Raw genomic sequence first — 72,089 nt, 5'->3', positions numbered from 1 at the left:
TTCATGTGGTACAATTAATTTAAATTATTAAATTATATTTTTTTAATAAATTAATGAAAATTAATAACTTATGATCATACAATTAATTTAAACACATTTAATTCAAGATGAAATTCAATAGTGTGAAAAGAAGTTGATATTTAAGAATTGTAACATATTAAATTATTTTTGATATGTATATCTATAGATAATGAAATTGTGTAAGTTCGAACTAACTTCTAGCCTATTTATATCAAGTTGTTAAATCATTAAATTCATCCATAGTACAATTAATATTATAGTTTTTAAATAAACTAATGATAACTAAGACTGTGATCATACAATTAAAAACACATTTCATCAAAGTTGATATTCAGATTATTATAAAATAAATCTCAAAAGTCTAATCAACCATGATGTACACTTATAACATGCAATATTTTTTTATGATCTTCACTATCTAGTCTCCACTTGTGACATACACGCTTATGTTTGACTGGATGCAGACAAAGCCTGGTAGCAACGACCATGTGGTTGTATTGTAAAACTTTGTTGTCAAGTTGATAATCAACAAAGTGTATTCCATGTTGGACTATTTTGTCTTGTTTCAAATATGTTCCCTTTATCACAACAGAACCTGTACCAAAAATTTAAGTATTTTAAAATTTGATAGATATGATGTTACCTATGTATGTATGTATGTATGTATGTATGTATGTATGTATGTTTGTTTGTTTGTTTGTTTGTTTGTTTGTTTGTTTAAATGTGTATGTGCATGTACATGTATATGTATAATTTACCTATGGGGAATAACATTCCATCACTTTCTTCAGGGTCATATAACTTTGTCCTCTTTGCAATACATCGCAATAAATAATAACTAACACCTTCATGATTTCCAGACTCAGCAATCACTACAAAGATATCTCCTGCATAACAAGTACATACATGAATGTATGTGTACAATATATATAAGACAGTTGAAATTGATAATTAAATAACAAGTTGAGATTAATTGGTATGATACTCACCCACTTTTACCAATCTAGAGATATGATTATAATCATCAGAAATCAATGGAATATCATCAAAATTTTCATCATCTTTATCAAATGTATCGATAACATCAAATGGTACCGAAATCCATGCCCCTGTATATCCACGTGTCTAATTGATGCATTCTTCATAGTCTCCATCAATGCAGTTGTCACAAAAACATGAGTATTCTCTTGTCTTCAATGTCCAATTGCAATTATCTATACTCATGACTGAATGTAAGGAACGTGTCTTTTCTATCCTCTTGCAACCATGCATGTTTTTTCTATTAACACCTAAAAGCTCATTAAATTGAAAATATAGACAAATTAAATTCAAACTTCAATGAATTCAAAAATAAAACTTAACAATAAAATTTTATAAATTAATTGCATAAAATTTAAACAAACGTACACATGTCCATACCTGTTATCTCCCAAAAGACTCTATATGGTACCTGTCAACTCGTCGTTGATGATGTCCCGACCTCATCTAATGTAAAATGAGTCTTACACCATTCAACAACATCATGTGCATCATTTACACGAACTCCCTAATAATTCATTTGATACTTTCGCAAAGCACGTTTGATGCAAGCTCCAACACCATCATGTTCACCTTTTCCATGGCCACTCTCGAAGAAATTTCATGTGTTTTATATTCTCATTGCAATGATATCTACACAATGCATAAAATGGTCTAGATGATTTAAATTGTGTGGCGCATCCATCAGACCAAACATAATGTTTATCAACATTTATGTTTCTTTCTTTCAAATAAGAAAAGAACATATTGAATCAATGTTCTACATTGTGAATGGCATGTTCTTTACCATCACTTATATAAAAAATGACATTCCTTTATAATTACTTGTGCTTGAACTGTACTCTGAACACCATCCAAATCTAACTATGCACGTTTATAAAAAACATGTACCATAATAGTAACCTGCTTATTAAAGTAATAATTTGATTGAATTGCTTTCTGATGAACAAATGAATTGTTCTCCGCAAAATCAACAATGGATACAATTGTTCCAAGTGGAAAATTATCTCTTATAGTTTGAAACTGTTGTGCTTGCCACTTTGCAAAAAATGCGTGACGAATATAAGGTTGAATCAATTTCTTAAATCTGTCCATAAATGTTAGAACAAGCAACTCCTCTTCAGCATATTCCAACCTTTTTGTTTCTTTCCCCAACTTTGATCATTCTTGACATACTTGTAACTTTTGCAATTCAATATTTTTGTTACATTTATATTTTCAATTTTCAAAGGAAATAGAGCCAATCCACCACATGTTTCACACAATCCTTTGATGCAATTTATTCTACAAGCTGGATCATCTATGTTGTCACACAAAATGGATGATATAAAATCACTTGTCCTACTAGGAGGAGCGGCATGAAAACCATATGTGTCTTCTACAAACTTTCGAAATACCTGATAGTGAAGATCAAACTCAATATGATGACGACAACAAGTTTCAAACACTTCGTTTGGCCTCACAAAGTATGGCTTCAATTTTTCAAACAATGTTTGCCCAACTTTTACATTAGGATGTTCACTACAAAACAACACATATAACTCATACTGTGTTGTGTCCAACCAATGTTTTGTATGATGTTCATATTGACCAGGTGCAATCCTATGCCTGATAACATCTCTACTATTTGATGAAGGATGAGCGTTATCAATCCAAAATGATATGACTAATTTTTTTAAGAACTCTTCAATCCTATCAGAATGAGGTGCTCTAAACATGATTGCCCAGTTGCCCTCCATAATACTATCATCGACAATTAATCTTCTCTTAACATATTGTCTCATTGTTTTCCTACTAAAACCTATTTCAGATGAAATTGAAGATATTTGTCTATTTTAAGTCATATTCTTATTACAACAAACATCAACATCACTTTTCTTGCCACAGACTTATCTTTAGTTCCAGCGTTTTTCTATGTTTCTCAAACCTTGTTTAACATTTTCAATCAAATCAGTTTGCATGCTAGAAAATCTTCTCTTCTTTGATGTTGTGTCTACACCTAACAATTTCAATGCCTCTTGCAACTTTTTTTGTGTAAGCAAAAGTGAAAGCAATTGAGCTTGTTCAAGTGTTTCAATATTATCAAATTGAGTCATAATTTCTCTTATCTTCTTATTCATTGACCTTTTCTTAAACAAACTTAATGGTTGAACACTAGCTTCAAGTTTTCTCAATTTATCCACATCCATTTTAAGTAAATGATCTAAATTCTTATCAAAAATACCATTATTTACAGATTGGCCAATATTTAAGAGTTCATCCATACCAGTTCCTGCACCTGATCCTGACCCTTCTCTAACTTCTGTTACTGGAATTTCTACAAGGATCGATCTTGAGCCTTCTCCAACATCCATTGTTTGAGATTCAGTAGGGAAAGATTTTGACCCTTCTCTGACTTCTGTTATTTGAACCTCTGTAGGGAATGATCTCGAACCTTCTTCAACATTCATTGTTTGAGATTCTGTAGGGAGTGTTCCTAACCTCTCTCCCATATGCACTGCTTCTACTTCTGTTGAACCTTCTTCAACATTTCTTTCACCTTGTTTAATTCGATGATAATGTGTCACAGTCTTCTAAATATTTCTTTGTTCTGCTTCATCAAATCTCTTCCGTGCATATTTGTTTTGCCTTCCTTTTTTGTTTCCCATTATAAAATCAAAAAAAAAAAATGATCCCTTGCTTCAAGATAAATTTCAAGCAATAATCAAATTAAAAAATTGTTGTACAGATTCAAGTCTGTTGCTATCACAATTTTTAAAGGATATGTCCCTTTTTCTGTGTTCGCCCAAACATACACCGTTACACATGTTCGCACGAACATGCCATTCTAATTTTCTGTCAACCAAAAAAGTTAAGTGCACATGTTCAGGTGAACATGTGTTTGAGCGAACATGTATGATATGTTCATTCGAACATTGTGTTCATGCGAATGCACAAAAATAAGAATTTTACAGCCCTTTTTCATATTTTATTTATTTTTTGCTCTTTTCACACCCTTAATTGCAAGAGAATGATCTCTTATTGTAAAATAAATACTATTAAAATATGTTGCTTGGAGAAAGCTTTCCAACGACTATAATTATAATACATATTTTAGTCATTAAGACTTTCAAATATGAGTTTAACTCATTATAGGTTTATTACCGATTGAGCATCAACTGACTTCTACACCTCGAGAAAATTAGTAAATTAGGTCAAAAAAATTTGAAAAATATGTAGGAACTAGCTTATTGAGATACCTTTCTTTCTATTCAAAAAAAAAAAAAGGTTTACGATAAATTGACTTCAAATTATCTGTGTCAAACAGAACGTATGTCTGAATTACAATTCATGTTTTTTCAAAACTTCATAAACTATACAATATCCAACCAAAGTGAATCAAACCAAATGCATCCTCTAGATATTGATGTTATGAATCTAACACCGAAAGAATTACATCATTATCATTTCTAGAAAAAAAGTTGTGTGTCAAACGAACTGTCACTCTTTAAAAATATTGAATTTTATTCAGTACCACTTTTCAAAGGAGATGAAAAAATTGACCTAAATTTTTTTTTAAATAGATTAAAAAATATGGTTACAAAGTAGGAACAGAGTACTCAAAATCGTTAGTTTATGTCATCTTGAAATTATTTATAATTTTTGAGATATAGTCAGTTGAACGTGACGTTTGTTGCAAAAATATTGATTTCAATGTCAAAATTGGTCAAAAAGTGGAACCCATTATTGTGGATGATCTCCATTGGCCCAAAGTAGTGTAGTTGGCACTCCTCGTTCTTTTGTTAATGGAAAATGTCTTAACCAATGTGGTTTGAATACCCAGCTCAATTTGTTTTTCAATTTTGGTGATCTTAGAATTTCTTCCCCTTCTCTTTGGGATGACTTCCACATCTTCTTCCACCATAGGTGTCTAAAATAAGGAATAAGTTTTGTTGAAATCAAAGTCTTGAACTAATGACTCAGCCTAGTCCCTTGCTTCCTAGCTCACTAATCAGCATATGCAATACTTCCTTATCCAAATTATGCTCAGCTTCTTTTAATGAGACTGACTTAAGAGGATCCCCACTCTTACGCATAGTATCTTCATGGAGAGGCTCCTTATCCTAGCCCATCTCAGAGCCTTTTAATATGATTGATCTCTAAATATCAACACTTTTATCAATTGTACTTTCATCTACTAATTGACCCTTATCCATTTCCTTTGTTGCATGACTAGTCATGTTTTTTGCTTGTATTGAATGCACCAAATCTTTTCTAGTGATCTCCTCTACCTAATCCAATGGAGGGTCTAATTGCAAGAACATTTTTATTCTTTTACCACTACTACTTGTTAGGAGACAATTTGTCCCTCACCTTGATTTGAGATTACAATGACTCCTTATGCCCAAGGTGATGAGAAACAAGCTATCTCTAATAGATTGGATCAGTGCACTCCTATGTCACTAATCCTTGAATTGAAGGGTATAGCTCCCCTATGTGTAAGATATACTTGGAATTATGTCTTTATGTTATCAAAAGGGTAACTAGGGGTATGCTCTTAACCTGAGAGCATAAGAGGCTAACTAGGATGCTTATAGACATAAACAACCTAGGCAAGGCTTTAAGTCTAACATTAACTCTACTCCTACTCCTGAATGCATCTAAGACTATGGGATTCAAGAGGATGTAATGGAAGAAGAACATCTATGGCCCTAATTGGATCTATAACTAATCAAGGTTGCCTAGCGGAAAACTCCCAACACACTTTAATCCTAACTTCACATTACAAATGCGGAATGTTATGCAGCTCTAGAAAAAAGCAAAAATATCAATGAAAGATAGCATTCTAACTACCCATACTACTAACACTGCATTAACACTCTAATTAGCCCAAATACTAATAGATTCACAAGTACTTGTCCTAAAATTCTAGAAAGATTAACCTACATGCATGTTAGCTCAACAAACAAGAGATGATGACAAGAAAAAATAGTAACCAAACATCATCAAATCCCTCCTTGCAATCCTTCAAGTCTCACTCAATAGTCTCTACTATGGGGGGAGAATAGTAGCGTAAATTATCAATCCTTTCCATTAACTTTGAAAATTACATATATAAGCCCCCATTCTTAGGTTCTTGGCCAGTTACAATCTAATTATTACATTATCAGAGCATGTGAATCACTCACCAGGTCGTCAGTCATCTGTTACAATCATTTACTTAAAGATAAAAGAAGAAAAACCCTCGAAATGTAGTATACATGTCATGTTAACCTTCTTGGGGATGTCTTCAGCATTTGGTTATGATCTTGTGGCACCCCTAAGAACACCTAGCAACTATTTATCTTTGCGTGGCTTTAGAAACTCTACCAAAATCTCTATTTCCTTTATTTCATTGTTGGCGCCAAATCCTTCATTTCATATTCCAACAATTAGTGCGAGTTTGAATCTGATCATCGATGTTGAATCCAATGGCCACGATTAAATCCCATAAATGGCCTTCACTTTTTCCTTAATTGAAATAAATAGCCATGATTAAATTCTGTGATGAAACAAGAACCATCAATCGAGTCAAAATCTTATAATGTCATCTTCCCATGGTTCAACCTTAGCTTTAATCTCCACTTGATCTAACTCATTAGATGGCTGAGATTTGTCCTTTGCATTAGTGCTTAGTGGGTCCAATTTCTAGGTGGCATTATTTCGTGAAACTCCACAGATAGATTTGCACTTGCAAGAAATCTCCTAGAAAGAAAATAGTATCTTTCTTGGTTTATCACTATAACACATAGTGATGTCTCATTTTCATCACTCATCACCACAATGTCAAACTACTCAATCCAGCCTCCAATGGGATCATCGCTAAACGATATAGTGATAAACTCTCTTTTGTACATCATGAGCTCATTCTTCACATCGCTATGACCTATGTTGATAACTTCATTATCCATCGGTATAACTAAGTTTTACCCTTGCAATTGGTGATGATCGTTGAAGGTTGTGGCAATGGAGATTTCTCATCGCTCATCATTGTAACCAAAAAAAATTTTGCGCTTATCAATAAGCTTGATTGCTATGAACTATGGCGATAACTTCATCGATTGTCCATTCCTCATCGCTCATTGTTGTAATGAAATGTCATTTCGTTGATCTCTGATGATTCATTTCACCATAGCATACAATGAAGAACTTCATATCTATCTTCCTTTACTCATCGCCATAACTATTATTGACTGTCTCATCGATCATCACCACAGCTAAATCCATGGCTTTCTGGCTATCGATGATCGTCATAAGTTACAATGATATGCCTTCCTTTATCGCTCGTTGTCGTAAGGAAAATGAGCCTTCTCTGCACAACGATTAACCCAGTCGCTATACACTATAGCAATATCATACCTGACTTCCCAATTGTCGATGATTGCCATAAGTTACAATGATATCTGAGGATTTATTTAAGTTGTGACCTTTGATATGATCCTCATCTAATGGTCAGGAACCCATCTCTAAAGGCAATTGACCTTTCAACCAATGACATGGAGATTCTGATATATTCTGCATCATTGATTTGATTTCTACTTTCGTTCTCACCATCTTTGACTAGGGTATTTGCCATTGTTAAGCAGAATGAGAATTTCTGGAAGCTTCTACCACCTCCTTTGCATTTGATTGGATTGTACTCACTTCAACTTGTTTTCACAACATCATGTTTGATTCTAATGAGCTCGAGTTCGTTCCTTTCAGCCTTAGAGATGAACTTATTTCCTTTAACCATTCTCTTCTTGTTGCCACATCCATTTGTGTTTGTCTGATCTTTCTCCAATTGAACATGTCTTCACTATGAACACTTGAACAAAGCATTAGGGTTATAGAACAACTTCCCTCTCATTTAAGAAATGCATAGACTTACCCTCCCTTTCCTAATCACCTAATACGAACGAATGCATTACATTGCTTTTGAATGCCCACCTAGGTGCACAAAGAGGGATAGATGAGAGGAGAAATTCCTTAAGGGTAATCTAGACCCAGACATGAGATCACATTGACTCAACCCTGATCCTAGAATTTTGAAAAATATAGGGGAATTGAAATCATGGAAACACTACTCTCACTCACTATGGCCTCATGGATAGCATCAATTGTCTTTGCAGTTGATTTTTGTTTACAGCAAGCCAATGACTTGTCAATGGTAATCACAAAGGTTGACTTATCCAGATTTAAGAATTTCTCTCCTAATGAACCTTTCAACAGATTAGTAAAGGGCTTCACTGTAACGCCCCACCAAGGGATCCAAAAGAATTAACCTAAAATTTTACTAAGTTTGCTAAGCATTTTTTTTTTCAAAGAGAGATAATAGTACACATCAAACACATAGTAGCAGAAGCCATAACATACTATCAACTTTAAACATACATAACAGGTTACATTCTTTAAGGATCCCAAGATGTTGAGTCACATTTAAATTTAACTAATTATAAGTCTAACAACTACCACATCCATATGAAAGAATAATGAAAAGTTTAAAATCCATATTATACATTTGTTCCAAATGCCTCTTGGAAAATTAATTCAGAATGCTCAATCATCCATTGTACATGTCACAAGGTATGAAAGGCTTAAAAGAATATACATATGTAGAAATAAAGATACATCATCCTCCACGAATCCATGATACAAAGTACAATAAAATAAATGAAACCATCTACCATACATGATACGTCCATCCATCATAAAAGATATAAACATCCAACATGAAATACAACTATCCATCATAAAACATAACTAAGTGTGTGGTTCCTCCCAACCATCAATAGCATCATTAGACCATCGTGGGCCCTAGCCATCCCCCGCACATAACATCCCAAGCCACTGAAGAGATCATTGGTACTATCGTAATAGGGATGTCACTCCTAAAACATGATACATCATATGCATAAAGAAATCTAAGATACTAGAATAAAGCATAAGATGATCCTACAAAGCAAATAACATCATCTATCACATGTTAATCATCAAACATAAGGAAATGCGTCAGTAAATAACATCACCTAATCATGAAATACAAGCATCCCAAGAAGCTCCAGCCATGGTGACTATAGACGAATCTCAATGGTAAGAGTAAAAAACACTACGACCCCACCGCGTGAAACCTAAATGGTCCACTTCCACTGTGCTGAGGAGATAGTCTCAAGTCCCAAATAGGATATCGAATCACAGAACACAAATACTTTCTAAGTCCAGGAAATCCTGAAAGTATTCTAACTCAAAGGTTATACGACAGATCGACATCTAAATCCCAGAGGCACACAAGACACGTAGGAAACCTACTCTATAAGTGGGCAAGTGTCATCGCATGAATCACATAGAAGTTACCCTAGCAGTTAGCTTAGGACTCCAGGGTCCCTACTGATCCCTATGCGACCACTAGTATCCTCTCGTACTGACAAGGCATACTATGGAATGCAAGGTTGCAACCAAGCGTTCTCTCTCTACTCCCATCCTAGTGTATACTAGCACTCGAGGCATGGGCGAGAACGTACAATTATCTTATTAGGTTCATTTTAATCCTCATTTAGTGTAGTGTTCTCACTTATTAAAACAACTTACAATGAGTTACCCTGGCAGCCTCTTAAGGCCTCAGCCCCCATTGCAAGCCACTTCCTGACACTACAAGTAAATAACCTACCCTAGGATCATAAAAACACAAATCAAAGAATCATAATATATCACCTCAGTCCTGTACAAGCAACTAACAAGTATCAAGATAATTCACAATAATCACATCAGTTCTCAACGAGCAACTAAATAGCATCAAATGATAAATCACAATATCCATCGATTCTCCAATGAGCAACCAGAAAGTATCCCACAATATCCATTGGTTCTCAACTAGCAACCAGAAAGCATCCCAAAATAATATTGATTGAAGACTCCAAAATGGTCAAGTCAAACATGTCACAACATGACATCATGAAGAACAAAACATCCAAAACATCCTAGTCCTCTCAAAACGATTGGAAAGAAAATCAAATATAACTAATTGACGACTCAAAAATGGTTAAGTCAGGTATCTCATATACATACGCCTCATCTTCATACAAAGAAATTGGAAAGCAATAACAACCAGTAAATACATCCATCAAAGAGCATATCACACATCACCATGGTTGGGTTTAGAAAGATCCAGAATAAATCATCATAACATCACAATCGCATAACCCCCAAGCCTCTGGTAACAATCTAAACTAGTCAACACTAGGACAAACCCCAAAACATAGATAATACATAAACAACATCAAAGTCTCACAGTTTGGATTTGATTTGAAAGCATGTGGTTGAGTTAAATGTAAGGTTTCAATTTCCCATTTGATGTGTGTTTCAAGTAACTAAGTTTCATAATTGACCCCTACGAATTAACCTGTTCTTGTTCTTATCATATCATGACTTAAGAGTAATTATAATCATTTATTAAAATTATTAAAATAATAATTAATTGATTATTAAATACAACTAATCTCAATTCCATTAATATTCAATTTTTTTAATAATAAATATAATTAACATATTAAATGATATTTATCATTAAATTTAAATTTTGTTTTAAAATTTTATTTATTATTGTTAATAACTTTTTAAAAAACAATCCATTCAAAAATATATATTTTTAAAAAAAAAAAATTTAATAAAATTTTAACCAAAACAATCCTTTTAAAATATACTTATATATTTTATTTTATTATAAATTTTATTTATAATAAAATTCAACTTTCCAAGAAAATTCCTCCCTTTCCACTAACTCTATATATATATATATATATATATATATATATATATTTTTTTTTTTTTTTTTTTTTTTTAAATTTTTATTTTTTTAAATTTATTTATTTATTTATTTATTTTTATTCTTTTTTTTTTTTTAAGATTTGCAATCCTAGTTAGATAGGAGAAATTCGAATAACCATTTGAATTTCTAATTTAATTTTTTTTATATATATAAATCTCAAACCCTTTTCGATTTTAAATATCTATGTTGCAAAATGAATGGACGAGCTTTTCTCCAAATAGTTATTCAATTTGAATCCACATTCGTATAATGAAATTTGAGAAGACAAGTTCTTACAATCACGAAGTAGACAGGAATATCAAATTGCATAATTCAATTAGTGGTCAAAACACAAGACCCTACTTGAGCCTGATGCTAATATGCAATCCCTGAAAACTGTGAGAGAATTCACTCCTCTTCAAGAACTTTCCTCTAAAAACCTTCTTAGAATTCTCCTTCTGAAATTCACTTCCAAATTTCGCATCCAATATTCGTCTCCCAAAATTTGTCTTCAAAACTGCTTTCTCAAAAATGAACCCTCTAGTGATAATAAGGAGTTCTCTGCTCAAATCGAAGCACTAATTGTACATTCACTCGAAACGACTCCTTGCTCACTAGAGTCAACTCTAAAATTAACTTTTAGTAATCATTATTTTATCTTTTCATGCACATGAATTGCATTATTAAGTAACTTTATTTAATTTCCACTTGACTTCTTTTTAATTAATTATTTAAGTTTTAAACTCATGCAATTAAATTATCTTTATTAATTTCACTTATTTTATCTTTTAATTAATTTTCTCATATTTTAATCTCATGCACGCATCATGTGAACATAAAACTTTTTAATAATTTAATATCTTTTCACTTTTAAATTTATTTTCGAAACTTAAATGAAAAAAAAAAATTTAACTTAAATAATAACAATATTTAGCATTTATTTATAAATGAACTCTAAATATGTTATTATTAAATTAAATAAATATTATCACATTCTAAATTTATTCTTATAACTTTAATCTTCAAATTTAATTCCTTTTATTCAATTAATTTCTCAATTAATTAAATACAATTAAATATTAAAGTGTCATAGTAATTTTTCATTAAATCAAATCATTAATTTAATCATTTAATTGGACTTAATTAATAGAAAATTACCAAAGACTCATAAAACAACATACAAAAACTCATCATAGTAAAACACATACAAAATCAAACTAAAGGGTTATAATCACGAATTAACATCATTTGACGCATTCAGAAATACTCAACTCGGATAGTTGTCCTAATTATCAATCAAGACAAATGGCTTAAGGGTTTAGGATTTGGACTCGAGAATTTATCGCCCCTCTCTTACAATTGAGACAATGCGATCGGGTACACTCATCCTGGCAATTTGGGGAAGTCAATGCCCAGTACCTACAACATGCATAAAATCCACACATATACATACACAATATTCTAAGCTAAACAGGCAATGGCAAGAAGTGGTGCATCGTGTAGATCCTGACTAGCAGGTGACTATGACTCCCTTCCTTAACCACATCAGAAACACCATACATAAAAAAAACAAACACACGCACCATACACATGGAAGTATGGGGTAAGTATCCATAAGAAAACACATAGGATAATAAACCATCTAACTAATCATCATCAATAACTGTAAACACTGAATAATCATCATGCATACATGAAATAGAGTACTAAATAATCTCATCATTTAATCAACTGAATGTAAAACAATATCTAGTAATCTCAAGATAATGCTACTAAACATCAAGCATAAAACTGGCCTAAAAGAGTTTGGCAATGATAACAAAAATGCGAACTAGGGGCAGGCACTACATCCACAGGCGGATTGAAAAAACTTGGATTAGTGGTAGCTACCACTTTATTCAAGACCAACACACTCTCGTTTGCAACTTCCATTCCCATATGTCATCCCTACTCGTCCTATGTGATAGGGACTCTAGAAACAATTCCTTAGACCTGACTGGGATCTTTGAACAAGATTTATTCCCATATTCGGTTCTCTTGATTACTTTCTTCGTAATGCACAATCCATGCCCTATCATAGATTGAAGACCATAATGCTTATTTTGGGCTTCTACAGTCAAATTTTCATTGCCACATTTTCCTGCTTTGTGGCCTGGCTTGCGAAAATCCCTTTATGCGTTTATTGGAGATTCAAAGAGAATATTTTGTTCCCAAATACCCAATTTTGATATTAATTTAACCTTATTTGGTGTTTGTGTTTGTGTATCCACCATGATGCAAACTCATACTAGGGAGTTAGGGCTATCAAACATTAACTGGTTCAGCTAAAGATCCCATTTTGATTAGCCATGATCTCAATAATCTTTTTCTTCCTATATTGAAAGTAAAGATCGAGAAATTGTACACATAAAGGATAGAAACTACTATTAAATTAGGATGCCTAGAGGTTTGGGATCCAAGCTTGCATGCAGACACCTGAGCCTTGTAAAACCCAATCTTTAATATGGAGAGTTTGATCCCTAACCAATGACGACTCAAAAATAACACAAGAGATCCCATGTCATTTGCTTATGTAGAATCAACTCCATGTCAATTAGATTGAATGGTTGAATTTAAGAAATCCAACTTTAGATGCAAATTCCAAGTGCTACACATCAAAGATCTAGATCTAAGATCATGTACCTGATCTGCTAGTTGAGATTCAGCCATAACTATATCAATAGTTTTCAATTGTTGTGATTTATTGCTTGGAATCAATGAAGTTTTTCCCTCCTACCCATTACCTCTTGGACTCCATTTTCATGTGCATTTTCCCCGTTTGGATTGAAGGGACCTCTACATAGAACCAACTTGTAAGAACAACCCCTGCAAAACCAATGCCACATCAACAATCTCCATAAAATGTGGAGGTCAAAGAGAGTCAAGATCATTTAAATAATTGAATAGCCAACATTAATCAATTATCATTGAATTAAAAAAGAAGAATTATATATACATGTATTCTCAAGTCTAAAAGAAACCATAATTCCAAAATATCAAGATGTACCAAATATGTAGACCATTTTGACAAAGGCTCCAAAACCTTGATAAAGAGTACGAGGGCAAGAATATTGTAGGAGTGTTTTACCACCCTACTGTGAAGTTGTTAAGCTTCCCCAGAATCTTTCTTGACATGAAATATACCTAGCTTGACATCGAGGAAGTCTAACTAGGTAATACCAAGAGAAGTAATAGAATTCTGTAACAAATTGTCTATATTATGATCAGAAAATTTCCATCCATCCCACATGCTAACATGAGGCACTCGTACAAGGAAAAACCAATGACTAGTAATAACTTCAAAAATTATAAAATATCGTTAGTGCCCCATCAATTCATATTGACAATAATATATGCAATATCTACACATAGGCACATAGTCGTAAATCTTATAAAAATGATTTCCCAATAGATACATCTTAGTCTATGCCATTAGACATGGTGTTCTTATCTTGACTAGTCCAACAAGATTAACAACGCGTTAATTTTCAAATCTAAACATGATCTCTTATGTGTTAAAATAAAATTACATTACGCACCTTTAATTCATATGCACTATAATGAATTATATGCTCAATGCTTCTGATATAGAGAAGTAAACCAAGAAAGATATAATGATACTACTATATCTTAGAATTGCTAGAGTTTATACACATACCGTTCACATGCATGTTAGAAACATGAATAGTCATAGTTAGTGAACTTAATTTATTTAAAGAAAAACAACATTCTTAGTGAACAACATCCCAATATTAAATTACTAAAATAATCCACTTAAATCTAATTTAGATTATTCACATGACTTGGTGCTATTCGTATAAGGAATAAATTTCTCTATAAGCTATACTACTCTACACAGAAGTAATAATAAATATATTGTTTATGATATATTCAAGAAAATCACCATCCATCCCAAAAGGTAACACAGTGCACTCATGCAACAAAGAATCAAATGAACACATTAGCAATTTGTTCAATATGCACTATCTACACATAGGCATTTCCATAAGTTATTTCCAATAAAATAACAATTCCTTAAGAGGAATTATAATTTCGCAATAATTCTCAAGCTCCTCATAATATTCTTGGACAATAAATAACAAGGGTTCATATCATCCCTTTCTGATTTATCAAATGCAAGCATACTTCCAATTCCTAAATCACAACAAACTTTCATCCATTGAAATCGCATTATTCCAAAGTGAAAACATATGTCGCATTCAAGCATTAACCAAATAGACAATCTTTAACATTCTCTATTCATCAACACAATAGGATACAATACGCCCAAGATTATGTTCAACAGACAAAATGTGTTAGTAGGAAGACATTCAACACCATATCCACAATTGGATTAATTTCAAAATTTATAACAACTCCTAGTGAACTACAATAATCTCAATGAAATGAAACAAAGTTTACAAGCTTTAGATGCTAAAGGCAACACATCTGAATTTAAAGGCACGTTTCCATACAAAACAAAATCCTGAGATTTCACTGTTTCACTAAACTCATGAGAGAGTTATTGTCTACAAAGTTATCGTTATTATTTTTTAGTTAGTTCAGACACCTTCTATTTACTATTAATGCAATTCAATCTTTAAACTTCCTCCTAACAAACTGCATGTAAGCGATTCATGTAACTGAAATCAATTTTGCTTTCAAAATTCAATGGGTTATGTGGCAGTCCTGTACCCTTTATGGTTCAGTATAGCGCTTTTGTATAGTTCATTCTCAAGTAGAAGACAAGCATCAAGATAATCAAGTAGTTTCTCACTCAAAGAAGTTTAGTCATCCAATATGTTCCAAGCCGATAGTAGGAAGATTAAAGAAAGGTGTATGATTATCAAATACACTAAGAAAGTTACCATGCCCAAGGAAGCCATTAGTGTGAAATGGAGATAAACACGTCAGTGATTTAATAGCTCAGTGATGAAACAACACTTATTTAAAATTCATCATCTACCCAGTGAAACTTATGACATATCCTTGCAAGAGTTGATAAACAGGCATCATTAAGGGGATCAACTATTCAAAGATAATTCTTAATCACGGTTAGCATATTACACTCAATGGTGTTTTTATTTTTTTTGAAGGAATGGTTTCAATATGAAATGCCATTATGGAAGGAAACCCTACTACGTCTTATTCACAATGCTCATGAGTTGGAAATTGACAATGTGAGATCCTACGATGCTTACGTATGAGAATATAGCATGTCATGGTAAGGGGAAACATTTTGTTTAAAAAAATCTAAGAACGAAAGGCTAAACAACCCATGCACTAATTTCGACCATTGGATGTGTCAACTGAACCATATTTTCACAACCATTTTGTGTATGGAGGCAAATGAATGTTCCAACTATGAAAATTTAAGGGCTTTACCTATCTCATAATTCTCTAAAAACAATGCAGAAGGCAATCGATGTACCAATTTTAGTAAGATAAACTATGTCATTAATATCACACAGTGTTTTTACATTATTCAACTCTGCTAAGGATAACATGGAATTTAGCATTTTCCATAAACAAGAATGGAAACTTGTGATTCGCTGGTTGCCAAGCTTTCCTTTCAATCTTCTCTCCAATCCATTCCAGTTCCTCCAACTCTCTAGCCACCTCCCATTTTCCTTCCAGTTATCCGTCATCCTCCAATTAGCCATGAGGGAGTGCATGTAAAAATGATTATAACATGTCCCCCCTACTCCACACCCTCAAAATTTATGAAGAATATGAATGAATAGTGGCCTAACTGTTCAGATTTTTGTAATGACCACCATCCAAAATAGAATCTTTAACAATGCATTTAGTTACTAATTTATTTTTAATTCTCAACTAACCAACATTAATTTGGTTTAATAAGAGAGCCCGGTGGCCACACAATATCCATTTATTCAAGTAGGGGAAAATACCACTTAGCAAATCTCCTTCTATCACACCCATACTGATGATTGCATTTTGTTCTTGTAGGTTATTTGTATGCTCGTGAGTTCTATCCCTAATCAAATGTCAAAAGGAGTTTCCTCTAGCTAACTACCCATGTAGTCTTTCCGGATCCTTTGTTTTCTTGGCCTACTGAGTTGGACAATTGGGTTCTCATAAAAAATACTTATCTTGTCGTTAACACCCAAATAATGGACTTGGGCATGTCCGATCTACTATAGGGTGACTCTCTGATGCTTAGATCAGCTGGATAACGGTCACATCCTAAAATTTGGCTCCATTTGAAATGTTTTTATGATCGTTGAAGTTTCATGTGAAGTCTATTGATAGGTAAAATTAGTTACAATTATGTGAAATGGTAAGATAGTTAATCGTTATAATTCTATATGAAGATTGGCATACTAGCTAATCGTTATAATGATATTTTAATGCTATTTGGAAAGTTGGTTATTCATCATGAATTCATGGAAAGTGAAAAGGTAGTTAGCCGTTGTGATTATTTATGATTAATAACTTGTGATTATTCGTGTAATTGGTAACCAATTAGATCTATTGATCTTCCAGCTAAACCTAAAGTATATCTATATGCAAGAGATAGGTTATCTGATAGATTGATATTTTTGTCTTTCCTTTATGTGAATTATGAAAATGAACATATCTTCTAACTGTATGACATTGCCATAGCTAGTAATAGAAAGAAAGGGAATGATACAATAGTATTTGATGCCATAAACGATACAATAGTATTTGACACCCTAAATGATACAATGCTATTTGATGCCCTAATTGATACAATGGTATTTGATGCCCTAAATGATATATTGGTATTTGATGGTATTGTCATTTCAATAAAGTGGTATAGCTATTTGTTCCTAAGCGGTGTTTATTGACTAACCTGGGTTTTGCAGAAGCATCCCTAGGCGGATTTCGGTTTTGAATTCTACCATATGTAGGTTTTAGATTCCATGTTAAATTCACTAATGGTATCTTCAATTGTTAGTTATGAAATTTTTGTTTAACTGATTGTAACCATTAATCTCATTCCATGTACATAACTGATATAACTATCTTTCTATGAGTATGAAGTAATAATTGTAATTCTTTGATATGTTAGTTGTTAGTTAAGACCCGACAAAAGTGGTCATTACATATGGTATCAAAGCTCTGGGTTCAACACTGAACCTTAAGCCCAACATTATTTTAGAGAAATTGATAATGTAATGTTGAAAAAGATTTATTTTACATAACTAAATATTTTACAATCAAGCTAGAATAATCACACCGGGAAATCATTCAGAATAGTTGGGAAGGGTTAAGATGATTGTGTGGTACATATGAAATGGACAGATGGATAATTTGCAAAATCATAAAAATGAATCAGAACTAAGAAAAATTGACGTGATTGGCAAGTTGAGCGGTGGTGATTAGGTTGTTCATTTGCTCATCTAAATCCTTGGCCAAGGTAGATTAAAGGCATGCTTGCCTAAATGGATCACTACGAGGTCAGTGGTGCTAGTTGACAAATGAGAAGGTTGGTGGAGGTGTATCATCAACCTTGTTTTTTGTTGAGCGAACACTCTAACACTAGGATGCTCGGATGGCAGACCAAATGGTACATGTGCCTTATCCCAAGAAGGAGGGCCATTCTCAGTAGAGAATGAGAATATTTAACTAGGTCCAAATGCCAAGGCTTGCACAATACAAACTAGTTACCATAACCTTGATGCAATGTTATTTAAACTTTGATGGTGACTAGATATTTCTTCTTCAATTGCATGTTTTCAGCATTATACTTTATGCAATTACATTCCTATTCATATGAAATGGTAGTTAATATTTTGTTATCCATTTTTTGACTTGAACTAAAGGGAAAATAAAATTGTGAACCTTGATTTTGAGAATTCTTTAACTTAAAAATGATAATCCTTTCTAATGTTTTTGATTAAGGAAAATAGGTTTTGAAGGCAGCTTGAAACCCTTTTACAAAACAAAAAATATTTCAATGAAGCCCAACCCAAACAATACTACAACCCATAGGTGGAACAAGTCACCAAAGAACCAGGTGACCATGGTGGCAACATAGATAACACAATATTCCTCTGCCACAAAAACAAGTTTTGACTGGGCACCTGAAACCCCATGGTTAAAAAAGAAATAGACAATAAGTCCATAACCATGTCAAACTACAAAGTACAGCAGGCCACAAAAGCCAAGAGAGCCAAAATGGGATAGGGACTCAAGATTCCCCTTTCGGTCCCTTCTTTTGAGATCGTAATGCCATATCAAAAGCTGGATTGGTGGGCTTGACCTTTTTTCCTTTTACTGTTGTCCAACCATCCTCCACTAAATCAGCAACCTTCTGTCACACAAAGTCATCAACATCACAACTAGCCCGCAAAACCCCCGCAGCCTGGGGAGAAATCTGGACCGCATCAGAAGAAGGTACAACAACAACATCCAAAGACAAAGCCACAAGAGGGGCTACAATTAAAACACCAGTGACAAAAATCGAAGGAGGGGGAACAGAAGAGATCACCACCGTTGGGGCAACATTTGTACCATTTGCAACCATCGAATCTGCCACCAAAGTGTCTTGAGACGAGCCACTATCCCCAACAGAGGGAGCCTTTTGAACTGTGTAGTGATCATCTAAAAACCCTTTCCACCAAGTAGGTGACTTCTTCAGTGTGGATTTGTCAAAGGAGCATTGAGCAACAAGGTGGTCGGTCTTGTGGCATTTCCTACATCAGAAGTGGATACCCTCATAATCAAGAAGCTAAATCCAAGAGCTAAGAGGGGAGACCAACTTAATCATTTCAAGGAGTCCTTTGGAGACATCAATCTCCACAAGAATGCGAGCATATGTCGTCTGAAATACATTGGAAGACGTAGTATCAACCAACAAGAAGTCCCCGAGGGCCTCCCCCACTGCCTCCAGGACTGAATCCAGCCATAGATGAAGGGGGAGATTTGGCAGTCTAACCCACAATGGGATTTTATTAAAGGATTCTGACAATAGATCAAAATCCTTATACCAAGGTTTAGCCATCAAGGGGAACTTCTCCCCCCATGAGAAACCACAACGTAGAATGGCATTTCTATCTTCAGTAGTAGTGAATTTCACAATGAAAAACCCCCTTGCCACAAGGTAAATATGGGATATTTCTGAAATGAGAAGCTCCCAAGCACGAGTGATCCAGGCATGCAGATCTAACAGAGAGGGCCAGAAACCCTTAAAACAAAAAATAGCAACTGTGGAAGAGAAGTCATCCACATAAGTGGAGATCTCTTCAACAATATCAGACCTTAAATCAAGCATAATCGAGTTACATACGGTGATAGGCACAGCATCTAATGTTGATTAAATGACAAGAAAGCCATTTTGTGCTCCAATATGGAGTTTGCTCACTTGCATAACTAAAACTATCAATGCTTATTTATAGATGTAACTTTGTCTGGATTAAGTTTTTCCTTAAAACATCACAACAACAAGATGGGCATGAAAACCTAGGTCACACAATTCGAAAAGATAAATTTCCAAATATTTGTAGGCAATTGGCTAGCATGCTCAGATGAGCTACTCGATAAGAACTTTATGTAAAAAAAAATTAGATGTTTATTATCAATTCATGACCCAAGGATGGGTTGAGCTAAGAAATTTCAGCATGAAAGGTAGAGTTCCATGGAAATGTAAGAGTTTTGTGGACTCAGAGTCTAAGCCACAACCAGAATGTGGTGGACAAAACATACAAGCATCAAGTCGCACCCCCGCCTCAGGAATTGCATGTGGGCATGTAGTCAAAGTGCTAGGAGATTGGGATATAGATAGTGTGGTACCATGTCTATCCTAACCTTTATGGTTTTGATTGGAGGTATGATGATCTTTTATATCATAATATGTTTTAACCTTTTGGCACATTATTATATATACACATACAATATTGGTGTTATATGGTAATGAAATATCAAGACATAATGAGTTATTTAATATTGTTTAGAGATTAAGTCTTTTTCTATCATGAGATGATTATTCTAATGAAATGTTATTGTGATAAGATGGCCATGGCGGCCAAGGGTACATAGATGGAAAACATGGACCTACTAACCTTTTTTAGGTGATCTATGAGTTTACAAGGATGATCTACTTGTTACTAAATACCATATGCCAAATGGTATGTATGAATGATTCAAATTATGTGATCAAGTTATGATCTAGAACATTTTAGCTGAGGAATTACAAAATTTGAATGCTTATCTTACTCTCAATTATTAAACATTGAAAATTCTCTTATATGAGATGTCAATATGAGATTTGACCTAAATATATTATGAGTGTCTACATGAGTATGACAGGAATACAAAATAGAATATCCTAAAACACAATCAACTCAAGTGATGTTGATATGACCACAAGTACGGTAAAGTAAACTCAAGTGAGTGTGTGTTTCATTTTGATTTTATGATATCATGCAAACATTTTTCTGGAAGATAAAGGAATAATGGACCTTGATTTTTGGTCATGACTTGATTTTGGATTCATTTTGAAATGAAATGATTTCATGATGCTATATGGAATATTCTTTTAGTGTCTAAAAATGCAAAGACCATCAAGGATGATGAAACACATGGGGGAGGGTATGTCACATCCCAATTTTAAATACTCCTTTATGGTGTTCGTCAAAATTTCAAAATTCATCAAGGATGATGAATCACAAGGGGGAAGGTATGTCACATTCCAAAATTTGGCTCCATTTGAAATGTTCATATAATCGTTGAAGTTTCATGTGAAGGCCGTCAATAGGTAAAATTAGTTACAATCATGTGACATGGTAAGATGCTTAAGCATTATAATTTCATCTGAAGATTGGTATACTAGCTAATCGTTATGATGATATTTTAATGCTATTTGGAAAGTTGTTTATTCATCATGGATACATGGGAAGTGAAAAGATGGTTAGCTGTTGTGATTATTTATGATTAATAACTTGTTATGGTAATTATTATTATATTGAGGAATATGATTTAATTGTGGAGAATTTCCTAGTAAGGAACATGTCAAAGGGGTGGAAGCATTGTCAGAAAAGAATTGGGCACAAGGACACCACCATCACTAGGCAAATAGGTATGAATCTTGAATCACCATGGCTAAGGGTAAACGATTAGGCAAGCAAGAGTGTACGTTGAAAAATACCATGAGCTACTTGGTCAAACATATAAAACATATAGCTATCATTATCAAAGTTCATGTTCAAAACCATTACCTTTGTTGTTCTATGTTGGTGTCTTCAATTTCTTCATCATTATATATATACACATATATGTATAAAGGTATGATGCCACCATGATATTAAATCTCCAAGCTCGTCTCTATTAACATATGTATAAATATAAACATACATATATATATCGAGAGGATATGAGGTTAAGATAAATCACAATTCTCCAAATTACAGACGTATATAGATATACATATTTTAATAAGCATGACCTTGGACACAATAATAGTATGATAACATCATTAGAAAATTATATATATACATATATATACATATATATATATATATATATATATATATATATATATATATATATATATATATATATATATATATATATATATATATATATATAATTCTTCTAATAAGTAGTCTTTTGAATTCTATTTTACAATTATAAGTCTCTATGAGGGACGATGAGTACATTTGGTGATATTTCTTTCTTTTGAATCGGTGAACTAAGAAGTCGATAATCTTGTTTGCAACTATCATTATGAGCCGCAATTTCAACTGAAGCTTTCTCTATTGTTTAGACATATAAGCTCAACTGCATTTCCTTGAGCTATCATCGATACAACTCTCCTTCATTGTTTCTTCCTTTTTCATGTTCTTCCTCTTTCCATACGGCCCAATATTGAAAGTGAATATGAGCTTGTTGTTTCTTTTATCAAGGGACTCTATATACTGGTATCCGTTTTGGCAACCCAAATTATTGAGAGTCGGTCAGTTGGGATTAACCAAGTTCAATTCCATCATTGATCAAGTTATGTGAACAACTTCTATTCTTTTATCTGGTATATATATTGCATCTGATATCTAGATGCAAGGGAGTTTTAAGGATTTCCAATGTTATTTATTCAATGCATGGCTGTAAAGTAAAAGATGATTATTGAACAGTTCATTCAATCAAGCTTACCAAGTAATCTGACCATGTTCGAGTCTAAAATTGAATGAATATGCCATGTTTATGTTTTCATTTTCGAATCAATTTGTCTTTTAATTATGAAATATAATTCTTTGATTCTTTTGAGAGAAGTCCTTGAGTCACAAGGACGGCTTCATGCTAGTAATAATTATCATTTTTTCATTAGCTGAGTTTCAGCAAATGACTTGATTTCATTAATGAATAGACACCAGGGACTCACCCTAGCTGGATGGCTAAGAAAGAGGGTGGAGAGGTAAAGGAAGTACTACAAAAACAAGGAACAAAAATCAGATTTGTCGTGATAACTTAATCACTCAAACTTAAAGAACTTTTCAATAAGCTCATGTTTTACCAATACGTACCCTATTGCCAAGTTGAGTGGTGGAATAAGAACCAGAATGCTTAGTGGTTGGATAAGGTGTTCCATGTCTAAATAGGGTAGGAAGGGTCTTTCTCGAATGAGATTTGTGGGGATATTTTGAGAGTCCGTGGTTGGGAGGTTAAGCCCTGACAATGTTTCCCCTCTCCACAAGATGCCAAGGCATGCACCAAACAAAGATGAGTTATGAGTTATCCATTCAAACTTTTGTTGGTAATAGGTATTTTGCTTTTATGATGTCTTTGCAAGTAGAAGATATGATGGATTGAGTTATGTCATTAAACCAGTTAATTCCTTTGATGAAAACAATTTTTCCCATCGATGTAACTAGTAACCAATTAGATCGGTTGATCTTCCAACTAAACCTAAAGTATATCTATATGTGAGAGATAAGTAATCTGATGGATTGATATTTCTGTCTTTCCTTTATGTGAATTATGAAAATGAACGTATCTTCTAACTATATGACATTGCCATAGTTAGCAATAGAAAGAAAGGGAATGATACATTAGTATTTGATGCCCTAAACGAAATAGTGGTATTTGATGCCCTAAATGATACAGTGGTATTTGATGCCCTAATTGATATAATGGTATTTGATGCCCTAAATGATATGTTGATATTTGATGGTATTGTCAATTCAATAAAATGGTATAGCTATTTGTTCCTAAGCAGTATTTATGGACTAACTTGGGTTTTGCAGAAGCATTCTTAGGCGGATTTTGGTTTTGAATTCTATAGTATGTAGATTTTAAATTTCGTGCTAAATTCATTGATGGTATCTTCAATTGTTATGAAATTTCTATTGAAATGATCGTAAACATTAATCTCATTCTATGAACATAACTGATATAACTGTCTTCCTATGAATATGAAGTAATAACTATAATTCTTTCATATGCTAGTTGTTAGTTAAGACCTAGGAAAAGTAGTTGTTACAAATGGCCTTTTCATAAAATATTGATTTCCTAGATGACAACCTAAAAGCATCGGCTCTCGAGTGATTCCCCCATGCATGTTGTTCAAATCTGTCAGGCATCCAATTCCACCATGGTTGTTGTTCAGACTTGATAGGCATCTAATTCCCCATGGTGGTTGTTTGGTTCCACTAGACACCTGATTCCCCCAAGTTTGTTGTTTAAACCTGTTGAATGCCCAAAATCGCCTGTCATTCTTGCCATTCTTGGAGCCCATGTTTCCACAAATACTATATGTGTTTATTTCTTCTCATAACAATGGTTCATTTGATCATTTAATATAATAATATTTTTGTATGCATACTAATCTATAATAACTAAACAAGTATATTGGTGTTAATACTTTCTATAATCTCAATTATAGGTTCATGACATTACCTTTACATTTTCTTTCTTTTATGCAATTTCATTTCATTTTCAAGGCTTGTTCCTAAATGGGAGTTTGACCATGGAAAATCACTTTGCACAACCTTTCCCCCATTTTTGTGTGTGAAAAGAAGTGGCTCAACTATTAAGACTACCTAGATAGTTTGGAATTGTTTGACTAATTGGTGAATGTTTTAGGAAAAATCACAAGAACATAGAAAAATATGTAAATTTCTCCTAAAAAATGCTCAGTTCAATCTATACCCTGAAAATAACTTCAAATATAAATTGTGCGCTAATACAACATTTTGGTTTCCATTTCAAGTGATTACAAGTGTCTATCTATATTTCTAAAGTCTTATAAATTTTGTTAATTTAGCCTCCTATTTTTTATCATTATTTAATTTCCATCATCATTATGCTATTGTCTCTTCCTACCAAAACTTATTTGGACAAAGATCTCACTAAATCATAGGTGGCAGAGCTAAAAAAACTCAAGGGGCCTAGTTGCTGAGGCTAGGAATAATGGGAAGTGGGTTGTGATTTAGAATCTAAAGGAAATTATCTGTGATTCCCCTCTTGGTGGTTAGGTGTCGAGATAGACCAACACGACCAAATGACGCGCATACCAACAGTCTAACAAGAGTGGGTCCTCCTCTGACTCTATTCTTGTTAACTGTTGGAATGGCAATGGCTCGCTATGGTCCCTACCTCACCTATTTCAAGACGCAGATGTCTCAGCAGACATCCTTATCATCACAGAGACTCATGAGAGTCTGAATCATCCCCTTCTAAGGTTTGCAGGCTATCAGTGGCTATCCATATGCAGAGAGGAGGTTTGTAACTCTAGTGGGGTTCGAGGTTCTAGAGGAGTGGCTTTTCTAATTAGGGACGATCTTTTTGAGACTGCCTCGATCGTCTATACTAATGTCCATACCAGATTCCTTTGGATCTGCATCAGACATACTAGCCACACTAGACATCATCAGAGAGATATCTTCGTTGTTGCTTGCTACTTCCCGCCTACCTGTTCTCAATACGCTATTCATAGCGCAGAGGACGGAGACCCTTCACCAGCTTCGTGGCTTTGCAGACTCAACAGTTGGTCATCACCGATATTCTTACTTGCCCTATTGCTCCTTCACTATCATTATTGCCCTGGATCCCTCCCGTAGAGGTTGATGTTGGTACACTCAGGCAACCTCTTTGTTGAGCTGTATTGGGATTGATATTGACCACCTTCCTCCCTTCCAATTTTCATTGGATGCTCCTACTCATCTCCTCCCATCACCACAGGAGTTGAATGGGCATGTCAGGACAGATATTTATAGACAGTACATCACCATGACCTAGAGTAACCCAGTCGGGGGGTTACGTCCTAAGATGGCCTTTTATGCTAAGCACTTCTTGGTTATCACTGATGGGGTTATTACACGACCTAGCTACTTATCGCGGTGCTAGTGTCATGCCTTACGCATCTCCCTTGGATCTTTCAGAGTCAGTTACAGGCACAGACTAATCATCATATCAGAAGAGAGGACCAGATCTATTGTTTATGCTCCTTGTCTAAGGTTGAGATAGAGACCCATTTCATCTTCCGTTGCCCGTCATACTATGATATCAAAGGGAGGTTCTATTGCCTATTCTGAGAGTATAGTTCCCTCACAGCTTTCTTCATCTATATGGATCAAAGATGCCTGTCGCTCTATCTCAGGGAGGCGATGCAATTCCTGGACTCCACTTTGCAGCACTTGACCACCCCCCAAAAGGTCACGAATCAACCCCTCATCACCACCTTCTTCTTCTCCCCGTTGTCTCCGACGAGGGGGGTGAAGCGAACCTCTAGTACTAGCAATACCCCCATGGCTGGCCACTCTAATAGTGAAACCCCAGACCAGGTTTAGTACTACTACTACTCTTACTCCTCAACGGCACCACTCCAGCAAGTCACAACGATAGACCAGAAGCCCTTCATGCCTAGATTCATCTCATTCAGTGATGGAGTTCTTTCAGCAAAAGAAGGGTCCCTAGTTTTTGCCTCCTTGTTGGCCACTTTGTTGTTTTGTTTATTTTGATCTCACTTGCTCTTTCCCAGACACCGTTTGGTGTCTTGTAGTCCGTTGCTTCCTTTCTTGTATGCTTTAAGTCCCTTAGACCCTTAGTGGTCTTTTGTTGGACATTAATAGTTTTATCTTATCTTATCTTATCTTATCAAATACATCTCATCCCAATCATGATCATGAAGGAGCATTGTAGTCTCTTGGAGCTTAATTTTTACTTAATCTTGTTAGGTGATCATATGTCCAATTGTGCATTAGTAAAAGGCAGACAATCCTTTGCATTACCTCTTGTTCCCCTTTTCCTTTATGTACACTTCTAATGTTTAATTAATTTAATTATATAAACATACCATACCTTTTCAGCCAAAGGTTTAATAAAATATAACCTATGACTTAATACTCCTTTTTCATCCATAAACCCATCAACTTATTAAGCCATGATTAATTAGCTAGTCTCATTCATTCCTAACTTCACCAGCATGTTTTCTTCAATTTTGAATTCTCTCACATATGTGACTAATACTCTTCTAATATGAAATTTCCACTATCCCTCCCAAAGGTGTCATGCCTTTGTTGCTCACATATTTAGACACCCTACCCTACTAACCTATTTGTCTCCCCACATTCCCCACACACCTCATGCATAAATTGCAAGCATAGTTTCACATGTCACCATCACTTTTTCTCAAGGTTTCTCACACCTCCTTCATGACCAAGTTGTCCTCATCATGCCTTTGCACTAGTCATAAGGCTGTGAGCTCAAGTCGCCTCACCTTCTCACATCAATATCAACCATTCATCAACTTTCAATTTTGGTTGTCCATTTATACTCTCCAAAATCTATTAATTGAGACCTTTGGTACCATTCCATAACACATTTAATATGTTTTTTTGGATTAAAACAAACATGTTTTGAAGGAACTTGACACTGTTTATAATATTTTTGACCCTCTTTAAAATGGTTTTGGGTTTTTTTCTTGATTACATCTATTTGGACAAAGAAAAGCATTGTCAACCATGGGTTGTTGTACATAATTATGATAGATTTTGGCTAGTTTGGTAGAATGGGCATTTGGGGTATGTAACAATCTTGAAAAAGGTGACCACCCTTGTTTATAAGTAAGGGATAGATTCCTCTTAAATGATGAACAGATGGTTTAGATGAAATTTCGAGAAGCTTTGTGGAATACACAGTCGATCAAAGGGTTTGCAGGTTGTCGACAAGACAACAAAGGTATAAACAATGTTTTATTCCTTTCAATTATAATATTTGTGAATGGTTGGTAATTACAAAGTACATTCAAATGTATATGAAGACATATTTGCAAGTTTCTAATCAATCTTGAACAAACATTAAAGTTGGATACTTGAATACCTTAGAAGAAAACATTTTGGCACTTTGTGTTATTAAGAAAATCATTTTTTAATTTTTTAGAGAAGTGTTTTTTTTTAATAGGCATTAGGCCCAAAAGTATGTGTAAATAACAAACCCATCTCAATTGGGCACCAAAGATCAAAGATGGGTAGCCTTGGTATTGCCCTTACAGATGTTTCTTAGAATAATTTAATTAACTTTAATGTCTGCTCTAAATTTTTGGATTTATAGCTTTATTCTTGAGAGATCCTTGAAAATAGTACCTGAAATAAAACTTGGCTACAATCAAGGTGTTAAATAGAGTGAAGATATGCCTCACATTTAGAAAACAAAATTTATCTTAGACTTCTAGTTTTAAAATATAAAAGATATAATGAAGTATTTTCAATTTCTCTTTATTTTACCTTTATTAGTCAAAACTTCCCATAAAAATATATTATAACAGATAAATGGATCAACCTTTTCATCCTTGATATAGTTGTAAAAGAAATAATTTATTAACAAAACTTCTTTTCTTTTACAAATAATGGGAAATGCTTGAAGTCAGATTACAGAGAGCATTACATCTAAGTCGAAAATTTTGTCATGGGGGTTATTTGGCTTAATGAATTCGAGATTAATGTTTTCCATGTCCTCCCATAAACCAACTTGATCTTCCTTCATCAATTGATCAATCGAGTCAAAACCAAGGGGTATCTGACATGAAGTCCACATTTCTCCTTATGATAGATTTCTATTTATTAAATCTTTTGTGTTCTTTAGTGAAAACAGTAGGAAATAGAGGTGCATTCTTCTTGCCCATCATATTTATTTTGTAGCTACATGGCCTAGGTATTATTCGATTCTCATTTATATTTATCAATATCTTTTCTAAATCACCTCAATACATGTTCTTTACAAGTCTTCTACACAGAAGATCTATGTCATACTTTTCCACTTCCACCGTATGTACCATTGTAATAAACATTGATATTTTTTAGAGATATATTGATATAATTTCCATTGTTTAAATTCATGACCATACTATAAAATTAAGGGATTTCATATCAGATTGTGAATTTCGTTTTTTGATGAAGATCATTTGTAAAGGAATATTTGAACATACATATTTGTTGATGTAAAAGGAAAAGGTTTTGAAGAGGAAGAGAAGTCTATCATTCAAAGCATCTTCAAATTGGAGTTGAAATTTTGTTTCATGATATGCATTGTAACAGAGTGATCCTCTGATTTGTAGCTCGATTTGTTCATGTTAGGAGTTGATGCTTCTTAATTTTTAGAAGTTGGTGCATCAGATAGAATGGATTGGTGTTCTTCGAAATTGGTGTTTCTAAAACAAGATGCTAGTTCTTTCCAAAATTGTATCTCTAAAAGATTTTCCCTAAAGGCCAATGAAGTTTTAGAGTCGAAGTGGTTTTTTACCCTAAGGGGGTCTCCACTGCAAATATTGTGTCATTCACTCTTTTTGGCATATCTTGTTCATGTTTCATAATTTATGATATATTGTAAAATGTTGAAAAGAAAAAGTTTTAAGAAACCACTTATTCACACCCCCTGGTGGTGTTTGTATTTCAATAATATCAACTTGATTCATCAACCTTTATCTAGCATGGTTTCCTCCAAGAGCTTAGCGTTCCTTCCATGTCCATAGAGTCTACATCATAGTGCACCACCCTATCACCTGAAATCCCCAAGTAAGGTCTACATAGTCACACGTCCTTGAATTCCTTCCAAAATTCACCATCCACATTTCATCTACATACCCTCCAAAACATCAACCCTCATGCACCTGTACTATTATTATTGGAAGAAAATTATAAGCCAAAATTATAAATTATAAAACCAAAAATCAACAAATAATCAAGGATCAACATGTCCCATCAAAAAGATGTGCTAAAGATAACAAACATATGATCTAGTAGAAAGAAAAATCCAAAAGGCTACAGAGGCCCAAAGAAGGGAAACAATTTGTGAATTCCCAAGATACTCATTGAAGAAACACGCGTCAAAGAAAAATCTAAATTGGTGCCCAAACTTGCTAATCCAAGAGCTTTCTCCACTCATAAGTCATATAGTTCTCCCTCTAAAAATACTTCATCTTCCACATCTATTTGGGCCCTTACGTAATAAAATCCATTGTCCTACTTGCATCATCACCTTTCTCTATTTTGGGTCCTTACATCCCAAAATCCACATTTGATCCTAAATCTAATTCAAGATATCTTTCTTCAAAACTTCATCGCCCTTCAAGGTGTTTACCAATGTTGATCTTCCCAACATCCCCATTCATTTATCCACAAGCAGTCCAAAATCCCATTCATCAACCCCCAACCCTACCCCACCCCTCCACCCCTTTAATCCAATATTTTGCATCAATCCTCCTCCATCCCCTAATCCATTTCATCTCCCTTCCCACCACCCTACCAAAATCTATGAGCATATATCCAAAATGATTTGATCCATTGTAGCACATCTTCAATGGATAGAATACATGGAACTATATGTATTAGTCATTTTACCATCCCCCTATGAAAATTTTATCTCCTCCAAATCCACTTATAGATCCACTTATCCTTAGACTCTTGCAGTCTACACTAGGAGGCAAGCTCCATCCACACTATCCTACCATACACATTCCATACCCATCACCCTAAATTACATATTCATTTCCCTTCTCTAATTTTATTTAAACTAGACACATTAAATATACATGCATGCTTTTGAAAATATTAGTCTTACCTCCTCCACCATTCATATCCTTTAAGTATCATTTGCTCGTCTCATTCATCATTTATCCACTATCCCTACATCCTTCATTCCCCTACCTGTAGTGTGGGGGCATTCAACTCCTTTTTAGTGATGTCCTTTGATACTCATCTACCTATTCTCCATTTGTTAGTCCTACATATCCTATCACTACTCCACTCACATCCCTTATACACTATGTGTTTGTCTCATGCATCCTTTATCCACAATCTCCACATCCTTTATTATCATACATCTAGTGTAGAGGCGTTCAACTCCTTAGCAACATTGATGCAAGAGCATCTTGAGTGCAAGGCATCACCCAAAAATATTTTTGTTTTGCCTTTTTCAATAAGGGTTATCTTAGTGAATGATTGTTATTTTTGGAAGTTTACTATTTTAGTAAGTTGGTTGTTTGAGCTCAGAATGTTCTAATTTCTTCCCTAAAGGTTCCCTTTGGAAATATCAATCTGCTAGTAAAGTTTCATTGCAAGATCAAGTCTATTTTTTAATATATTGAAAAATTTCAATATTAGTAGCAAGGTATAAAAACTATGAACTCAATTTTGAAAAATTTAGAGGCTCCAAAAAGGGTCAAGCCTCAGCTATCTAGAGCTTACACAAGTGAGGCACTATAGAGAAACTTGGCATTTTTAAAATGGGGTCATAATAGCCAATCAGATAAACTGGCGTTGAGTTAAGGTCTTTGGAAGTTGTGCCACCTGAAATGGAAAAAAAAAAATTGAGTTTCCTTCAAATTTTATTTTGAGTTCTAAAAGTTGTTGGGGCCTACTCCAATGTAATAAAATATGAATAATAATATCCTAGGGTTAGTTGGCCTCAAAGTTTAAAGGTAAAATTAGTAGAACCTTCTTGGGTTGTTAAAAGACAATTTTGGAGAGGTATATAGTGGCTCTGTTAAAAAGTAAAGTCCACCAGGATAATTGAAGGGGGGGTGAATATGTTATGCAATTATTAAAACATTTATCAACCTTATTAATCCTTAACCATGTAAGCAATATAACCAACAACCATAAGAAGATACACATACACAATAACACCAAAAATGTTAACTAGGGAAACCCTTGATTGGAGGGAAAACCTTGATGGGGATGGTACCCACAAAATGATGTACTAATATAATGTTCCTTGTAAAAAGATGAACTATGTTAGGAGCCAATGAAATACATTCAATGCATATCAATCCATGTTAAGAGACTTTGAATCCCTATTAGGAGTTGTGCCAACCCTATTAGGAGTTGTAGAAGGTAGATGGACCCACTATCCAAACAGCTTCAAGGGCAAGATCACCAAACTCACTATCCAACTGGTCTTTGTATTATTCCTTGCAAAATAATAAAATGATATAACTTGAACTCCTTTGTCCTCTCGACTAGACTAGACTTTTTCAAATCTCAATAACAAATTTTCTAACCTTCATCCAATAATCCCTTGGATTTCTTACTCACATTTACCAAATACTTCGCATATTACACTTGAATCCACACTTCATCACAAGGAAAATAACCTTCCTTTATACTATATCCTCAAAATAATTCCTTGATTCGGCCTTGAGGCTTTCCCAATTAATTATAATAGGACCTCATTAAGACATTACAATCATTTTGCAATTGAACAACATTGTTGGCTCATAGTCTTTACAACTTCTCACACGTGTGACCTCTAACCTTGTGCACTCATTGATGTCATCATCAAGTTGTCTACTATCACTTTCTAACTTCGCTCATCACGATTCTATCCATGTTAAGAAATGCAATCCAAACATCAGAAACCACTTCTCTGATCTGGTTCCTCCACCACCTTCATGACTTTGTGGACTCTGCTAAAGGCCGACACAAATACCCTCACTTGGCATATTGCTCTTCAATTGCTATTACAGACTCTGATCTCGCATCTAGGGCTCGTTGTTGGTACACTCAATCTACTATCCTACTAAGATTGGTCAGCACAAACATCAACTATCTCCCTCCCTACCAGTTCTCACAGGACACTCCAACTCACCTCCTCCCCTCTCGGTAGGAGCTGAACAAATATATCAAACTTAACATCTACAGATAGTATATTATCCGGACCTGGTTCAATCCTTCAGGGGTTTTCCACCTGAGGATGGCATTCTATGCAGAACACTTCTTGGATATTCGAGACAAGATCATTTGGCGCCCAGACTACTTACATAGACAGTGGACCCATGCCCTATGTATCTCTCTTGGCTCCTTTCGGGCGGGCTCTCACCAACTCCGAATTAAGATCGACCACCATATAGATAGAAAGGATGGGGTTTGTAGACTTTGTACCATGGTGAAGGCAGAATCTAAGACCCATTTCCTTTTCAAATGCCCCCTATACTACGAGATTAGAGGGGGATTCTATTGTAATGTCCCATTTTTTTGGAGGAGTTAATTATAAAGTTATCAATTAAAAATATATATATTACAAGGTAACTTTATAAAAAAAAAAATTTAAAAAATCTTCTAGAGGTTGCTGGAAGAAGCGGAGAAAAATTAAAAAGGAGGCCGACCTATCAAGGAAAAAAGAATAAATAGGCATTGAGGGCTCATTGCCTATCATCAAGTTTTATTATTGAATTTTTGTTGATGTGCATTGTGGAGCCTAAGGTTTCTGCAAGTAGTCACAATTGGCCATTGAGAACGAAAACTCTCAATTGGTACGCAATTTTGAGGGTGTGAAAGATCACCTGAATTATTACAACTGTGGGAAGGAGATTTCAGTCCTTTCACTTGTGCTTAATTGCTAGTTTGGAGTTTCCAGTGGAGTTGCACTTTCACCATATCATCTTCAGCATTCAATCTCCACCATTTGATCAATCCAGGTTCTTCATTTCAATTTGTAGTTGCAACAAGTTCTCAATTGTATACAGCCAGTTAGGGTTTCTCTGTAATGTGCTATGTCATAATGTTTTGGTGCTGAAATTTGCCATATCATTTGTAAAAACATTTGGTTTTTCATTGAATGAATACATTGGCACTATTATTTCTTTTATTTCAGCAATATATTTTAGCAGTGTATTAAATTTAGGGTTTTGTTTAGTGGCCTATTGGTACGGGTCATTACATCTATTGTTTGTTTAGAGAGTGCAAATCCCTCTCGGACTTGTTCAGGTACACAGATCAGCATTGCCTTGTGCTCTATCTTCATGAAGCCATACATGTTCGCAACCACTTTGCAACTATCTTTTCCCACTGGTCGGACCCAAGTACAGCTTCTCATGTCCTTCTCGCTCTCATCTCCTGCCCGAGGTATGAAGCGATCATATAGTTTCCCTGACATCAGCCACTCCATATCATTGAAACCTCGTAGTGTTCCTCTCTGCCAGCGACACTCCTCCCACAACACTCAGCAACAAAACAGAGCCCCTAATCACCCCTGTCCTTCTCATTCATTGTTATCCTTCTTCCCTTGGAGGAAGGATCCCTAAACCCTAAACCCTAATCATGTTCAAGGTGACTCAGATTGCTCTCTTCTTCATCTTCTATTTTAGGTTTTGTGCTTGCTCTTTTATCAACATCTTTTGGTGTTCTGTTTGGGGCTATCTTCTTGGTTGTAAGCTCTCAGTCCCATAGACCCATGTTGTGGTCTCTTGTTGGACATTAATATTATCTTATCTCATCTCATGTACTTTGTCTGAACGTTGTCCTCTATAATTCTTGAATAAATCTCACATGTCTTTGACTCTCTGCACACGCACTTGTCCAATTGATCAGGACACAATGTAGAACATATCATTAACTGCGCTTGACCTCATCGTCAATTCACAGTCTGTATGACCTCGTTCTTTGTCTGCTGCCTTGTCAATCTTTACAGAAACAATACTATGTTGACATCAATAACAAACATTGTCATGAATGCAACATGTCAATCATGCTAACCAACTCTTCAATGCTTATGATACTCCCCAAGAGGAATACCATCAACATTCATACTAATAGACTCTAGCTTGCAAAATATCTCAAAGGATAATTTTATTTTTGTAGAGATAATAAGAAAATTTCATGTTCTTGCCAATTGTTGTTATTTTTCTATTTTGTTGTATTTGTTTGTGTTAATAAAGGGAGTACCCTTCATCAAACATAGTCATTAGATTCTTATCCACCTATTCCTCATCCTTTAGTCCTATACATCATATCATTGCTCCTCTACTCACATCCTTTATACATGATCTTTCCATCTCATATAGCTTTATACATAGTCCTTCCATCCTTAATTATATTACCTCTAGTGATTGGCATTTCACTCCTTTACAACATAGTCCTTGGATCTACATCTCCCTATCTTCATATCCTCCAGTCCTTCATATCCTATCACTATCCATCCAGTCAATCCATCTATCTCTTGTTCAAGACTATCTTCGTCCATTCATCATTTTCCTAAGCAATTGTTCTCCCTATTCAATTTGGTCATGAATTCATCTTTTATCCACCATCCAATTTTGTCATATTTGATCAATTTTATCCTCCTCTCATCCTATCCAATCATTTATCCTTTTTTCATCCCTATAATCCAAAAATACCGAATCAATCCAATCAAGTGCAATCAATCCTAATCATGTAATCCAATCTTGTAATCTAGCACATAATTAATCCATAATCTTGATCCAAATGAGTTAACGATTCATTGACCAACTTTTAATCAAATCAACATCATGGGATGCATCCTTCTCAATCCTTGGGGTATACATTGTTCTTATTATTAACATTGCAATCCTCGATCCATCCATCTAATAATTGAGTTTCAACTTAACTAGAAGAAAAAAATTGATTTATTTTTAGTTTGTTATGCATGACTGCTCATTGCTTATATGTGTTATCATTCATTGCGTGTATCATGGTCTTTGCATCCTATTGCCACAAAGGCATCATGATCTCCCACATCATGTTGTCATAAGACATATGTTTGCACTTGACCTCTTTTATCATGTACTTGACACATTGTCATCTTAGATCCTCATAACTTGGTGCATAACTTCCAATACAATATCTAATCTAGGTTGTTCACATCATCGCACCATGGTTTTCCTCCCTCCATCTTCTTATCCTCCATCTTTTAGTTATTGTATATATTTCGAGAAACCACGTCATTGGAAACTACTTGTCATCTCAAGGGGGCATACCATTATCTCATCACCATCCTTCCTCATGCTACCATAAGATCAGTGTATCATGTTTCTAGTCCCTTAACCCTTTCCATCCAATATGTTTTATTGTTCATTGATATAACATCAACTCTCAAAGAGGGAGGAAATATAGACAACCTAAATTTTCTTCACAACTTTATTAATGTATTTACTAATTGTTCTTCTAAACCTTATTATTTTTGAAAAAAAGAGGGATCAAAAATATTTAAGAAAACAAAAGTAAAAAGCAAAAGGCCCTAAGACCAAACACAACATCAATAGCTAAGAAAAAGATTCTCTAATTAACAACCTAGAAACCCATTACATATTCTTGTCTTCAAAAACTAGTCCCTCTCATGCCTCATCACTTGTCGGAAGGTTTTGAGCTAAATCCACCTCACCTCCAACTATCAATCTTGACCATCCATTTATCTTCATCAAAATCTATAAATTGAGGCCTTTAGTATCACTCATCATCACATCTCCATATGTTATTATTATGGTGTTTGATTAATGAACAACCACATTCCTCCTGTCAACAAAAATATCAATGGAGCAAACCAAATGGAGTAGGGTCCCTTTATTTCTACTCAATTATGCATTACTAGTTAGGATGTTTCCATCATGTATAGTTTTCATCTTCATTGTATATGGATTATCTTCTCTACTCTTTATTGACATGTATATTTCCTTTTGATCCTTTATTGTATCCTTGTCCATGCCTCTAGTCATTATTTTCATGGAATTAATCCACGTTCTTCTAGAATCGTTCCTCATCATAAGTCTTGCCTTAAGCCCCATATGGCGAGTAATGAAACCATTGATTCTTTCCAAGACAAAGAGGAAGTTGTAATAGTTGAATAATCAATGGGTTACCACTACTCATCAGTTTTATTCTAGTTTTGAAGCTATCAAAGTTAGGTGGTAATTTAGCTTCTTAAATCAATCAAGAACTTGTACTTACTAATGTTGACATGGTTTAGGTAGGACTATGTAATATAAAAACAAAAGGAAAGGGGCTTTTATAGTCCACAACACCAGCCATAGTTTTTAGGTTGACATATGGTGACAGTGATAAGGGACTACCTCATACTCCTTTTCGGGAGGTACCTAACTGCACTACAAATGAGGCATACATACCCTACCCCCTAATGGGATTTGAACTTGGGAGGCGTATATGCATTAAGTAAATCTCTACATTGAGGGTAGTACTCAAGATGATCAACAAACTTTTCTTGTTTGATTATGGTTCCATGATGCATGTGCAATCTTGATCCTTCGCATTGCATAAATTGACTATAGCCATATGTTTAGGGGACGGGCTAATTTCCATCCAAAATACACTAAAGACAAAACTAAGTCACTTTTTTTTTTCCAGATTCACGAAAACGTAGTGATTTTTTTCCAAATTTTTTGTTGTTTTTGACTACAAACTATGCAGACCATGAAAATCAAACACTGAAACTTTTACAAAAAATCATGATGTTTTCAATTTTTTGAAAATTGGTCAACTGTACAATTTGGATGGAGGATAGTCGCATCCTATGTTTAGGATAATCATTATCTCATTGCACATTCAATTTTGTTTGCAACCTAATAATGGGTGACATAACTTTTGTATTTTAATATGGATGGCATTAACCCAAGAGTTGACTGGAAGTGTGTTGTATATCATATGAATGTAGGGGTATTGATGTGACCTCTTCAAAGGTCACTTAGACAAGAATGTAATGACAAATTTGTTTTGGTAGTTTGATTGAATGAAGTCAAAACACCCCAAAGTCATTCTACATCTTAAAAATTGATGGCTTGCAAATTGCTTTACTTGAAGGAGACTTATGAGTTCAAAAAAAGGGATAAGAGTGGACTCTACAAACTAGAGTTCCTAGAGCTCTTTAGCTAGTTTATCTACAAATAAATTGGCTAACTCAACTCCCTACATGAAGTAGGCAATATTTCAAGAAAATAGGCAAGGTGGAGACGAAAGGCTGAAATATCTAAATTAGCTTATAACAATGTTTGGACTTAGATGCAAATTGAATAGATGTTTAAGGTGGATGAAGATGAGAAGATTTATTTTCCTAAAATCCAAAAGTGACAAAGAATGTTGATGAATTGATAATGAAGTTTCAATTAACGTAAACAAAGTTCCACAATTTGTAAGAATCTGATGATGGATCACAGAGTGCAATCCGAAACATTGAAGTTAAAAAACTACTACACAATCAAATCGAGAAACAAATATGATAATGAAGTTTTACTCAGAATTTTGATAATAGATAGAACTAACGCCTAGGTATTTCTAAGTCTGTGCTAGGTCTGCCTAGACCAAAAAAGGTATAATTTTTAGAATGGTTTGAAAATCTCAAGAGACTAATCCAAAATTACAAAATATCGATCAAAAGTATCAATATAATAATCAATAGTTCCCCGTGACCTATGTCTCTTTACTTCTTCCCCGGTATTTCTTCTTTCTCACTTAGTCCCTGTCTTTGGACTGGGAGTCAACCCCCCTCTCGTTGTGCTTAGACTTTATATCACATCCTCACATTTCTTTTGATTCCCTTCTTGTAATTTGGTTAGAAAGTAACACCCTTAGGCGTTTCATGAACTCCCCATAATTTTCCCGTGAACTCCTTGATATTCTGTTCTCCATCTAATACTATCAATTCCTCTTCAATTTATAATGAGCTGCACTTTCTTTTAACCTCGGTGTCAAATGAGTTCAAAAGAAGTTGAATCTTGTTTGTTTGAATAGCATGTTGCTCAAAACAGAACCCTTACCACGAGGCATTATAGCTTCTTGGACATGCTATCTCAGGTCACCATGCACCAAACACAAAGAAACAGGCCAACCTTCAACTCGCTGCTTACCAAATAGCACTTCGGTTCACTTGAGTTGAGATGTTGAATTCATCTCACTCAAATTGGATGAGGATCTATCTTATGAGAAATTATATGATTTTGGGTTGCACAAAATAGCATAGGGAGATTCTCTTCTATTAAAACCCACTTGCATCCTCTATTGAAATGATCCAAATGAGGAGGAATCGTGGAATATCTATTCTAAAGAGCAAAATTGAAATTGTAAAGTCGTGACGAAGCTATTGGTTCATTCTAAAATTGTGAAAATAAATTAAAGAAATGCTTTTTTTTTAATGTTGAATTGTCCGTATAACCCAGGATGATGCTTCTGCATCAGTCATCCTAGGAAAGAAAATCTTTGCGATGCTCATAAAATGGAGTGGAGTAGTTGGACTATTCTTAGGTTGCCCGCAAACTACAGCAAAATCAATCACTTATATAGGTAGAGATAGTTTCTTCCTCCACCTCTTCCAGCACTCAATTTGGACACTTGTCATCCTCCTCCAGCATGTGTTCATCAGTTTCCTCTTCACCCACATGGATTTCACTTCCACCATAAATCGTCTTCCTCTGTCACAAGCACTCTCCTCTCCTCTTCTCATTCATGGGATCTCGCCCACTGCTGACTAATCACCTCTATCAATGTCCTAATTGGATGGAATTGTGTTTGGTTGGATGTTTTTGCCACTTACAAGCCAAGGGATTGAATTGTTTTTGTTGGCTGCTCCAACCCCTCTAACTTAGTTTTGGATGGCCTCCAACACCCTTGTGTTATCCTCCCTAATCCCTGTGATGGATGGTTTTGAGAAGTGAAATAACCAATCAAATAAGGAATGTAAGGATCTATGTCAGGGAAACATGGTTAAGTAGCTCATCCTAAGAAATGTTATCATCACAAGATGTAATTGTCACTTGTGAGCCAAGGGGTGAGTTGTTTGGGTCAAGTGTTGCATGTTCTCAAGCTTAATTTGGTTGAACAGTCTTCCTCTAGGACCTGGATTCCCCTCTTGACAATAATTGATCTAAACAATAATCAAAGCAACCTTTGGGGATTTCCTCTCCCAACCCTAAACATGATTAATTATGGGAACAGAATCATGGATAGTTATGGTGTGATTTACATAAAAAGAATAGGATTATTATTGTTATGTAGATGCTTAACAATCAAGCAACCTTTGGGGATTTCCTCTACAAACCCTAAACATGATTAATTATGGGAATAGAATCGTGAATGGTTATTGTGTGATTTATATAAAAAGAACAAGATTATTATTGTTATGTAGATGCTTATAGTTGTTGATTAAGATCCCTAACACTCAATAATTGGTCTTGTAAAAATTATATTTCAAATATTATCTAATTGTCTGTGCTACACTAAAATCTATGTTGAAAGGGAGCTTGTTAAATGGTAAATTGCATCTTAATTAACCATATTTCTTTTTTTAATTGAACTTGTGACTCGAGGACAAAAATTTAGAACAGTCCCAAAAAAGAACATTGCATATTATTGTTTTCATAATCCATATAAAATACATCTAACATTGAATCTTATCTAATAATTAATTCATTTCCTTTATCTCATGATACAAACGAACATAACAAGATAAAAACTTTTAATCAGTTATCAACAGATGTGACACAATAACAGTATATGATAAGTCCCACATATATTATTTAAATTTACAAAGAAATGAATAGTCGCCCTTGATAATTGTTACATTATGATAATATAATCTTCTTAAAATCAAATCTATTAGAAACGATGGATAAAATACTGCAATGTCATATGCTACGTAAACAAAAATCTCGTAGTACATAATGCATCACACTACAGTGGGTAGAACATTGCAATATAAAAAACTAGGTAAAACTGAATTTCATACCAAACTTGGGGGTAAATAGACTATGCTAACTATAAAATGTTTCGATGTATAATCAACTTTCACACAAATTCTAAGATAAAATACCCTGATAATATACATAAGTACTAAAAATTACAACTCTACATTATGACGAGGAAGAACTGCTGACCTGCTGCAAATAACAGTAATTCTATCTGCCCCAAGGGTCTATTATCTACAACAAGGTAAATGAGCAGCGACTAGGTTTACACCACCAGGGTGCGTGTGCATATATATATATGATGAAAATGCATCTTGTTCATGGATATATATCATGCACAAAAAAACACCAAGTCAAGAGTTTTTGGCAACGAATGAATAATTCAAGGATAGACATCCCAGAACAACAGGCCAAACCAGGGCCTGCGGCAAAGAGTACATTTGCAAGAAATAAGTGCTTCTTACTTTAAGATATAAATCATGAACAAAAAGACCAAACCAGGGTTTTTGGCAAGGTCTATTAGATATACAAGGAACAAGATATCTCTTACTCGTAGATAGAGATCCTTCCCATATTTAAGGACCAGACTTGGGTCTTTGACAACGCGTATCTATAAATATTATAGACAAAATACTTGTTGATGATGGATTTAGAATCTGGACTAAATGACCAAATGTGGGTCTTTAGCATGGAACCCACTTTTAACAGTGCAGTGCTGAACAGCAAGCAAAATAAGTCCAGTTCAAACCACAAAAAGGTAAATTTCAACCTGACATAATGTGAACTTTTTGGTCATTGTAAGGAGATAAACTTGGCATCCTTGCTGAAATCCATGGGCTTGTATTGTTGCAAAGACTCGGGCAACATGTCCAAGACTTTCCTCATTGAAGGTCGGTTGATTGGCAAAGCACTGGTACAGAGGAGAGCTACTTTGAGAACCATAACCATTTCCTCCATGAAGCCTTCTGAAATTCTAGGATCCAATACATCTTGCCAACCATTGTGCTGCTCAACTTTACTGCGCACACATTTCACAAGGTCTTTGCTTTCCTCATATTTGGGATCAACAGGTTGTTTGCCTGTCACCAGCTCCAAAAGCACCACACCAAAACTATAGATATCACTCTTCTCATTGACTTTCAGTGTGTAGGCATACTCTGAATCAAACATAAAAAGGACCAAATCAGGTGACAAACTTCGTATTCCCGGTTGAAATTTGAAAGAAATTACTGCTTATAGGATGAAATGGCTGCATCTATGCGTCAAAGATTTGTCAGAACTGTGATTAGAATTTGGCTCGCCAGACAAAACTCTAATTAGATTTTGGCCTGACGTGCAAAACTGATGATGAGAGATCCTATGATTCTAAACAAAATTTTGTTTAAGAATATCTGAGGGGAATTTTCTACAGAAGATGAGCAATATGAAAAATACCTCCGGCGCTTTTAGGGACTGATACATGTTTGAACCAAAAAAAACCTTTTCCATCATTACTAGATTTCTATCTTCAACAGGAGTAATGCATGGTTCTAATAACACTACTGGTTTGAAATTTTATCCTCAATATTTATTTATTTTTATCCTCAACAGGAGTAATGCATAGATTATCCTATAATTTTGTATTCCAGCAAATGAAAAGACTGAGCTCTAAAGTGTGGATTCCAGTGTAACACCAGCACTGGGGCATGTTGGGGCATGTTGGGTTGACCAGGGCCCTGGGGCAAGTTTTCGGGACTGGGGCAATGGGTCTCAATTTTGAGATGGCAGGAGATGGGCAGAAGACAGCAGCGAGAAGACAGTGGGGCAGGGAGGGGTATTATATATTATACATATAGAACTTGAAATTCTAGTTATGAAATGATGATTCAGTAGACCATAGCAAACTGAAATACTTGAACATAGCAAAATTACAACATGAACTAGAACCATTAAACATTCAACATAGTAACATAGTACACACAATATTAGCATTCAAAAATCAAGAATTCAATAGAAATTCAAATACCCATCCCAACAACAGAATGGTTGCACAATAGCGGAGGTGAGGTACTTGGGTACTACAAGTACCCAATGTGGGAACATCTCAGAAATAGGTACTTAGAGGTTTGAAGGGAGTGCGCAGTCATCGAGTTTCACTGATAAATCCTGAAGATTTAGATGCCCCTCAAAGGCTATCCTACAATTGTGGTTTAGAAGTTTTGCAAATGTTTTGGTCTCCATAGAATTATACATAGATTGGCACTTGGGCTTTGCATCAATTATATTAAACTTAAAAACTCCCACAACCGTGATGTGATTGAATTCAACTTCCCTTATAAGGATTGGAGGATCCTAACCTTGTACTTGGTATGTTACGTTCTAGAGGGCCCTTTAAGTTGAAAGAAAACCCTGGCCCTTAAACAGTCATCTTCAAACCCTAAAAGAAATGTCGATTCAAGCTTACTCTTTATGTTTCTCTCCAAAAAGGAGGCATATTATTTGCTGTTGATGAAGCATAAACCTAACTAGAAAGCAAAGGGGTAAAACATGAAGTGGCTCAAGATGCCCTGAGGCAATGGATGGCTCCGCTGCTCCTCAAAGCTAGAAAATGGTAATTGACCTGGCACGGGGAAGAAACGTTGCAATTATACCACAAGTAGGGTAGACGGAAATTTCATAATTGGTCTTCAACCATGCAAAGAATTTACTTGCTCTCCCGTTCACCTATTGTAGTCGCCATGTAACACTGACTGATATTTTTTATTAACTCTTTATCTTATGGTGTTGTGCTTTAAAAAGGCTTATAGGATCTATGCCATAAAATCTACAGTGAAAATTAAATGATCCAGTTGTTTGTGCAGAGGGAGACGGAAATAGAGACAGAGATACATACCTGGAGCTATGTAGCCATAGGAGCCAGCAATTGCAGACATTAAACCCACTTCTTTCTCATGGTTTTGGATGATCTTGGCAAGCCCAAAATCAGCCACCCGCGCATTGAAATCAGAATCCAGCAGTATATTATTAGATTTCACATCACGGTGAATGATAGGAGGCACGCAATCGTGATGCAAATATGCCAAACCTTGAGCTGCTCCGACTGCAATTTTATACCTTGTAGGCCAGTCAAGAAGACCTGCTTTGGGACCATGAAGTATATCCCCCAAACTACCATTAGGCATGTACTCGTACACTAAAAGATTAGAATCTCTATTTGCGAAGCAGCACCATAGTTTCACAATGTTTTTATGCCTGATTTGTCCCAAAGTCTCAACTTCTGCCTTGAATCCATTATCATTGCTGGCATCCGAAACACTCCAGAGCCTCTTGATTGCCACCATATCACCGCTACCAAGGGTTGCTTTGTACACCTTTCCTGATCCACCGCTTCCAATCACATTTCCCTCGTCTATGCAATCCAAAATTTCATATCCTCTGAACCCCAATTTGTGAAAGGAAGTGAGCATCCAGGCTGATTTGTTGTCCTGCAACATTTCCACATCTCTAGTCCCGCTGTACAAGCGGTATTTTCTGTAAAACCAGGCGAGGCCTAACAACAATATGAACACTGCTAAAGCAAAAATTACAATGAGCAACCATGTGCTCCGGCTGTTCCCTTTTCTGCCATGCCCCTTTCCAGAACAAGATTTTATTGATTTAAAACCATCACCACACAATCCAGCATTACCCAACAAGCTTGACTCGTAAAAACTATTGTGGAAAGCAGCGGGAACCATTCCTGTCAACTGATTATCTGAAAGATTGAAGATATTGAGCTTCAAATTACCCAACTCAACGGGAATCGCACCTTCCAAGGCATTAACGGAGAGATCCAGGTAATTAAGAACCGGCAGCTGCCCTAACTCTGCAGGAATAGGACCCGAAATCTTATTTTTTGATAGGTTGAGCTCGGTCAGTTGACTCCATGATTGTATATTAGTAATAAGGCTACCTGATATCTGGTTCCCCTCAAGGTCTAACTTGCCCAGCTCAATAAGGGAACCCAAGCTGGGGGGCAGAGATCCTGTAAACTGATTATAACTACCATCTATTGCAGAAATATTAGTCGCCTTCCCTAGTTGAGAAGGAAGAGGTCCTGAAAATTGGTTTCCAGATATGTTAAGCTGGGAGAGATTTCTAGCATTTCCAATTTCAGGAGAAATGGTGCCGTTGAACTGATTTTTGCTAAGGTCAAGAAGAGAAACACGGGGAAGCCCCCAAAACGAACTAGGTATTTCTCCACTGAGCTGATTGTTCTGCATTCGCACCCTAATCAGGCTCAAACAATCCCCGTACTCTTCAGGAAGTTGGCCTGTGAACCGATTGTTGAAGAGATTGAGAGTTGTTAGCTTACCTTGTTTGCAAATACCAGAAGGTAGTGAGCCATTTAGAAGGTTATTCACGACATCCAGTGTTTCAAGCGGAGAGTTCTGTCCTAGTTTTTCAGGAAGGGTTCCTGACAACATATTTGTGAACAGTTTCAACTCATAAAGATTTGGGGAATCAGCAATGGCCTCTGGAATGGTGCCTTCTAAACGATTCTCAAAAAGATTTAGGGACGCTAGCGGTAAGGCAGCCAAGCTCTCAGGAATAGTCCCTTCAAGCAGATTCATTGAAGCATCCAATCTTCTGAGAGCAGTTAACACGCTCATATTCCGAGGAATGGGCCCAGTTAAACGGTTACTGTAGAGCTCAATTTGCACTACGTTTTTTAACCGTGTAATGCTATCTGGAATGGCGCCAGTGAGCTGGTTCTGCGACAGGTCCAGATTTGTCAAAGCTAACAGGTTACCTAAAGACTCAGGAATCTTACCCATTAGACGACTGCTGGGCAACCATAGATTCTGCAGCTTTGACAGTTTACCTATATCCTCCGTCAGATTCCAAGGAGAAAATGGATTGTTTGCCAACTTCAACTCCACAAGGTTGCTCATATTCATCAGGAAGCTCGGAACCGTAACATCCAGAAAATTGCAACACAGGTTCAGAGTCTCAAGCCTTCGAAGCTCGCCAAACCCCGGGGGAATCGAACCGGTGAAGTTGTTAGAGGACAGGTCAAGATATTTCAATTCGGACAGATCTGATATAAAATCAGGTAGGTCTCCAACAAAGAGATTCTGTGATAAATCCAGATGCTCAAGCCTCCTGCACATGGAAAGGTTGGGAAACAACTTTCCCCCAATGTTATTGTACGCCAGAGATAAATTCCTGAGATTGGGAAGCCGACATACTACAGTGGGAAACGACCCAGATAAATTACCACTACTCAGATCAACAGCCACAACAAGTTTCGACAACTGGTCGCATGTAATTCCTTTCCATCCACAAGGAGAATCATCAGATTGAATCCAATCGTTCAAAAACACATCAGAACCCATCAGCTCATTTTTCAGCTGCAGCAAAATTAGGCCCTCCTGAGACTCCCCACTCCCCAGAAAAAAGACACCCACTAGAGAAACAAGCCATAAAATCCTGTAAGCCATGGCTATGGCCTCTGCGAAACCCACCATTACTCTTGAACTAATCCATTGCAATCCTCGAGAACACACACCATGACCTGTTCCCGCCCATTCCTCCACAAGGTCCCACCTAATAATGCAATGATATGATATGATATGATATGATGGATTTTAATGATGTCCACGAGACTAAAGTAGTCTATGGGACCCATGCAATCACCCTCTCGAGTCAGGAGCCAAACTAGCAAAGTTTTGGTTAACTTGTCTCTTTTTTTCTGAATTTTGATAATCAAATTCGTTGTTCTCTTCACTTGATCTTCCTCGAATAAATAGTTGAAGTCCTTGTTCTGCAGAATTTTTGTATAATCATATCTGATGTCGTTGTAAGTCAGGCATTCCTTGACAAAGTGTTGCTCTCTCAACTGTTCTCGTATTGCAGAATAAACATGTTATGTCTGCCCACTCTTCCTTTGGAACTTGCCATCTACCTGTTTCACATCGCAGCTGATGTGAACTAGTGCTAATTTGTGTCATCAACATTTTTGCTTTCTAGTTAATAGGTGCCCTTATATAGACCTTTTCATCATGACTAGAAGTGGGATTAAATTCTTTAATGTAATAAGATTTTTTCCGCCTTATGTGTCTTGTCCACAGAATATTGCGAAATTTTTCATTGACAAACTTTTTTATTTCTTTAATGTTATCCGAGCAAGTTTGGATGTTGATATCCCATTTTTGCATCCATTTGTCATTTTGTTTCATCCATGTGTTTTTTCGCCTCACAAGTTTTTCTTTTATTACCAACTTGGGCCAACAATGTGTTTCCAGACCTTGGGTCTTCTTTAAATAGCTTAGCATTCGAATCAATGCGACGGCTTCTAATGGAAAGGAACCCACCTCTGCCAAAAAGATTTCATACGGAACTGTGGTCTTGACTTTAAGATTGCATGTGATGAAGTGTTTTTGAATTCTTTCTACTTGCTGTCATTTCTGTTTGGACATACAACCGCCCCACACTTCACATCCGTATAAAATAACCGGAGTGACCAGCAAACCAAACAGAGTTTTCATGGTCGTCCAATCCCATAATTTTGCGTTCCTACACTTGTTTTGTAAAGAGTATAACGCCTTTCAGCCCCCTTGGATCCTTTTCGATCTGCAAGTATCCCAGTTGAGTTTGTTATGAAAATCAATGTCGAAGTATTTGTACTCTTCCACAATCTCAAGGGGGCTATTTTCAAACAGAAACTTGTCTTGTATGCCCCTATTCTTCTTTAGTGAGAGATCATAATTTTGTTTTGCTAATGTTAACTTGCATTCTTACATCATGACAAAAAATTTCTACTGCTTTAAGTGCTCTTTCAAACCTTTAGCTGTTCTAACAAGAATTATGAGTTAGATCAATGAGATTTCCACAATCCATGCATAAGAGTTCTGGTTTCTGGGTTAGATTGTGTGCAGTTTTTTAATCATCAACGTTTCGGATCATACTACATGATCCATCATCAGGATGCCAGAGAACAAGAAGAACAAACAATGATAATTTTTTTTTTTTTTTTTTTTTTTTTTTTTTTTTTTTTTTTTATTATTATTATTGTTTTATCCTTGTCACCCTTGGTACTCTCAACCTAGCTACCCCACCCCCCCTCCCTCTCTCCTGTGCCCTTTTTTAGGAGTTTGCTACATCTGCATCTTATCATTGTTTGTTCTTCTTGTTCTCTGGCATCCTGATGATGGATCATGTAGTATGATCCGAAACGTTGATGATTAAAAAACTGCACACAATCTAACCCAGAAACCAGAACTCTTAAGAATTATGAGATCATCTGCATATAAGAGCAATCTTATCACGAAGTGGGCCAGCTGCACCCCCTCACCATTGGTCTTGTTTATCCACTCTTCTAACTTGTCAATATAGAGCTCGAATAATGTTGGAGAAAGCAGACACCCTTGCTTAACCCCGATGTTGCAATCTTCTGATATCCCTTCTGTCGTTCTGATTTTAGCTTTGACTTGCTCATATAATCTGTAAACCGCTGACCTAAGTTCTTTAAAGACTTCCAACTCTACCATACGCATGTTCCTGCAGGAAAACGCACGTTCCTGCAGGAAAACGCACGTTCCTGCCATACCTATGATCTCTGACCAAACATAACCCTCAGTATGTGGGTTTTCAAGAAATGGAACTAAAAACATAACCCATCAGTAGCAGGCTGTACAGTATTTCACCAACTATAGCGACATTTTGCTACCTAGCGAGAACTCGACCAGCAATTTCTACGCGGTGAGAACACAACCAAAAATTTCCACGCTGCATAATACAAAAAGATTTATGCTCCATGACGTACGCGGGACCAGACCTGTCGGTCATTGACTTAAAAGACGTAGTATACTGTGCATCAGTCCTCGATAAGGTCTCCAAGTGTCGAAATCAGTAAAATCAGTGGGGAATTTGGGGCAAATTATTCATCATTAGTTGTTGAAACTGCTTCCCAGGTGGCTGAATCGTGGCATTAGCACGCTGTTCAATGAATTGAGAAAGGCAGAGAGTAGGATATTATTATAATATGATTTGGGGGCCTTACCTTACAGAAAAAGAGGATTAGACCCCACTTTCAAATTCTGTAAATGTGACTGGTTTCTTTCTCAAGCATACTGTTCTTGGGACATAAATCTTCAAGATTTGATTCCTCACCCACCACCAGTCACCATAGTCAAACAAAAGTTAACAATTGACGTTTGATTTGAAGCTCGGTGACTTGGATGATTGCGAGGAGGGAAAGAGAGAATTGGAAAAAAACGCGGAGAGAAATAATTTTTCTACCTATTTAAAATGTGAGGAGTCCACATTCCATAAGCAATATCAAAGTAGAAATTGAACTTCTAGAAGCAATTTTATGCTGCCGTAGGCATAATAGGATTTTTAGATTAGACTTAGGTTTTCAAAAGCAATTCTTTATTTGGGGTAGGCTTATAGATTAATCTTAATTTTCCAACAATTATTATTTTTAAGAGAGTACTATATAAAATTTATATTAAGTATAATATAAAATAGTGAATTGAAAAGTGATGGGCTTCTAGATAACAATATGACATATTGAAAAGGCTAATGGACTTCTAATCAATATAATATAATACTAATCAATTATATTGAATAGTTGGGTAATCAAATTATTAAAGTTAATATTTAGGCGCAATCAAATAATTGATTTAATGATGTATTATTCAAATTTTATATTGGAAAAAGATGAGATAATTTGGAATGAAAAGGAATACTATCAAATTTCATTTAAGTTGGATGATTATTAGTTTGTAAAGGAAGTATACTGTTGTATTCATTTAATTCAATTTTTCAATTAAATTGACCAACCAACTCATAGAATTTAAAAGATTAAATGAAATTTCTAATGTTTATATATTTTTCTAATTTTTTATAATTTAATAAATCACGTATTTCATTCATTCTATTGGACCTTACTATTTTCTGTAGGGAGAAAATCCAATTTTCTTAAACAAATTTTTTTTAAAAATTCCAACAAGTATATCATCCATTAATTTATTTTTTTATATTCAACAAAGCAAATAAAAGAATTACAAACAAGAGCTCTAGAGAGCTTTAGTCCCGCCTTATGCAAGAAAGAATAGAATGCAAAAGTTTTAAGGTGAAACATGTTTGAAATTTAATAACAAAACATATATTGACATTGGATAGTAAAATGAGGTTCTGTGCAAACAATGTTGATGATTGAAAGCATGGCCAATACTATTCATATTACATGATTTTATCTGACTCAATACAAACCTTGGTGTATATATTGTCTTTATGTCTAAGAAGCTAAATATTATTATGTTGTGTTCAAAGGAATTAACTCAAGAAATACTACATGCACTAAAAAGTTGATTGGAAGACATTTGTTTGTATATCCACCTTTCACTCCCCAAGATTTCGATTTGAAATTTTATCTTATTTATTAAAATTGCACAATAATAGTTCAAAATATCATGGAATACTAAAATTTTAATTGTCATCATAATATTTTATAATTTAATTAACATTTAATTTAAATTTATCCAAAAGAATCATTATTCATTTAACAATAATATTTCAAAATTAATTGAAGTATGCCTATATTATTCTTTCATTCATTCAATTAATTTATTTCATTTTAATAAACATATTTAGAAACTATATTAATATCTTATCTAAAAATCTTTTATTCATAAAGATACTCTATATCCTAATAATGCTTACTAAGAAAGCCATAGAATTAAAACCCTTTACCTTTATTTTGAAAGAAATATATCTTAATATTATATTATTTTGGTGGAGTAGAAGCAAATCTTAAATGAAAGTTCTTCCTAATTATTAGTCTTTATTGCTCACATGTGTTGATGCACTTTGCATTTTGGTCCTCTTTGAAGATGTGGATAGAATTTGATTTGATTTAAAGACAAATAAACTAATATTACAATATTTGTCTAATTGAAACATACTTCTATTTATTTGTATTAAATATCTAATATACGTAGCAATGCTCATTGCAGATTGGCTTTTGTTTTCCTCAAAGCACAAATATCAACTATCCAACTAATCTATTAAATGTAGAAGCTTATTTGACATGACAATTTTTTTGAATTTTTGAACAAAGAAATTAATAAAAACCCTAGCAAAATTATAAACATCTAATCAAAAAATAGAAATTTTGTTAAAGAATTGAAAATAAAAATAAAACATCAATCCAACATTAGAAATAGTGTAAAAAAAATTGTTTTAAAAATTGCAAACTAATACAAACGGTGCATGTGAAACATTAGTTCCCGCCTATACTATAGGGGGGACTAATAAAAGCTAGGAAAGTAGCTAGAGAAAAATGAAGAATCCAGTCACAGCTACAAGCACCATATCAAGACTTGACAAAGACTACATTGATTGAATGATATATTTACAAGGACTACAAGATAGAAACTTCATAACTTGTTATTTAATCTATTGAAGCTAACAGGTGACCTCTTTGTTCTTCTTGCATAACTTTTGGTGCTACGAGAGACGAAAAGTCACCTGGAAGAATACATCAAAGTAAAGTCTTAGAGTACCAGTTGTATGATGAAAATTGTTAGAGAACAAAGCATCGCACCTTTTTTTTGAAATGCTTTTAAGGACAACCTATTGAATGGAATCAACAATTACATAATTTTGCAAACCAAAGCCAAGAACGACTTCCTTCTAATTCAAATCATGATTAAAATTTGTTGAAAGATCTTTAAATATAATAGACCATTATTTTTTAACATATAAGCAATCCCAAAATATATGTTTTAAACTCTCAACACCATTACAATTTGATGGTTGGGATACAATAAATCTCAATCTAACTCCTACTGGTAGCTTACCATGCAGAAATTTCCAAGATAGCACTTGGGTATCAAAATTAGCATTAGATTTATATATTTGAGCACTCATTTTAATCCATAATTTAGAAGTAAAATTGAATTTCCATTTATGATTCAATCGAGGAATAAGATACCAACTAGGCAGTAGCTAAAAGTAAATCTTCTTTAAAGGAAAATAGTTAAAGTGAATGCTAGACAAGCCACTTCCAAACCTAAAAAATAACAATCCCTTGAGGTACAAAGCTTCATAGTCAATTCGGTAGGGATTAATGATTGGATAAAGATTAAAAAGTGCTTTTGTTTGTTAGTTAAACCATAGCAAGTTTTAAGATTGTCCCATGAAGCCCAATCAAGTATCCAAATATCTTTAAATTGTCTTATCCCATTTTCAATTAAGTAATGAGCTTGTCTTGGAAAAGAAATAGCCAAAGGCTGGTTATGATAATTAATAATCTTATTCCACCATATTGAAGGTGAAGCAAAATTGAAACCATACTGTAATGAAGGGTCATTCCATTCCAAAAATTTACAAGGTCTTTGTCATGATTTCCAAATGGATTGAAGAGGAAATGACACCCTGATTTTAAAGAAAGGAACCATGAGCAATTTATCTAACCAACAAACATCTTTCCACTTTTTTAATAGTACAACTTCTTTAATTTGGTGACGAACTAAAATTTTCCATGCCTCTTTTCCGTTAGCAGCTCTAATAATCCATTTAGCAGCAAGACATGCCCCTTGTTTTAGGGATTGATAAGCCCCAAACCTCCTCCTTTTCTTGGCTAAATGCACTGGGACCACAAAGCAGCAATGAATCCACCATTTCCATCCCACTTAGACCACAAAAAATTACTGATTAATTTGTTCAGTTGTCTATATCCTTGTTTGGATGGCATACCAACAAGAGGAGTAGTACACATGTATCTCAATAAGAATTTTATTGGCAACTTGAACCCTCCCAACTAAGGATTAAAACATATCTCCAAAGTTAAATAGTTTATTTTTAATTCTATTTAGAAACTAAGCCCACATTGATGCAAGAGAAACTCTGAGCCCAAACGGAATGCCAAGATATCTAGTTATCTCTCCATGCTTAATTTACCTCCAATCATTAGGAATCCAATTTGGAGTAGCACTAGGTTGAATCATCAAATATTTTATTTTATTGTGCGATAAAAGTGAACCAGAAACAACACAATACAAATTTAAAATGTTTAAAATTATGTTCAACTCCTCCTTTAAATTATCCAAGAACAACATATTATCATCAACAAATTGTGAATTGATAACCACCTTATTATGAGGAATAGAGAGATACCTCTAATAAGCTTCATGTGATGTGCTTTTTGGAGGAGATAGCCCAAGGCATCAGCTGTGAGAACATATAAAAAAGGGGATATGGGGCAACCTTACCTTATAGATCATTGTAACTCAAAGGAACCTGACATTGTTTTGTTGACAATAAGGTGGGCATTAGCATCTTTGAACAACATTTGAACATGCTTTTGAATCTTAGGTCCAAAGCCCATCCATTGCAACATCTTAAGAATGAAGGACCAAAAAATTCTATCAAATGCTTTATCAAAATCTAGTTTGACAACCATGGCATTTTGCATTGTTTATTGAGCTCATTCCATGATTTCCCAAGCTAACATTGAGTTGTCCAAAATATATCTTCCTCTTAAAAAATTGGTTTGCTCAGCTCTCACAATAACTTGGATAGTGGGTCTAATTCTAATAGCTAAGGCTTTTGTAATGATTTTATAAGATGTATTTAATAAAGTAATTGGTCTCCAACTAGTGATATTATTCTCATTCTTCCCCTTAGGTATAAGTTTATTGGGCCTTTATTGACATTAGGACCCAATTATCCATTTTGAAAGGCTTCTGAATAAAACATATAAAAATCATACTTTACATGTTGCCACATGACTTGATAGATTTCAGCCGGAAGACCATCAAAACATGGACTTTTATTTGATTTCATAGAAAAGAAAGCATGCTCAATTTCTTCCAAAGAAAGCATACAGTCCAAAACTTTATTATAACTTGAATCAATCATATTAGGAATACAACCTTGGATGTTATCCTCCAATGCCTAATGAATATCACTCTAGTTATTCTCCTCCTTGAATAGTTGTTCGTAAAAGTTAAAGAATAAACTAGTCCAAATATACAACTTATCCTTTTCACATTTGTGATAGGTTGATTAGATATTTCAAAGAAATAATCATTTTATCTTCCATCTCACACCTTGGCAAAAATGTATGTCTAATCAATATTAATTATCACAATTTATTTTTCTTACCAAGTTCAAATATAAAATTAAAAAGGACAAGCATGGAAGTATTTTTTTGGAGCATGATATTTTTGTGCACTTATAACCAATGATCGTAATTGAAACAAAAAATGCATGTCACTAATTTAGGAGTGTTTTTACAATGAAGTCACCAACAAAATCAATTATTATCCATTGTATATTTATTGATTTTTAATATTTATCATCCACTTTTTAATAATCTTTTAATAAGCAAAAATATATATTCAAAATATTTTGTCCTCCTAATAACCTAACTTTCATAATATAATAATAATTATTTTATATTTTTATTTGTTTATATTGTGAAGTTATTTATTTTTATTTTTCTTAAATGTTTATTTATTTCTTTGTGAACATATATTTATTTTAAATAAATTTTTAATAGATAGTAATCAAATAAATATTTTTAAAAGAGGTTTATAAAATATTTTAAAGAATAAAAAGATTGTAAATACATCAATCGAGTATAGATGTTGTGAATTTCAGTGTTTTATGTTTCTTATTTTAAATCCTTTATTTCTTTATTTCTTTGTGAACATATATTTATTTTAAATAAATTTTTAATAGACAGTAATCAAATAAATATTATTTAAAGAGATTTATAAAATATTTTAAATAATAAAAATATTATAAATATATCAATGGAGTATAAATGTTGTGAATTTAAGTAATTATGTTTCTTATTTTAAATATATTTATTAGTTTTACATTAATGTTTATTTTTGCTAATTGTAAAATGATACAAATAAATTAGTTTACACTATGTTCTACTAGCTACTTTTTAACAATCTTGCTCTATTTTTTAACTTTTTAAAGCATTTTACAAATTGTAAAACTAATATTACCCCTCAAACTTACAACTATTTTGGTGGTTTGAATCAAATAGTCAACAATTTATTTATTTTAATTAAATATTTCAATTTATATTTGAAATGGTGGAAATGAGTAGTTCATTCATTTAATTTAATTTGTACTGTTATTTATATATATTTTTAAATAATATAATTATTAATCTTTTTGAAATTCTCTTCCAACTATCTCTATAATTCTACCTTTACTTGTCCTTATAATAGCATATCATTCTCTCTTTTAACTCTCTCTTCATATCCTTCCTTTCTATCTATAAAAATATCTATTTTCCTTCTTTTCTAACTATTGGCTTTGACATGCATGTCTTATTGAAGAATTTCTATGAAAGAGGGGAGAAAAGTATTAATATTATAAATGTGAAGAGTTCGAATTTCATAAAGCAAAAATAAGAATTGTGTATTAAAGTAACAATCTATCTTTTAGAAACAATTATTTACATTGTGGTAGGCGTACTAAGGAGGGTTGGGCATCTTGGTAGGAATATGACAATGTAGAGTAGTTAAGTAATTGAATAACTGATGGGCTTCTTGATAGCAATTTCTTAGATCTTTATATTGGAATAAATTTAATAGTAATTAATATATCAATTGTATATCTCAATAGCATTTTCTTAGTTTTAATATGGGAATAAGCATAATAATAATGAGTAGACTAGTTGTGTGGTTACATCATTATAGTCTAAAATAATATCATCAAGCATTATGTTAATAAAGAATAGTAGTATAGACATTAAAATTTGATTACACAATTAGTAATATTAATTAGTTCTCGTCTAAGACATTATTGGTGAAATATTTAATATTTAATTAATTTTAATGGCATCCCCCTAGTTGATTAACTATGCTCTAATTTGTAGTGCCTCTCCCATTTGATTGCTATAAGTCATCTTGACAGATGCAACCTTGATGATCTTACTTCATAAGTGATCATGATTGGGGTTCATGAGTGGTCAAAACCCTTGGGTGATTTGATTATTGTTGCATCAACTAGTTGTTTATGCTTATACTTGATTCATTAGATTATGATATATTTGGTCATTTACTAAGGTTTGTGCTAGTAGTTACCTTGATTGATGTGGCATCATGATGTTGTTCCATGATTACCTTGAGATGTGAATGGTGGTTGCACTGTGTATTATTTGTCCTACTACACTTGAGTAGATTCTTGTAGCAATGTTTACCCATTTGTTTGACCATGTTGACTTATGTGTTTATTGTGCCTTAATTGTTGTTGAGTAACTAGTTATTATTTCCATTATTAATTGCTTAGAATAATTGGAAATGAGCTATCTGTATTAGATTTATGGAATTATGTGATATAGATATTTACCTTGTTCATTTCTGTAATTTATGCAAAATAGTTATTTAAAAGAAATTAATTAGATGTTTTAATTATGTAATGTATGTACTTGTTACTTTGACTACGATATATTGTGCATCTACGCTTGATTGTGTTTGTTTAGTGTGCAAGACTTATATCCCCGACAGTGGCACGTGGAGTTAGTGATCAAACCATTCATGTTGAGCCAGTATTGTCCATGTATGGGCGATGTATCTTATATTATTATTTTAATCCTTTGGTAATTGGTAATTTCAAATTCATGATGCATTTTGTGATTAGACCCGTGAGTGTGTCTATGCATTCAGGACTTCACAGTTATCATTAGAAAGATTAATTTAAATATTATTTTAATGGCTTAGAGGGATTTTAATTATTTGATTTAATCTTTATTTTATTTCTGGCAAATTTTTTGTAGTTGAATTCCAAGTAGTTAGAATTTGCCTGATTTATTTGGGTTAAGGGCCCAGTTGGTTATTAAGTTATTTTAATAACCTAATTTATAAGTCACTTTGGAAAATACTTATATTGGCAAAAATGAACATGATTGTTCACTTTTACTTTGTTATTTCATTCTTGGAGAGAAAATTGCAACAGACCCTCTTCAAGGCATTTTCTTCTTTTGCTCATTGGGTGAATTGGCTTGGCAGATCATCGCGAGGTCGGTCTCATTAGATTCGTAGCAGTCCATTATTTTATGGCCTCATTTCCCATTGTAGCCCTTTTAGCTGTGAGGTAGGGCCTTCTTTCTTTTATGGTTTCTCTTTGTTTAAGATTTTGTTTCTTGTTGCTAAATGTTGAGGAGTGGAGATCCCCCTCCATTTTTATGCAATTCCATCACCCGATTGGATGGGTGTGAGTATTTTATATTTTCAGCATGTGGGTTTGAGGTTTTTCTTACTATTATGCTATTGGATTTATGTCAAGTGTATGGATCCATGATTTTATTTAAAAGGTGTGTTGTTGGGTAGATTTAGACCAATGGGTTTTGATTTTGTCAATTTCTTACAATGTTGATTTTTGGGCAATTTTTACATCACCTCATTTTGCATGTCACCCAATTTTCTTGGGTGTTTCTTGGCATTTGTTTTGGTCATGGACCTGAAATGTATGTTAGGTTTCCAATCTGACCATAGTTTTACTTTGCATCATTAGGATTCATGTAGAAACCATACTCCCATATTTAAGTTGGTCAAGTGAGTTCATGAGGTTTGGTGTTTTGTTGCCTCTTTGGGATTCATGTCAAATCCGTACTCTTGAATATAGGTTGGTTAAGTGAGATTATTGTACTTGTATCATTTTTTGCATTTCTCGTATCCAACCCCTACATTGATATTATGTGATTACTTTCGTGAAGATAGTTGTGCTCACACATGAGCATGTGCATATGATGGGATCTTGCAAGACCTGGACTCACGGATATAGGTTGATTAAGGGATTGTTCATTTAGGGGTTAGGTTGGGAATTTGCATTGCATACGAGTACTCATCATGTGATGACCATGCGTATGTAGGGTAGGCGGTGGAATGGCTTCTCTTGTGTACACCGACCTAAAAGTGGTCGACAAGGTAACATGGAGACGTTCTAATAAGGGATCTAACCAAAATTAATTATGGGAATAAAACTTAATGATAAGATAAGAGAATACTTGTATTGTATGTGGCCTCTTGAGGGAGTTGATTTACCATACTATTCGAGAGCATGGTGTGTGGCCTCTTGTTGGAGTTGATGTTACCGCACAAGGGTGTGTAGCCTCCTATTCAAGTTGATGTTATCGCACTAGGTATGTGGTCTCTTGAGGGAGTTGATTTACCATACTAGTTTAGCTTGGGCCTTTCAATGCTAAGCAACTTACACTACACTTGATTCCATGCATAGTTATCGTTGGTGGGTCTAACCAGTGACTTGATGTATTGCATTGTCTTCATGATCATATAGATGTTGGTATCACATTCTTGATTGCTCTGTGTGTGTGTGTTAGCCATGGGTGATTGTCTTATGTGATTGTGTTCGAGTCATTATCTCCATGAGCACAACGGGTGTGGGCTTATAGGTACCACATTGTTGGGAGGCGTAGTCATCTATACCACTGTTAGGGACTAGTGTATAGACATAGTCTACTTCTAGTTTGAGGCTGGTGTTGGATATTCACTTAGTACTTTGATATATCTAGAGTATGTTCTCTTGTGGTTTATATTTTACCTTGAATGTATTTGATATTGTGTTTGGATGATGTTTAGTATGTTACTTGATGTATTAATTTATCATGATAATGTATCATATTGCTTAGCTGATGTTTCTCACCACTACTTTAGCTTAGTGATGCTACTGGTAGATTAACATGTTATATGTTTCTTGTTCCTATGATGTTAATTGATGGTTACTGGTAAAAAAAATCTCATGTGATAACTCCAATGATCTTTTTGGCAAATTGAGATGCATGCTTAGGGGTATGGTTAGGATCTCTAAGGTCTCATGATGTCATTATGATAGGGAGGAAACAAGCACAGTTGATTGGATTTGACTTCATCATATGCTTGCACTTTCCTCCTTGAGATGTTGCTTATGTACATGTATCTTGTGAGGATGTTGATTTACTTCATTGCAATGTTATTTATGATGGTTTAGAGTTGCATGTTGTTTATGCGAGTTATCTAGATCTTCTCTATGTTTGTTATGCTCCCGAGTGTTCATTCCTCAAGTTTGGTGGTTCCAATACTCCCCAGTATGGAGGTTCTAACCTTATTTGTTTCCTAGTTTAGCCTTTTAACCTTGTTGTTGTTCCTGGATGACACTAGGACAACATCTTGTATAATACTAGTAAAGTATCTTCCTCGATTGGAAGAAGTATCGCACGATACTGGTGAAGTATTGTGTAGTATTTATACGAAATGGCATACGATATCAGTGAAGTATCACACCATTATAATGAGAAGTGTTGCACTACAATTGTGTGAAGTATTGTATAACTTCTCTTGGAGCTTGGGTCATATATAAAATAAATCATTTAAATATAAGTGACATACTCTTCTTCCTCTTCTTAAAGGAAGAAGAGTATGCCACTTCTACTTAAGATATGCTTTATATATACAACAATTTATTTGAGATAGGTTTCAGCTCTGTAGGAGTTGAGATAAAAATTCTAGGATTTTTAAGTTGACAAGATTTCAAACTTAGTCCTATTTCAAGAGTTCGGGATTTAGACTTAGCCTAATTTCAAGATGGCTATTTACAAATTTGTTCATGCTTTATGCATTTGGTAAATGAACTTGTTTGGTTTAATCATTTAGGAATTTGAGTTTGGAATTTAAATTGAACATCATAACCTTGTTAGTATGTTAATAGAATGAACGTTGTATGTTTAGCTCATGTAGATGGAAACAAACACATTGTTAGTGATGAATGCTTGGGGATCTTTGGTTGGCTAGTTAGTTAAGTCTTCCTTTACAATCTCTTTTATGTTTGTTGTTGCACATTTCTATGCTTTATTTGAAATTTTTTTAAAAATGTTTGTCTTTGTTTATCCTTGTTTCCAAGGATCTCTGGGCGGGACATTACAAATTCATTATCAATATGACAATGCATAGTTTAATTATTAATTAAAACCCCTTTATTGTATTAAATCAAATAATTGCATAAGTCTATTTAATTTAATTATTGAATTCTCTTTTTGGTTAAATAATTTATCTTTAATCAATCCCAACCCTAACATAACCCTTGACCAACCCACCACCCATAGTTCAAACTCAACCCAACTCATTCACTTACATTAAGCCTACTTAACTAATTAATTAATCTAGATTAATTAATTTGCCCACTTGCTTTCTCCACAAAAACCCTCTTGTATTCTAATCAATCCCTAATCTAAAAATAATCTCACCCTAATCATTTACATGACCTTAAACATGGGGATTAATAAATCCTAATCCAAACCAAAGTCAATTCATCCCACTCCCCAATAAAGTGCATTTATTGTCAATCGTACGTGCATTTACACATATCTTACACTCCCTTACATCCTTGCATTCCTCCTTCATTGGACACATCTTCTTCAATTGGAGCTACTTGAAGGAGTGGGGTTCACACTTCTTTATGGGTTTTGATTGCATTTTGAAGGTAATCATAAGTGTAGCATTAAGTTTTTTTATTTTTTTTTATTTTTTTATAAGTATTTAGCTTGCTAGATCTTCATCTACACTACATTTTGGCACAACGTGAGACCTATAATAAGGGTCATCATCCTCCCATTCTTTTCACTTGTTTTACCTTGCAAAACTAACTAAAAATGAATGTTTTACTTGTTTTACCTTGCAAAACTAACTAAAAATGAATGTTTTATTATTTGTCTTGCAATAGTGCTTTGGTATCTCGTAGGATTGAGGGCTCATTTATAGGTTTGGGCAATATCATTAACAAAGTTCGTTTTTACACAACAGCAAAAACCTCCACCAAATGGAACATGAGTACGATCAAGTAGAATGTAGGCTTTGTCTATGGGATCACATTCCCACAAACAGAGGCCTCTCAGCCTCCGAAACCGTCATTTTCTTTTCTCTATCCTCCTTTCTAAACAGTCGGCGATAATACCAGTTAACCCTACAGGAATACGATTTAACCCCACGGTACTGCCATTGTAAGCCTTCAGGCATTAAAATCTAACAATCCAAACTTTTTACCAGTCTTCACCATTTCTGTGCTCAAGGTTTGAGGTTTGACCTTTGCGAGAATAGCAATTGACGTTGCAAATGTAGGTCTAAGCATTTAACAATTATGTCACATGTTGTTGATTTAATTCTTTGTTATTATTATTTTGACAGATCTGTGGGATCGCTTGTATGGCCTAGAGCATCACTCTCCACAGTTTTTATTTTCAATTTTTGTGTTGGCCTGCGGGATTACAGTCTCAGACTATGGAAATGCTCTATTGAACTTTTGAATTAGAATTAACTCACCATTGCTTTTGAGGATCAGAATTAATCTTATATGTCAAACATCATGTCATATTTCTATTTGGACTTGAAAGTGTACAAGGTTAAAATGAGCAATCAAACATTTTAATTTGGGCTTTAAAAAACAGAATCAAATCTTGGATGTTAAAAGAAATTTGAATAAGGCAAAGAAAGAACTTCAATTTGGGGCTTAAAAGAACAATGCTATGTCAATACTTAGGTTGTAATATTTTTGATAAAATTACATTTCAAAGTATTGTAATTTATTTTTAAAGTGTATCTTGTATGGATAGTCACGGGTATCTTTTTGCTCTAGAGTAGAAAACACTTAGCCTAAATCTAGGTTTTGATTTGAAGAGAATGTATTTTTAGCATGTTTAAAGGAGTATTTTTCAACACTACCTTGAGCTTCTTTATTTTTTGCAATTATCACCCATTAATCTAAATGACATGAAAAAGGTTGTTTATATTTGTATCATCTCCCCTCGCCATTGTGGAACTTGAGTGATGAGAAATCATAAGCAATATAGTTCACTCCTAGTGGGGTCTGTCTAGAGGGAGTGTTTCCTAGTCAAAGGATGATCTTTAACCGGTATCCCCCTAATTGATATTTAAATAAGGTGTTGAGTAAACTCTCTCCTCATATCCCCAAGCTCAAGTGATTCATGTTGATGATAATATAGATTGAGTGAATTATCCCCATGAAGCCAACATGGTCAACTATTCTCTTAAGTGAGTCATGTGTGTATAAACAGTTTGAAGTGATGTTGTAAATCTTATTATGAACCAACCTAGTAGCCACCATATTAGCCTTGGTATAATATTCATAGTGCAAGAGAATTGTGTTTTCCTTTGCAGCTACTCACCAATTGTGTTACCTTGGTTGTAGGCACAACTCTACTTGGGCTTGATCTCCAAGAATCATCATCCTCACAGATAGGGGGCTTATACTTTCTATAACCTTGAAGATTTTGTCACATGTAATTATTGTCATTCATCCTCACATCAATTTACCTCTTAGATTGAGAGGGACATAATGCATGAGAATCAAGTACACCTAGGCTAGGTTCATCCCTGTGGGCCTATAAATAGTATATTGAAAACAAATGACCATAAGCTAAAGTGTGTTAGAAGTGTATTCTTTGTGACTTGACCTTATGCAAAACAATTTTTGAACATACACATTGAAAATTGGTTCCAAAAGTCCATTTTCCAAAAGAGATTCATTGTTTGTCTCCCTCAAAGTTGCTTTGTCCATTGAGGGATTGCTTGTTCACTTGCTTTGAAACACATGTTGTCTCAATACAAAAACTAGGGAATACTTAGCATATTCATTACCCGATCTAAGAAGTGACAAATTGAACCATAAACATTTAATGCTATCATTGTCCAAAGTCCATAACAAATATACCAAATCCTAACTTCAAAAAGGTCAAAATTCAACCTTGCTTGCATACAAAGAGAAGAATATAAAAGAAATAAAGTTGATAGAACATAAAGACCTATTAGAAACTATAAGAGAAGAAGAACATTAGGATAGGAAAGTTGACCAATTTGATTGGGAAATCTTAGTCTATCAATTTTAAATCTATACTGAGTATGAATCTAAATTTTGTCTCATATACATCATACGATAACTTGATCTACCTTTTATCTTGCACACAGTTGTACAATCATCATTACATCTTAGAGTATGTCCTTAGAAACATATTTAGAAGTAATCATTTTAGAATTTTTAGACCCATAATCCTTAGCTAGATCATGCTAGAAAATCTTAATCCAAATCCAATTAATCCCCCATCCAAAAACAAAAAACAAATCCATAATCAATCCTAAACTTGGTGTCACAATTCTTTGAGTTGTTCATCCTACACCTTGCACATCCATCTTTTACAACTCTCCCTTTGACTAAATGGTGTCTAGGGTAGCTATTCTTGTCACTTTTGTCTCTTGTCACCTTTTTCTATAGATTGGGTTATATTGACTATCCTTGTCTTCCAAAGATCATAAGCTTATCCTAGGTTGACAATTCACCCCATCCAAAGCTAAAACCAGGAAAAAACTTACAACATATTTAACACCAAGTAATCTTGGGTCCTTAAGACACCTTATCCTTAAATCTTGCATTTATCATCCGTTTGCACCTTAGACATCATTTAGGAAGTCACCGCCATCATTTATCTTGTCCCTTTTTGCATTGAACATTCTAGATCTTAGGAAATCCTCACATCTTAGTGTTAGAAAGTCACACAAACCTTAGAGAGTCCTAGGTATCATTTTCATATTGCATCATAATCCTCGCAATTGCATTTATCATTTAGGACCACCATCATCTCAAACCTTAAGATAATTCTCATTACATGCTAGTTCAAACATGTCTAAAGAAGAGAAAGAACATGGATCACAATCAAGTATACAGGTCATCTAGGTCATATCCCAATAAAGACAGTCTTATGATCATGTTTGACCCACCCCAACCAGCATAAATACAAATAGAGGTCAAGTTATAAGAATTGTGGAGGCCTTTATGAATCATCCATGCCATGCACAACTCCTAAGTGCTATTATCAATCAAAACAAGATTTCTATATTTGTCAACTTTGCCCAAGAAGGTGCATTTGTACCAAAATAAATGGGTCACTTAGACCCCATATATCCATTTTATTTTATATCCATGAGTCCTATTGACACAAAAGCTTCCACCGTAGCTTGAGGGAATGCATCTCAGCTAGCCTTGTGTAACATGGAAATGACCTCCAAGTGTGGGACTTGCACTCTGAGGTTGAATCTTTGGAGAAGGTTGGCTTCCTTACCATCAAGGTGCACCTAAACTACTTCTTGAGAGGAAAAGGGAGAAGGAGAACAAAAATTAAAATGTTGAAAGGGGAAGGGGGGGGGGGGGGGGGTGATGCATCAAGATAGAAATAATGGATACAACTCTGCTTATAATTGCACAAAACATGAATAAATCTCCTCAACACATAAATCTTGACCCAAATCTACTCTTTCATAATCCACATGAAGGTAAAACTAATGAAATGTTGCAAGGAAACAGTTCACAAGACAACATTCAATAGCAAATTACACATGACATACAAACATGAAAGAGTAAACAAGAAGTAATCCATATAAGGCATAAAATGCACAATATATCAAACTAGCAAGATGAGGTAGAAGCTAAGTTTTTTATTCATGAAAGACAAAAATTGCAAAGCATAATGCTATTACAAAATACAAACGAAGAAGAACCTGGAAAAAGTATTTAGAAGTTGCCTTTATAGATCTGGCATAACTCAAATCTAACTTGAAGCTCAAACCCAACCAAAGTGGAGTTGAGTTGCAGAGAAGCCATAAATGAATACCAGAGCAAAATCTAATCTTCAAATACAATCTACTGTAGAAGTGATAGGAAGGGCAAAACAAATGCACCTAGCCATAAGAAATCAAATCCTATGAGATTTGATCATTACAATCATTAATGAGGCATTAAGATGCATAAATGTCATGCAAACAAGGCCAAAGAATGTCATTCAACATTAAAGAATAGTCCTTGTAATGTGTCATGGCCCCAACAAATAAATCTGCACTATTGTCAAAAAATGTAGGATAGGATAACACGCAAGTTAAATCATCGTGAAAATACAAAGTTGACCCACATGGAATAAATTTGCTTTGCCCCCAAAAGGTGTGAACCATTGATGTAGATCTTTATTTGAATATGAATGACTCAAATGCTGCAAAAATATCCTCAATAAATGAATACAACCCAATTGTAGACCAAGATCTTCCTTTATAACCACAGACGACTGAGATGGGCTCAAAATACCCACAAGATGCTTCTAGATCCAACAACCATCGTATCTTCATAAGAGCATAGGGCAACAATGCGAAAATACAAGAACCGTCTGATTAAAAGCAGTCGAGCACAAGAAGAATTTGACATGTGGAAGAAATTAGTTGGTCAGCACATTTCTTGAATGTTTGATTGAAGAGGCAACAACAATTTCATGATTTTGGAAAGAGCAGCAAAGTCATTCTCCAACCCATTGAAGATCTCTCAGATCGCTTATCAATGATGGGCTGAATGGGGGGCAAAATGGCCAACATTCTTGGCAACTCAAAGGGGATTCTTTCCTACTAAGCATAGACTAGCAGCCTTAAGAAATCCATTGGGCATAGAGTCACTACCGAGAATTGATGCGTTATCTGACCTACAACTTCACGAAATTCTACTACCAACAAAAAACAAAATCTCCAGGGAGCTTTGAAAAGCTCATAAAAATGTTGCAAACAATGCTCCTACACTTCTTGGAAAGCAGGAAACTCCTACTCTACTATGTACAAGTATTCACAATGCAAAAAAAAAGCCAAGCCATTGATTGGCTCATTGAAATAGTTGCCCTTCCTCACAAGTTGATTTCTTGTTCCATGCATGAGGGCAGCCAAGTGAATCAACAAGTATGACAAGCATACTGATGCATGGAACAACTTCCTCCCAATGCTGAAAACAATGAAGCTTTCTAGCACTAGGGCATTACCTTGTGGAGAGAAACATAATTGCTCCTCTTTGTGATCTTCACCTCTGTATGATGGTATCCTGCTGGTTTGGAAGTGGCTCCTCCTCTTGTGAAGAAATAATCTCCATATCTTCTTCATGTTGCTCATGAACCACCTTCTTGGGAGCTACTGGTATGGTTGACTCTCCTCTTGTTGTTGCTGAAGCACATGCTCTTTATGTGTAAGAGATGATGATTCAACATCTATGGAAGAGCAAATAGCATCAAACTCATCCAAAAGATCATCCTCATCGTTGATCTCCTCCATCATAGCTATAATAACATGCATAGGTTGAGGGGCAACCTCATGCATGTCATCATGTTCCTCCTCAAGGATAGAGCTATCCTTGGGATCTTCTTCTCCATCCACCATATCATGGAGGATCGTCTACTACAACGAATGATCTTCTTCCTCCTTATTTTGCAATAGGTCCTCATCCACTTGTAAAGGCTCAAAAGCCATGATTTTTTCCTTAAGAGAAGGAACAACCTTTTCTTAATTTTCTTCATCAACAAAGGAGGGGAGCTCTTCAAATAAGAGGATCAGATCCTCTTCCTTCGGCTCAACAACTACCTCCTTGTTCTCCTCAACAGGCTCTTGTACTAGAGGGGGCTTCTTGAAGCTTGGAATGACAAATTTTGTAGAAGGGGTTGCCTCTGCTTCCTTGATCTAAAAATGAGCCAAATGTAGCCTCATTTTCTCCTCTCTCGCTGCAGCAACTTGCATAGCACTTTTCTCCTCAATCTGTCTCTATCTCTCCCTCTCTTCTTGTTGTTGCTAGAGATAGGCTTGGTATGCCATCTTCTCATGCTGTCTCTCAATCTCTTGCCACCTTGCAACCTCATCAAGCCACCTATCATAGGCCAAAAACTACTCAGTGTTTTCATGAAACCTCCAATAATCTTATTTTGGAAGTCCAACATCATATCTTTAAGCTCCTTATATGGGGATGTTGGTACTGGTGGAGAAGGGGTAGGAGGGGAGTAAACATTTTGAGCATACTAGCTATAACCAGCTTGAGACTAAGATTAAAAATGGCTATATGAGGGCTAAGAATTAAAATTTTCATGATATGTGGGGGAATAGTAGTCATTTCTATGAAATAGGTCCATGGTTAGAGCTTCATAAAAGTTGCAATTTCATAGAAAGCTTTGGAATCACACAAGATCAAGATTGATCTTAACATACCAGCACTGGGTCATCTTGAAACCAATAGATTTGCACTAGAGTCACCATGGTGTTTGATTGAATGCATCTAAAGGATGATGGCACTAAGAATAAAACCCAAATTTTCAATGCATAAAGTTGGATTGGCTTCCAGCGAACTTGTGCAACTGAAAATATTTGTCCCACCAGCGTGCCAAAAACTGTTGACATAAAAGCTTGCACCCTAGCCTAAGGGAATGTGTCTCAAGCAGCCTTGTGTAACATGGAAATGACCTCCAAGTGTGGGACTTGCGCTCTAAGGTCGAATCTTGGAAGAAGGTTGGCTTCCTTACTATCAAGGTGCACCTAAACTACTTCTTGAGAAGAAAAGGGAGAAGGAGAACAAAAATTAAAATGTTGAAAGGGGGGGGGGGGGGGTGATGCATCAAGATAGAAATAATGGTTACAACTCTACTTATAACTACAAAAAATATGAATAAATCACCTGAATACATAAATCTTGACCCAAATCTACTCTTTCATAATCCACATGAAGTTAAAACTAATGAAATGTTGCAAGGAAACAGTTCACAAGACAACATTCAACAAAAAATTACACATGACATATAAACATGAAAGAGTAAACAAGAAGTAATTCATATAAGGCATAAAATGTACAATATATCATATTAGCAAGATGGGGTAGAAGCTAAGTTTTCCATTCATGAAAGGCAAAAATTGTAGAACATAATGCTACTGCAAAATACAAATGGAGAAGAACTTGGAAAAAGTATTTACAACTTGCCTTTATAGGTCAGGCATAACTCAAATCTAACTTGAAGTTCAAACCCAACCAAATTGGAGTTGAGTTACAGAGAAGCCATAAATGAATATCAGAGTAAAATCTAATCTTGAAATACAATATGCTATAGAAGTGACAGGAAGGGAAAAACAAAAGCACCTAGCCATAAGAAATCAAATGCCATGAGATTTGATCATTGCAATCATTAATGAGGCATGGAGATGCATAAATGTCATGCAAACATTGAACAAGGCCAATTAATGTCATTCAACATTAAAGAATAGTCCTTGTAACATGTCATGGCCACAACAAATAAATCCACACTGTTGTCAAAAAACATAGGATGGGATAACATGCAAGTTAACCTACTATGAAAATATAAAGTTGACCCATGTGGAATAAATTTGATTTTCCCCCAAAAGGTGTGAACCGTCGATGTAGATCTTTATTTGAATATGAATGGCTTAGATGTTGCAAAAATATCCTCAATAGATGAATTAAACCCAAACATAGATCCAAGATCTTCCTTTATAACCACAGACAGCTGAGATGGACTCAAAATATCTACAAGATGCTTCCAGATCCAATGACCATTGTATCTTTGCAAGAGCATAGGGCAGCAATGCAAAAATATGAGAACTGTCTGATTAAAAGCAGCTTAGAAAAAGAAGAATCTTCCATGTGGAAGAAATTAGTTGGTTAGCACATTTCTTGAATGTTCGGTTGAAGAGGTAGCAATGATTTTGCAATTTCAGAAAGAGCAGCAAAGTCATTCTTTGAAATGGAAAAAATGGTTAACGTGAAATGTTAACCTTTGTAGAAAACATGTGTTAACCCACAACTTGGCACATGAAAGAAAAATGAGCCAACTTGGCCAAAGAACAAACTAAACTAGCTTGGCACATGAAAGAATTGAGCCAACTTAGCTCATGAAGAGACCAAGTTAACATGAGATGTTAACCCAATCAAAAAGCTTGTTAACCCACATCAAAGAATCTAACCCATTAAAGATCTCTCAGATCATTTATTAATGATTGGCTGAATGGGGGGCAAAAATGGCCAATAGGTCCCTTGAAACCCTCTTTTCTATTGTACATCCTAAAGGAGATTCACCAACCAATGGTACAATAGATTGTGGACCCAACTATAGTGTCCAAATAAGTTACCATCACTATCCCATAAATCTCACAACCCACAATTACACAACCTTTGGGCCACCCCACATAACAAAAACCTATGGCCATGCAAGTAGTACTAATTAGCACCCTAATCACCATAACATCAATCCCACAATAGAAAACCTCTGCATCAATGTCATTTTTGGTCTTAGTTGCCACATTCACTTAAGAACCTTGACAAAATGTTACTACGTAACCACATGCATTCACATCTTACACAGAACCCATGAGTGGTACTGACACAAAAAACACCCTAATTCATAATAGGGATTCCTCTTATAGGGCCTACTCATTAGCCTCTTGTTACACTATCTACCACTTATGTTGACCCATTTGCAATAAAACATACTATGGTCACTCCATGTCCATTATATTTAGGGTCCACATCCCAATTGGGGTCATCACAAGCCCAAATTCATGGTTTAGGCATACAAGCTCAAACCCATGTTGTTTTGATTATGCCATCAATACAATTTAAGACACAATCATCACAACCTCCACCTCCACCACTGGTAATACCAATTCCATCATTCACTAACTACCTTGCCATGCCATCATCCATATAAACTCAAGCCCTTCCATCTCAACAATAGTAAAAAGTGGTGGCATCCTTGTATGTCATCTACTTATTACTGCCTAGTGACAATACCCAAGCACCAACTAATGCAGATGCACTTGACATATATTTGGAAAAACATCAATATAGCACCACAACAACTAATATTTTTCTATCATTCCATACAATAGAAACTCATTATAAATCCCCAAGTTTAGTATGCATAGGCTTCACAATAATAATCCTATCATTTTGTACACTAATAGAACTCACACACTTATCACGTATTATAGTTTTCATAGAATCTATAGTAGTAGTTCTAGTATATTGCTCCACCTCTATAGAAAAACCCTAAATTCACATGTTTGTAGTTGGAAATTAATCCTTTCAACCTCCACAATACACCCACCAATATCCTCCAAATTCACCTACAATATATAACATGTACCAAGCACTGGGGGAAAATCACTTATTGTGCATCTGACAACACCTATTAAACCTAGGGGAAAGAAATGAGGAACATGATTAAGAAAATTAAGGATAGCAATGATGCCAAGACATTCAAATTCAAAGAAGTGTGTCCATATCCATTTGACCGATCCATCACAACTACACCTTTCCCCATGTACTTTGAGATGCCAAAAATTGAACAATCCAGGGGGAAAGATCATCCAATAGCTCATGTCAAGGAAGTTTACATGCATGCCAAGAAGTAACTTACAAAGACATATTCTTGATATGTCTATTCCCAAAAATCCTAGGTGGAACCACTCTTGAATGGTTTATTAGAATCCCTTATAGTACCATCTCCACATTTATAGAATAATCTAAAAAGTTTTTGTCATTGTATGCTCACCTTGTTGAAATTAAGTTATAAGTGGTTAACCTATGCTATACAAAACAAAATGGAGGTGAAAGCCTCATCAACTACTTATAGAGGTGGTTGGCCTAGTGACACATGTATCTTGTAACTTATCATAGAAATTACTTGTGAAGATGTTGATCGACGATGAACACACAAAACTTGTCTATCATATGCACATGAACTATCTTCAGACCTATAAGGAATTAGATAAAAAAGAATGGACCTAGAGAAAGGACTCATGAAGGATAGAGTAATCAAATTATATAACTATAACTATCAAGAAAGAGGCCATGCTAACACAAATGATCAAACATGCTACTACGATAAAAATAAGAGCACGATGACACATGGTGCTACAAGCACCAAACATATGTATGTGGTAGTCATTGCACTAATGTTGCCAATTCGAAACTATCAACAACTAACATAATGGTACCATATTGAAAATTGACACTCTCATTATTAAAGCTCTTTTAGTCCCCATCTTTCATTGACCTTATGGACCATGGATGGATTCTTGCTCAATCACATTTTTCTCCTATTCTACCCCTTATTTCCCAGCTTCACCAATGCAACCTTCAAAACCACAAGGTTGGCTCCTTATGGGCCAGCCCTAGAGTAGGTCAAAAAATTCAACCTCTTCTAGAACATTTTAACTTCCAAATTTAACCTATTCCCCAGGGATTTTGGATCTTAGACCCAATTTTTTCTGAGGTTTTTAATGTAATTGTCAAGTGTTCATGTTGGCTTGCTTTCTTTTCACGTCCAAAAATTGGTATAAAGGGAAGCCTAAGAACCTCATTTTCACATCGAGCTATAATCAAGAGACATATAAGAATCACAAGAAAATAATTCAATCAAGGAAAATTCCATCACATTCAAGGTGTTTCAAGATTCAAGGATAATTTGTGAGCATTTCCTCTTCATTATCTAGATATGTGTTTCCCATCAAGGGAAATTCATAATATTATTCATTAATTCACATTCATATTCATGGCCCCATTATTTGGTTTTGGTAGATCCATTGCATTTGCGAAGATATCATACATTCCTTATTGCAAATTCAACATCTACAACATTCAAATCCTTATTGACAAGGGCTTACATGCGCAAGGTGAATATTTATATTTGTCTTGCTTACATTTCATATAAATTAAATTTCAATTTCAAGGTTGATTCCTCAATATAGGGTTTGACCAAGGAAATCTCTTATTCATCCAAAAGATAAAAATAAGTTTTTATGTATGTAGGAGTAGGTTAGTAGAATTGTGATCAAAGATCTAGAAGATATTCACTTAGCTATTTTTGAAGAAGTTAGGTCAAAGTTTCTATAGAGCCCTAGGAACATAGTGAAATTTTCACCCTCTTCTAGAACATGATAATATTTTTTACCTATTCCTAGAGGCCTGCAAAAAATAGCATTTTCTAGGTTTTTAGTTGTGATCATGAATTTGTAGATGAAAGTCCTCTCGTAGTTCTAGATTCACAATTTTTTAAGCAAAAAAGTACATTCATTTACAAATTTCGAGGTGAGTACTTTATCATCAATTTCTCCTTTGTTTAGACCTAATTTTATATCTGAATTGGGAAAATCACTTATATTTATCTCCTATACCTATTATACATTTCACATTTAATTAATTCCATCAATTGTGCTTTTATATATACACATCTTTAACCAAATTTACATTGCATGGATGAGGACTTGATTGCATAATTCCTTGATATTTATTTGAGTTTAGCATTATCATCCCTTTATCTCCTTGGGTTTTTGCTAATCCAACTTGAATTATATTGAGAGTTATGTTTGAAAGCCCCTGCTTCTCTTGTATTGAATGGTTTAGTGTGATAGTTAATGAATCCATCTTATCATATTA

The 72,089-nt window shown here is 34.6% G+C and overlaps 1 protein-coding gene across 2 annotated transcripts; it reads right to left on the bottom strand.

Annotated features, from left to right (window-relative positions):
* Positions 1-13,424: 13,424 nt before the first annotated feature.
* Positions 13,425-46,311, bottom strand: LOC149551872 (uncharacterized). 2 transcript variants are annotated; one of them, XM_089787372.1, is made up of 2 exons: positions 43,675-46,311; positions 13,425-13,726 (listed from the first exon to the last, which is right to left on the bottom strand). In XM_089787372.1, exons 1-2 carry the CDS (start codon positions 46,289-46,291, stop codon positions 13,641-13,643), a joined length of 2,703 nt encoding a protein of 900 aa, XP_089643498.1. In that variant the 5' UTR covers positions 46,292-46,311; the 3' UTR covers positions 13,425-13,640. The 2 variants fall into 2 exon arrangements, with proteins under 2 accessions (XP_089643498.1, XP_089643497.1); XM_089787371.1 differs by lacking the exon at positions 13,425-13,726 and adding an exon at positions 41,163-41,959.
* Positions 46,312-72,089: the final 25,778 nt, after the last annotated feature.

This window comes from Cupressus sempervirens, chromosome 6, assembly GCF_028749045.1.
Source record: "Cupressus sempervirens isolate cs-2001-9-10 chromosome 6, ASM2874904v1, whole genome shotgun sequence".
In the NCBI taxonomy this organism is placed as follows: Eukaryota; Viridiplantae; Streptophyta; class Pinopsida; order Cupressales; family Cupressaceae; genus Cupressus; species Cupressus sempervirens.
Note: the sequence above shows the minus strand (reverse complement) of the source record. Positions and strands in the feature narration are given on the sequence as shown.

Bases quoted from the DNA above. Each gene is read 5' to 3' on its own strand.
- LOC149551872 (XM_089787371.1), bottom strand. From the start codon at position 46,291: ATGGTGGGTTTCGCAGAGGCCATAGCCATGGCTTACAGGATTTTATGG. The intron at 41,960-43,674 runs GTATGTATCTCT...TGTTTGATTCAG, and splicing joins CTATGGCTACATAGCTCCAG to AGTATGCCTACACACTGAAA.